Source organism: Triticum urartu, chromosome 2, assembly GCF_003073215.2.
Source record: "Triticum urartu cultivar G1812 chromosome 2, Tu2.1, whole genome shotgun sequence".
NCBI lineage: Eukaryota > Viridiplantae > Streptophyta > Magnoliopsida > Poales > Poaceae > Triticum > Triticum urartu.
The window spans coordinates 592,060,449-592,132,537 of NC_053023.1; the positions used below are offsets into that span (position 1 = coordinate 592,060,449).

General features: G+C 48.1%; 5 non-coding genes and 1 pseudogene across 5 annotated transcripts; all 6 read left to right on the top strand.

Annotated features, from left to right (window-relative positions):
• The first annotated feature begins 26,759 nt into the window (after nt 1-26,759).
• LOC125541824 lies at nt 26,760-26,847 on the top strand. The gene has a single exon (XR_007297671.1). It is a non-coding gene; the product is annotated as a small nucleolar RNA SNORD25 (small nucleolar RNA).
• A 112-nt stretch (nt 26,848-26,959) lies between these two features.
• On the top strand, nt 26,960-27,047 carry LOC125541822. Its single transcript, XR_007297669.1, has one exon. It is a non-coding gene; the product is annotated as a small nucleolar RNA SNORD25 (small nucleolar RNA).
• Nucleotides 27,048-27,169: 122 nt separating this feature from the next.
• Nucleotides 27,170-27,264, top strand: LOC125541829 (annotated as a pseudogene).
• A 2,096-nt stretch (nt 27,265-29,360) lies between these two features.
• LOC125541883 lies at nt 29,361-29,453 on the top strand. Its single transcript, XR_007297723.1, has one exon. It is a non-coding gene; the product is annotated as a small nucleolar RNA snR60/Z15/Z230/Z193/J17 (small nucleolar RNA).
• A 213-nt stretch (nt 29,454-29,666) lies between these two features.
• LOC125541973 lies at nt 29,667-29,753 on the top strand. The gene has a single exon (XR_007297762.1). It is a non-coding gene; the product is annotated as a small nucleolar RNA U31b (small nucleolar RNA).
• A 473-nt stretch (nt 29,754-30,226) lies between these two features.
• On the top strand, nt 30,227-30,309 carry LOC125541970. The gene has a single exon (XR_007297758.1). It is a non-coding gene; the product is annotated as a small nucleolar RNA U31b (small nucleolar RNA).
• Nucleotides 30,310-72,089: the final 41,780 nt, after the last annotated feature.

Genomic DNA, 72,089 nt, shown 5'->3' on the forward strand with positions numbered 1-72,089 from the left:
GTCATACTTAGTGTCTTCTAACTTAGTTTCAACTAGGGGCCTTTGTTTTGTCGGAGGGGTGGCGGTAAGAGAGAGGGGGCAACTATTCATGCAACTAGATGATGCCCCGCACGTTGTTGCGGGAATGTTTGGAATATTTCAATGAGATTTTGATTATATGGAACATGAATTCTTGAAACAATAGTTTTTAAAAGTATATAAGAATTAAATGTAAATAGCATAATAAAATGAAATTTTACATGCATGCATGTTGTAGTGGGTTTTTAATATGAATAGTTGCATGTTGAGGTGGGCCTTTCCTTATGCATGTTGAATGATGAGGTGGCATGCTTGCATGTTGAGAGAAATATGTTAGTGGGGGCTAGCTATTTAGATATAAAAGATTTGCAAGGGCGGTCCCCGGACTATAACTATGTCTCTTTACATACATTTTCACAACTAGATTTTTTTGCTTGGTCGGAAGGTGGCAGCTCCCCCGCGAATCCTCTACCCTCGCTATGTGTCACACGAGCACCATAACACCGCCATTTTTTGCCATGCCTGCAAACACAAACCAAGCACCCGATCTCACAACTAGTTTGTGTGTTTTTATCTTTTTTAAAAATCGTATACATTTTTGCATTTTTTTGTTTTTCCCAAGGATTTAATAAAAAAATCAAATTTGTTTTTTGCATTTGATTCTGACAGCGCAGCTCATTTTCAAAAAAGGGGAGCATATTAAAGGAGAGAAGAGTTACTTGTCCAGATCCTCGGGCACAGCAGCTGCGCCGGTGGTGCTGCCCGACGAAAAGGGGGCAGGGGAAGCGCGGCCGTCTTCTCCATCGTCCTCCGGCGCCGCCCCGGTCAGCGAGATGGGGAACTTGGTAGGACTACATCTGAATTTTCTGTGCTTTATGAGAGCATCAGTCTAATTCTGTTCACTGTCAGTAGACATTTTGTGGTTGTGAATTTACAAGTATCCAAGTTCACTGTCAGTAGACATGTCTGAATTACTTAAGCAACATGCTTGTAAGTGTTCAGTACTCCTGTAGTACTACCGTGCAAGTGATCTGCACCTGTTAGTTTTTTACCACTGTAGTTGATGGATGTAGCTACCTTATGTGTCTCTCAAGGTAGGAGATTTGCTGCTGATAGTCTTGACTAATTAAGGCATCTCTTAATCTTTTCGACATCAATTTTTCCATATTTATTCAAAAGTTGTTCTGCTTTTAGCTTCCTCTCTCCAACTCATGGAATGTTGGATTTGTAGTGCCTGTTTTGGTTTTGTTTGTCTGAACTACCAAAACAGACACTTGATGTTTTACATTTCCATAAGAAAATCTAGGAGTGTTTCCTTTTACTAGTTACAATTAGCAATATGTGAACGGATTAACCATCCTCACTTACTCTCTACCACAGTTTTATGACAAGCTATTATTATCTCAGATTTGTTTGTTTGCCCACTAGGGGATATATGGTGCGAATCTAGATTCTGGGATGGAGTTTGCAAATGGAGATGACGATTTTTGGGTATATTTTTTCTAATGCTTTTTTTGGGTGTGAATCACGAATCCGAGGGAGTGAATTAGTGTTTTGTTTGGCTTGACCTCGTACTTTTCTGAGTACGAAATGAAGAGAACAAATTCCATGGCTGACGTTGAAATAGAGGTAGGTAGCTGAGATTTTTTCAAAGGTAACTATTGAATTCTTATGTGATGTACTTGTACTTGGTTTTTACTGATGTCCCTTCAATTGCTTGCTTGCACTGAGCATTGCCAATGCTTGTTTGAATTTTCTGAGGCATTCGACATACTGAGATTATTATTATTTATTTACTGAGGCACTCGCATTCGGAATGACCCTGCATTTTTTTTACTTTTCTTGCATGTTACAATTTGATGCATGTGCAACAGAGTACCAGATTATATTCATCAAGGCAGATAACTTAAAGAGTTTATTTTTGTTGTTCATGAAAGCACATACATGTTGTGCAAATGCACTTGAAGATGGTTGGGATGCCAGATTCATCACAGTTTGTTGATGCTGCACATGTTGGACACCAAGGTATTTTTTTTCGAAAAGGGGGGTCTCCCCGGCCTCTGCATCAGAACGATGCATACGGCCATCTTATTAACCAAAAAAGGCAAAAGTGCCAACAAGGTTTCACAGTCTCCAGCTAAACAAAAAGGAAAAAGAGGAATGCAGCTCACACAGAGCTACAGACGGCTAGATATACAAACTAGCCCAAAAAAATGCCACAACCGGCTGGCTAACAATAGATAGGGAAACTAATTGCCTATCCTATTACATGACCGCCATTCAAACCGATTGAAAATATCCCGAGCGACCATCTCCCAACGGATAGATCCAATAACCAAATGCTCCCTGGCCTCCATCGGAGTAAGTAGCGACCACGAACGGATCAGTGCCGTAGCTCGGAAAATAACCTGCAAAAAATGAATCCGTGATGTTCTGTTAAAAACCAAATCATTTCTGCAATTCCAGATAGTCCATAACAAAGCGCAAACTCCAACCCGAATATGTCTTGCGAGAACAGGCTCAACCGCATTAAGCCATGTCCCAAATAAAGCATTGACAGAAGTCGGTGGAGTAAGATTAAAAGCAATATGGATCGTCCGCCAAAGAACTCTAGCCAACGGGCAATCAAAGAATAAATGCTTAATCGTCTCATCCTGATCACAGAAACTACACCTAGTAGGTCCTGTCCAATTGCGTTTAATCAAGTTGTCCTTTGTTAAAATAACTTGTTTATGGACAAACCACATAAACACTTTTATTTTTAAAGGCACCTTGACAGCCCAAGCAAACTTGGAAGTTGGAATAGCAGTCGAATTAATAGCATCAATATACATTGATTTAACTGTAAATACTCCAGAACTAGTCAACTTCCAACGCAATATATCGGGTTGGTGAGAAAGTTGAACCTCCATCAGTCTCCTAACTAGATGAAGCCATTCTTCCCAACGATTGCCCGCTAGCAACCGTCGAAACTAAATATTAAGGGGGATAGATTGGAATACCGTTGCCACAAACACCTCACGTCGTTGAGCAATCCGATATAAAGACGGATATTGAATGGCTAAAGGTGATTCACCAAGCCAAGTATCCTCCCAGAAACGGGTACTTGTACCGTTTCCAATAACAAATCTCGTCCTATTGAACATAGATTGTTTGACTTTCATTAGTCCTTTCCAGAAAGGCGAGTCAGTCGGCCTAACTGCGACCTGGGACAATGTTTTAGTTTGGAGGTATTTGTTGCGGAGGATCTGCGCCCACATGGCCTCAGTCCCGGAGGACAGCTTCCACAACCACTTACTACGAAGACATCTGTTCTTGACTTCAAGATTTTCAATACCAAGACCCCCTTGGTCTTTTGGTCTACAGATGATGTCCCATTTAGCAAGCCGGTATTTTCTTTTAAGTTCATCACCCTGCCAAAAGAAGCGCGACCGATAGAAGTCCAGTCGTTTCCTAACACCAACTGGGACTTCAAAGAAAGATAAGAGAAACATAGGCATACTTGTGAGCACCGAATTAATCAATATCAACCGGCCTCCGTATGACATGAGCTTACCCTTCCAACAACTCAGTTTTCTCTCAAATCGATCCTCGATGCACTTCCATTCTCTGTTTGTTAGCCTACGATGGTGAATCGGGATACCAAGGTAAGAGAGGGGTAAACTCCCCAACTCGCACCCAAACAACTGCCTATAAGACTCCTGGTCGTCTTTGGCTCTACCAAAGCAGAACAATTCGCTCTTATGGAAGTTAATCTTTAACCCGGTCAATTGTTCAAACAGACATAACACAAGCTTCATATTTCTCGCCTTGGCCAAATCATGCTCCATAAAGATGATTGTATCATCGGCGTACTGAAGGATGGAAACACCTCCCTCCACAAGATGAGGAACCAACCCACCCACTTGACCATTTTCCTTAGCCCGGCCTATCAAAATTGCTAACATATCCACCACAATGTTAAACAGGATAGGGGACATCGGATCTCCTTGTCTTAGGCCTTTATGTGTCTGGAAATAATGACCTATGTCGTCATTCACTTTAATTCCCACACTCCCTTTTTGCGTAAATGATTCGACCCGTCGGCGCCAGGCTTCATCAAAACCTTTCATACGCAATGCCTGTTGGAGGAATGGCCACTTAACCTTATCGTACGCTTTTTCGAAATCCACCTTAAAAATTACTCCATCTAATTTTTTGGAATGGATTTCATGGAGCGTTTCATGAAGGACAACCACCCCTTCAAGGATGTTCCTGTCCGGCATGAAGGCAGTTTGGGATTGCTGCACCACAGATTGCGCAATCTGTGTGAGCCTATTAGTTCCGACCTTGGTGAAGATTTTGAAACTAACATTGAGGAGGCAGATCGGCCTGAACTGCTCAATCCTCGCAGCATCCGTTTTCTTCGGAAGCAATGTGATAGTTCCAAAATTCAAGTGAAATAATTGAAGCTGTCCAGAGAATAGACCATGAAACATAGGTAGTAAATCCCCCTTAATAATGTGCCAGCACTTTTTATAGAACTTAGCCGGGAACCCATCCGGACCGGGAGCCTTATTGTTTTTCATTTGTGCAATAGCATCGAACACCTCCTTTTCTGAGAATGGGGCAACCAGGATATCATTATCAGCAGCAGTCAATTGAGGCACGTCCTCAACCCTGGACTCATCGAGGGACACACAATTGGCCTCCAGCGGTCCAAATAGCTGTCTATAGTATTCGGTAATATAGGTTTTGAGATTATCCTGCCCTAAAATAGTACCCTCATCCTGCTCTAGCTGAAAGATCCGCTTCTTTCTGTGTTTACCATTAGCAATGAGGTGGAAAAATTGAGTATTCGCGTCCCCTTGGACTACTTTGCGGACCTTGGCACGCAAAGCCCACTTCAATTCTTCTTCGCAAAGAAGTTCTTTCAGCCTCTTCTCCGCCTCATTTTTAACTTGGAGCTCGGTGGGCAGCAACAACGCGGATTCAGCTTTTACGTCCAATTCCTGTACAAGAGAGAGGAGCCTATCCTTCTCAATCTTATACACCCCACTTAGATGCTTAGCCCAACCCCGTAAGAAACTTCTCAAATGCCTAATTTTATTCTGCCAGCGCTCGACCGCCGTCCTTCCTCCAACACCCTTAGCCCACTCCCTGGCTATGATGTCTAAGAAACCCTCGCGTTCGAACCAGGCCATCTCAAAAGAGAAGGTGTTTTTGTTTCCTATATGGTTCGGGTCCCCTGAGTCCACGAACAAAGGTGTGTGATCGGAGATTCCCCGCGTGAGAGCTTGCACTGTAACAAGAGGGAACTTTTGTTCCCACTCCACGCTGGCGAGAACCCGATCAAGATTTTCATATGTCGGGTTTGGCATAGCATTAGCCCAGGTCGATCTGTCTACCAGTGAGCTCTATCTCCCTTAGATCTAAGCTTTCAATAATAGTATTGAACATAAACGACCACCTGCCGTCGAAGTTATCATTGTTTTTCTCCTCTCTCCTTCTAATGATATTGAAATCACCCCCGACCAAAATCAGAAGCTGTTCGGACCCACATATCCGAACAAGATCCGCCAGAAACTCTGGTTTAAGCTCGGGTTGGGCGGCACCATAGACCGCTACCAAAGCCCAGTTGAACCCATCAACTTTAGACCTAACTCAAAACTTTACCGCGAAGTCACCCATTACTACACTCCGGACTTCAAGGGAATCACATCTCACACCCAGTAAGATGCCCCCCGATCTACCTCGTGGCGGGAGGCAATGCCAATCGAAATCAAGACCACCCACAAGAGAGGAAAGAAACTGCGGCGTAAAATTATCTCGACCGGTTTCCGACAGAGCAACGAAATCTAACCGATGTTCCAGAGAAGCTTCAGCAAAAAACCTTCTTTTAGCCAAGTCTTTCAGACCTCTGCTATTCCAAAAGATTCCTTTCATAGTTCATCATGGAATTTTTTAGCAGTCCGAATCCTAGCACTCCTACGAATAGCAGAGTCGGGATAAATCTTTCGCTTCCACTTACACCTTGGCTTAGTGTGCTCCGTCACCCGGTCCTCATAACCGGACTGAACGGAACTGATATCTACATCCTCTAAGGGCACATCCTCGCCCTCCGACTCCTGATTAGAAGGTACTAGGTCCGCACATAGATTATTTAGCACTCTAACCCCTAAAGCATCAATTTCCTCATCATTCATGGGCTTGACCGCAGCAAGATGACGAATAGTCTCTAAGGCCCGCTCCGCCTCTAAATCTAACATATCATTCACCGAATTGGAGATTTCAATATCATTAGCGCCTAGTGAAACTCCTAATTGGTTTGCATTATTAACAATCTCCTCAGGAGCAAAATGCAATAAAGAATTAGATATGTTAACGGACATACCAGTAGATATCGCAGCATCGTGAAGCTTGGCCGCCCTCATAGCGCACCGCTGCTGCATATCGTCCACCTCCGGAAGGTCCAGAACGCGAGCACCAGATCCGTCTCCCCGTCGAGACCGGGTCTGGGATACCGCCGAAGGCAACAACCTCCTCTCGAGAATGAGGAAGCTGCGGGCTCCCGATGCCCTCAGACAAGTGTCCGGCGGGTATGGCAAGAGGCAGGACAGCTGGGGCCACCTGCCCACTCCCTCCTCCTGCCCCGCCCATCGGCTCAGAGCGGAGCGTCGAAGTCGCCGAGGAAGCGGTCCTCCTGACCGCAGACGATGAAGGGAAGTCTAGGGCCACCTGCCCCAGCCCCTCCTCCCCCGGCGTCCCGGGGGATGCTGGCGCCACAGCCAGGGCCTGAGGAGGGAGAGCCGAAGACACCTGCCTCAGGCTCCCGCTCCTATCGCTGGCGGCCCCCGACGTGGCCGGTGACACCGGCGTCTGTATAGGTAGGGGAGAGGACAAGGCCACCTGCCTTGACCCCCGTCCCGTAAGGCCCACCTTGGCCATAGATGACAATGCCGGAGCCACCTCAACCGGTACAGCAAGGGAAATAGGAGCGACCTCCGGCTCTACATCCCGAACTGCAGTCCCCGCAAAGTCCAAAGAAGGAAGCGTGTGCTCAAACTCATCATCAGTCTCTACCCTATCGCTCCACAGCTTTGGAGGCGCAGAAGCAGGCTCAAAGGACCCAAAACGCAGTGTCGTCGTGGGCACCGAAGGCAGAGTCGAGCCAGCTTCGGTCCCCTCCCCAGGAAACTGAGCATCTGGACGAGGTCCGGTCGACCCCTCTCGAGCAGACTCGTCTGGCGCCCCCGTGGCTCCTGCACCACCATCACTCTCGTGCATATCAACATTATCCCCAGCCACCTCGTCAGCGAACATCTCAACGTCCTCAAACTCTATGTCGAGCGGGAATACCTCTCCCCTATATGTCCAGTGAACGACATCAGGCACGAAGTCAACATTCAGAACACTCACCAATATCCGAGCCACTCCATGAGCCCGAGTGAAGGCCATATCCACTCTCTCCGTCTTTCCAACCATGATACCCATACTGGCTACAACTCGAACGTCCTGCAGAGGCTTAGATGGGGCCCCAGAAAACCGCAACCAGATCTGCGTAAGCGGCTTGCCTTTAGACTCCACCTTCGTCCACTCGTGAAACTCCAAAATACACGTAGTACTTGGAACTCTACACAAGCCAAAACTCAGCAATTTCTGTAAATCCTCCACAGAAAGGAAATCCACCTTAAAGACATTCGCTTCGAGTCTGACCAGCTCCCACTGAAAGTCCCCCGGTGCCAACTCCTGAAGCCTCTGGATGATCTGAGCCTCAGTCACCTCGCCCTGAGTTGCTTTCACAATCCTGGTAGTTAGGCACTGTGTATCCTCGGGAATCTCCCTCGCGGCCAGGGACTCGAAGAACAATAACTCCGCACAGTACAACCCATACATAGTCAGAGATGGAGCCTGGTCACGCACTAACGGGCAATCTCCCGAATCATGTGCAAGCTTGCCACACGAGTCACACAGCTCTGCGACGCACTATGCAATAAAATGGCCCTTCTCACCACACCGGTAACATAGCATCCTTTCCTTCTTGCGCACCCACTTGGCCGCCCTCTCGGAGTCAGACCTGTCTGATGTTTCACCTACAGCCCCAGGCACCGGAACATCAACCTTGGCCAGTGCCGTTACCACTTCCATAGCCTGAGTAGTAATATCCGTAGACTGAGCAGTATCTGTCTCAACCGCAGTAGCCCCATGGTCAACAGCAACCGGAGGCGGAGGTTGCCGACGAAACCTACCACGGCCCCCACCCCGACCACCCCGATGTCCACGGAATCCACCTCTCTGGCGGGGATCCGGGCCGGATGCCCCCTCGACAAAGCCACCAGGAGGCCCGAGGAAAGGTCTCTCAGCAGACCCGTCACTCTGCCACGTATAGCCTCGGCCTCCACCGGTAGACGAGGAACCGCGGTGCTGTCCGTCTCCATATGCATCAACACCATCATCACCCCACTGACCTCGGGGTGCCTCAAAAGACTCTCGAACTGTCAACTCCTTCCTAGGCTGCGAAGACCCTGACCGATACTGAGCCGGCCTCGCGGCATAGTGCGGCGGCGGAGCAGCCCGAGGCGGAGCACCACCCGGGGCCGGCAGCACAGTTCTAGGACCAGACTCGCCGCCACGACCCATGGCAGTGGCCACCGGAGGCGACGGCCCTACTGGGGCTCCTCTTCCCGCGGGTATGCCCGGCGGCCTGGCAGGCGTTGGCCCCGGAGGTCGGGGACCAGCAGGTCCTCCACTGCCAGTAGGTAACACCGGCGGCCCGGCCGTCGCAGGCACGGGCGGCCGCGTCCCGTGGTTGGCGCCAGTCCGTCCCGAGGGGGTAGGAGCGCCTCGCCCGGCACCGGGAACAACAATCCCAGCACCGGCTGCGCCACGCCCTGCACCGGGGGCCCCTCGACCAGCACTCCCAGGCGGCGGCGGCACGACTGCCCCAGCCCTGCCCGCAACCGCATGGGGCTTCGCTGCCGGCGGCCCACCCGAGCCTCGACCAGCCATCGCGCGCAGCGGGGGAATCCGGCGAGCGCGGCCAGGACCGCACGGTGGTAGGACAGGCGTCCCGCGCCGACGAACCCTAGGCACAGACGCAGAAACGCACGCGTAGGAAGAGTCGATCACGTCCGTGCATGCAGCGCTAGCAGCAATGCATGTGGCGCCCGGTATGGTCTGGGCCTCATACCCAGCCATCTCCGGCCCACTTAGCAGGGAGTCAGCGCTTGGTGAATCAGGCCCAAACCGGCCCAGTAGCTCGTTCAAGCGCTCGCTGCGAGCCTCCCGGATCCCGCTCGGCGTTCGCGACGTCACCACAGCCGCCACCGCTGGCAGTGATCCGGCTCTCGACCGGCGATATGCCCTACTCTTCTCGACCACCGTCCACGAATCCGGATGAATTAAATCGAAAAGCGTGAGGTTTGGAAGGCGTACCTTAGGTATGGGGCCCTTCCATGGCCGGATCGCCGTCGCCGCCGTTCTCCGGTGAACTACACGGCGCACCATCTCGTTCCTCTCGTCCGGATGTAACCCGATCCGTGCCGGATCCTCCACCGGCAAAACCGAGTCTACGGTTGTGGCTACATCATCCTCGGAGTAACCTGCATGAAATAGATCGTATGGCTGCTGCACATGGAGAGTGATGTTCTAAGTTCCTTTTTTTGTACACCCTTGTGAAACAACCTTTTTTCCAAAAATATCAATCTTACATGAACCGGTGTCAGCAGATTAACTGGGACTGGTCCGCAGCTGTTTGGAGTTCTTTTGCCATAGTTCCGTCCAGCACCTACAAAATGAAGAGAAAACATTGTTGCTGAGGTATATTTGACCATCCACAAGAAAGGTTCATTTTTTCTATGCCTCTGTTTCTTTTTTCTTAGTTCACACTATACATTCTTGATCTTCTGTAGTCACCGAACTAGATGTTAACCATGCTACATTTTTTTTCATATTTTTCTGTACACTAGGCAGGGTCATGTATATGCTTGTAATACAACCCCACTGTGGCAAATCTTGAAAAAAGTTCAGTCTTTCTCCTTAGTGTCTTGTGCAGGGGAGAGGGCAGCACCCTACTGATTTCTGTTTTAATTACCTAGCCATATTCTGTCCTAAAACATGAACCAATCAATCCATATACAACTTTTGTGGGGAGGAGTCCAACATCATTTTTTCATGGACATACAGTTAAAAATAAAATTATTTTCTGCTGTCAGAATTGCTACAACACACATGCCAGTCAAATACTACTTGATTCAGTTTTGCCTCTTCTCTAATTTTCCTACAAATTATAACTCTAACCTATGTCCCATCAGGAATCTTCCTTACTGCTGCAGGATTGCTGTTACAAACATGAGAAGAGAGAAAAGAAAATCAGATCTAGAACAAATCAGAGAAGAGAAGGTGGGGGGAAAGGTGGGAGGGGGTGAAAATCAGAGAAGAGATCAGACGCCCTTACACTAGTGAGTTTCTCCATGCTTGTGGGCATGGGGTTTTGCCTGAGTTCAGTCAAAAAGTACAGTTCATAAAGCAGAGCAGCAAATAAGTTTTTTTGTCTTTTTTCTATGTCGTCCGGGCCCACAAGCAAACAATGTCATGACCCAGCCCAACAAACAAACAAACAAGAAAAGAGAAACCAGCCCAGGTGTTAAGCCGGTTCAACCCAGCAGATGAAAAGCTACTTAACATGCCTAATCTACATATGATGACGTCAGCCGACTGAGTCTCAGTCTCAGTCGACTGAGACCTAGACAGTCCCTAGATTTTATTAGGAGCCAAATTAAGGGCGGGAGTATGTAGGATAGACAGTGCCACTTTGTTTCTTAGGTCGATATGTTCTTGCACAAAGTATATTTCTTATGTGGTCGCTGCCAAACATCTGCTAGATTCCTTCATTTTGATGATAATTCTTTGGACATACCTTGGGAGATACGAATCTTTTATGTATAGATAGATTTAAATATTCCTATGCGAATTATTTGAGTAAAGTGACCTTAACGGCTACCATTATTTATTCATATCAAAGTGATTATTCATATTCGGTAAGCCGCGGCATAGATCTAGGACACTAGGCAGCATTTGTTCTGCTAAGGCTTTCCAACTTACCTTTTAGTTTGTGCTCTGAATATGATCATGTGACCTGCTTTCTTCAGTTCATTAATTTTTAGTCATACTTTTCTGCTAAATCTTCAGTTATCTTTTATTATGATTATGTGACCCGCTTTCTTTTCTTCTCCATACAAGCTACATGTTACTGTTACGTACATGTGGGAGCAGATTAAATCTGTCCATTGAATTTTAGTCGTACTTTTCTTAAATGGATTTATTTTAAGGCATGTCTTCTGCCTTTCAAGTGATGTTGGTAGCACACATTCACTGCGGGAGGAGAGGGTCATTTATAGTATTATACTACATGACTGCTAAGTATACATAGATTTAGGAAAATTACCTGCGGTAATTCCTACTCTAGCATGTGTTCTCCTAATTCTTGAATTATGAACTCAGACCAAGATTTATGAATTCAGACCAAGCAGTGTATGTACAATTGGTTGCAGGTAATATTCCCACAGTATCTTATGTACGTCATGTTCCAAGCATCTTCATTGTTCTCTATGATCGGCTGCACGTACATCACCATAGTGTTTCATAAGCATCATGTCCCAGACAGTCAAATCGATTATTCAAATGTTTCGGGCGGATTCAAACTTACTAGATTGTGAATGACTTTCTACTTTGGGTAATCAAATCGATGATATGTCTTTTCTATGATGTCTTGCTTTATATGATCAATAATGTACAGGGAATGACTAATTTCTTGTAGCCTTTCCCATGGTAGATCAGTTTGGCCCCGCTGTGCTGCCTAACTGACTTCGAATTTGCTGCCATTGCAAGACCGTCCACAGCTAGACCTTGACGGCATCGGCCATATGGACCTGCAGGTATATGATATATTGCTACACCAGTTTTACGCTTTCAAGTCCAACTAAGGTTAAGCCACACAAATTTGCATTAGTTCTTGATTTTTTGTTTGTAAACCTTTGGATTAACTATCTCCAACAATGCTCATGCTTCTTATATTCACTTGCAATTCAAAATATATATGTGCTTTTCTCTATGCTGTACTACTAAACTATTTGTGTTAAACAAAACAAGACATCTACACACCTGTTCTCAAACTGGATCATATTTCCGTGATGTTTTTTAAGTACCCTTTCAAATTTCAATCATGAATCGCCTAGAAGTTAAGCTACGCAGTACTCAAACTTTAACTGACTACAAATCAGTGTTTTGTTGTACCAATGCTTCCTGGTATGGGACCTGGATAAGAAGTATTTGGCCCGGGCATTTGAATTTATTCGGACATTTTATCTTACTATATGGTGAATTGGGATCAACTTATGTGGACACACGGAAACACATGCGCTGAGACTCATATAACATGAGTTAGGAACAAGTGCAGTTCTGTAACTATTCATAACATTTAGTTGCTCCATTTTTAAACTACACTTGAGCCACTATTCCTGATAGTTCCAAACTGATGTTTTGTTTGGCTTGCATGAACTGAACCATGCTTCCAGTTTTAAAGTACACTTGAGCCACAGTTCCTGATAGTTCCAAACTGATGTTTTGTTTGCCTTGCATGAACTTTTTTTTTTTGAAAGATCCAGCAATTGCTGGCTTTTCATTGCATTAGCAGGAAGCAGTGGGAGAAATAACATGAGGGGGTTCAGGTCCTAGGACCAGGTACAGGAAAAAAGGAGTACATCATACAACAACGGACCGGATTTTCCGGCCGTGAAAGGAGAAACAAAACTATTTCCTCACGGCGGATCCCAGAAGGGGCTCTGCAAGCCAATGGCTCCGGCCTGGCGCCATAGTTGAACGGAGTTGTCAATGGCCCTGAAGATGTCATCCGGCTGTGGTTGCTTGCCTTTGAAAGTGCAGTCATTGCGCTCCTTCCAGATTTCCCAGCAAGTTAGGAGGATGGTTGTTTTTGCCCCTTTCCTGGAATCCATTGGCGTAGCCTGGACCATTTTTTGCACGATCTCAATCGGACTGGAGGTCGTCCAGGAGTCGCACGGGAGGAGGTTTGAGCATCCTTCCCTGCGCCCCACCGATCGCCAGACAGCCAGGGCAACTGGGCAGTCCCATATGAGGTGGTGTGCCGACTCAAGGCTGCGAGCACAGAGTTGGCAGAAGTAGTTGTTTGGCCAACCACGTCGCTGGAGGCGGTCGTTAGTCCACGGACGGTCCATCAGCAGCAGCCAGGCGAAGAATTTGATGTTTCCCGTTGCCCACGTCTTCCAGACTGGATCATCCATGTTTGATTGTAGCCTACCTTGAAATTGCATCGCGTAGGCCAATCTTGCTGTGTATTGCCCCTTTGCATCCTGGTTCCATCGGATGGTATCCGGTGTGCCATTCCTGAACACCGTTGCAGCTGTGGTGATCTGACGATTTAGTCGAATGAACTCCGGCAGCAGAGGCAGTGTGTCCCCGTGCCTAAGGTCCCTTATCCAGTTATCATCCCTGATCGCGTCGCGCACGGTCCGCTTCTTCCTCTTGGAGTGGCTGTAAAGGCCCGGATATGCCGCAGCAAAGGTGCAGGCTCCAAGCCACAGGGAGTGCCAGAACAGAGCCGTCGAACCATCACCGATTGTCACTGTTGTTGCAGCCGCAAACAGAGCCATGTCCTCATTGTTGCACGGCGGCAAGGTGCCACGCCAAGGGCGGCTAGGGTCTGTCCAGGCAATCCAGAGCCATCTCAGTCTCAAGGCGCGACTGAAACACTCAAGATTGTCAAACGCTCAAGGTGTACAGACCGTTGGCCAGTTCACCTTGCAGCTGGCTCCAGTGATCTCCTCCTCCTGCTTCCACAAGAATTTCCTCCTACACTTATCGATGTCTTTCAGTAGCTTCTTGGGGATCCGCAGAACTGTGAGTGCAAAAGTTGGCATGGCACTAAGCACGCATCTAACAAGAATCCTCCGGCTAGCTATAGGTAGCAGCCTGCCTTTCCATCCCGCTAGTCTAGCCTTAAGCCTATCTACGATGAATTGTAGGTGTACTAGCCTTAATCTAGAAGTGGTGTTAGGGAGGCCTAAGTAGGTGGCTGGGAAGGTGCCTATTGCACCTCCAAAATTTTGAAGCACTTCCTCGAGGTCGACGTTGTCGCATCTAATTGGCAGGGCTGATGACTTTGCGGGGTTTATATGGAGGCCCGTGGATTCACCGAAGCTACGTAGAATATCTAGAAGTGCATCAATCTCCTGCTGTATTGGGTTTGCGAAAATGACAGCATCGTCAGCGTATAAACTGACTCTAAGCTTGAGCTCTCTGCCGGGGAGGGGGCAAGGAGCTGTCGATGCATGGCCTCTTCTAAGAGATGATGGAGCGGGTCGATCGCCAAGATGAATAGGAAGGGCGATAGGGGGTCTCCCTGCTGGAGTCCTCGGCGGTGGATGATCTTGCGGCCCGGCGAGCCGTTGAGGAGGAAGGATGAGGATGAGGTGACGAGAAGTAGAGCGATCCAGTCTCTCCACCGGGCACTAAACCCCAACTTTTGCATCAGCTCAAGGATATACTCCCATGACACATTGTCAAAAGCTTTGGCAATGTCTAACTTAAGTAGTAGTGCAGGGGTCTTTTTTCTATGGAGAGCTTTGACGCAATTCTGGACGTACAGGAAGCTATCGTGGATGCATTTGGTGCGAAGGAAGGCCGACTGAGCTGGGGAGACGAGGGTGTGTATGACCGTGGCCAGCCTCATCGATAGCACTTTGGAGATAAGCTTGGCGATGGAGTGGATCAGACTAATGGGCCTATAATCACTAATGGTGGATGCCCCGTCTTTTTTTGGTAGGAGAGCTACAAGGGCCGTGTTGAGTATGGCGAAGTTTCTGCCAGCAAGATTGTAGAACTGAGAGAAGGCCGCCATGATGTCGCTTTTGATCAGCGCCCAACAGGATCTGAAGAAGCTGCCAGAGAAGCCATCCGGCCCTGGAGATCGCTCAGCCGGGGAGGACTTGATCGCGAGCCACACTTCTTCTTCAGTGAAAGGATTGTCGAGACCACCATCGTGGATTTGTGGCAGTTGTAGTGCGGTCCAATTGATGGTGGCACTCCGCGGCGCCGTCGAGCCTAGCAAGGAGTGGAAATGATCATGGATCATTTTCTCCTTGTCCTCCTGTGCAGTGACTACCCCAGCTGGCCCGTGCAGCGCATGGATGAAGTTTTTCCGGGCTCTGGAGCTGATCTTCGCCTGAAAGAAGGCAGTCGGTGCATCGCCAGCCCGAAGCCAAGTTATTCGGGACGCCTGCCTTTTTCGGGCCCTCTCTACTGCAGCCAGGCCTAGAATTCGCAGCTTGAGGGCTTTTTGTAGATGGAATTCATCATTAGAGAGGGGCCTAGTTTCCTGTGCTATGTCTAATCTCAGGACTATTTTCGAAGCAAGGTGTAGCTGGAGGCGTGCGTCACTGAACATTGACTTGCTCCAAATCTTCAGATCCTTGGCCACTCGAGTCATCTTAGTGTTAAGTCTTGCAAAGGCGCAGCGCTCCGTCGTGGGTCGATTCCAAGCCCTGTCTACTGTTTCATGGAAGTGTGGGTGCCGAGGCCAGAAGGACTCAAATCTGAATCTTGCCCACTGTCGAGGAGCTGCCGCCGCGGCAAGCAGTAGTGGGCAGTGGTCGGAACAAGAGGTGGACGCTGCATGCAGCAAGTGTGCTGGAAAAAGGCTTTCCCAAGCAATCGTGCAGAAGAACTTGTCAATACTCACTAGGGTTGGGTTTCTCCGCTCGTTGCTCCAAGTGAAGCGGCGATTTTTGCATTTGATTTCTCGTAGGCCCCCTGCATCAATGGCCGCTCTAAACTTGCCAATGATCCTACGATTGATGTTGCTATTGTTTTTGTCTCTAGCCTCATATATAATGTTGAAATCACCATTAATCAACCAGGCCTCTCCTGGCTGGGGAGCCACCCTAGCGATTTCGGCCAGGAAAACATCCTTGTGTGTTTCATCTGCTGGCCCGTAAACCGTTGTCAGTCAGAAAAAGTCCTGGGCTTCGATGATACTAACTTTAGCCGTGATGGAGAACTGGCCTATCGCGTGGGTTTGAACAGAGACAGTGTTGGAGTTCCAGAAGATGGCGACTCCTCCTCGTGTTCCCATGGCAGGTAGCACGGCGCAATCATCTAATCTACTCCCTCCAATTTCCTTTGCTATCGCTGGCGACCAGTTCTCGATTTTTGTCTCCTGGAGACATAGAATAGCTAGCCTATGCGTGTTCACAGCTTCGCAAACTACAGAGCGACGGGCCGGCGTGTTTAAACCTCTAACATTCCAGCTCATTATAGGGCAGGGTGTGCTATCCATTTGCAGAAGGAGGAGCGCTCATGGGATGAACTACAGATGTAGCGTGCACATAAAACCATCGACGACTGGGAATCACTGAAGGGAAAGACGAGTACACCATCCAACTATCCTGGGGTTGCCGGCGGCCACCAATAGGCCCAAAACCCCGCCGGCAGACACTAAACCTCCTACTGCAGCTACTGTTACAGGGTTGCAGACACATAACTAAAGTTAACACCATCAGGCACGGGCCTGGCCGTCGTCGACGGGGGATACTAGTGGAGTCTACTGGCATGGTGCAGCGGATGGCCCTGGGGCCTCATCGTCTTGGGCCCCTGCAATGACCTTGAGAGCGCGAGCGTCGAGGCGGGTGAGCTTGGCAATGGCAGTGATGTCGGTGTCTGAGAGCGGCTCGTCAAAACAGCGGATAAGAGCTTCGGCCGCCTGGGCTGTCATCTTCTCCTTGGGGCCAAGGATCCCCAGCCCGTGCACAATGCGTAGCGTGGCCCTTTGCGAGACCGGCACCGTTGAGGGGTTGCTGGCCTGCCTAGCACTCTGCCTGGTCGGCTTCGGGGTGTTTCGAGCCCTAGCTGGCGTCTTGTTTCGGGCCGGCGGCTTGCCGATCACCGCACTGCGTAGGGGGGTGAAGAGGGGCTGTGTCTCCGGCACTTCTTCTTCACCAAGCAGCTGCAGCTCCATGACCTTCTGGGTGACCTCACCCAGCTGCAACTCGTGCGTGCGTGCCACCTGGGGGGTGTGGCAAGCAAGGGAGAGAGCAGGCCCCAGGTCCAGGGATTCATCAGTGCCCTCGCCGTCTTCCTGGGTGAAGGTTAGCGGTCTGTCGAGCTTGGCAGCAATGATCTTGTCGATCTTTGAGGCTTGGTTGTCGGTTCGGGGCGGGGGCGTGAGGGTCTTCTTTGCGCCTTCAAAGAAATCAGCCACCGGGTCCGCTTCGGGGGCCGGCGCTGGAGGCGGGGCAAGCTTGCGTGGCGGAGCGGACAGGGAGACGCCATTTGAGGCCCCCTCCCCCGCTCTGGACGGCTTGAGCCCTACTGGCTCCTTGCTCCTGGTCTTGGATGGGCGGGCCGGCGCGCCGGGCTGCACCACCTCGCTGCGCCTAGCAGGGGCGTGTGGCATCTCTTTGTCAAGGCACAAGTGCCTGCCACGAGGCGCGCCCTGGCGGTGGCGGGAGATGGGAGTGCGGCTGCGCTGGCGGTCCCGGGGCGCCGGGGCGGCCGCTGGAGCAGGATCCCTAGCGCGTCCCATGCCCAGTAGCGTGTCCTTCCATGATCGCCGCCGGTACCCAGGGTCATCTCCGTCATGATTGCGGCGGGCGCCACCCGAAGACATGTCCCGGCAGCCCCCCGTCGCCGCACGGGGCTGCGAGCGCATGGACAACGCAGGCTCCGGGGCGCGTCGGCCGTCCTCCACCCGCGGCGTCCATACGCCAGGCTCGACACGGGGGTACGGGCGCTCGTCAGGCTCATCATCGTCGGAGGGAATGCCGCTCTGGGGGGAGCGGGACGACCGCGGCGAGAGCGGTGTCCAGTCCTCGACACGATCAAGGTGGAGCAGGAGATCGTACTGCAGCAGTTCGGGGGGTGGCGCCACCGCGCAGCTCGGGGGGAGTAGCCCAGCATCTCGTCGACGCGGCCCGCCCCCCTGGCGTGCTTCCAGATGGTGCGCCTGGTGGGGATGTGGGCAGTGTCCCAGCACCAGACCCAGCAGGCGAAGAGCTTGGTGTCGGCGCGCTCGTGCGTGCGGCTGTCTAGGCGATCCACGATCACCTTGTCCCCGATGGCCTCCACCGCACCCTCCAGCGACCAGAGGGTCATGGGCAGCTTCTCAATCACCACGCGCACGCGCAACATCCACTTGAGGCGAACGGCATGGGCGTCCTCCCGCCATGGCTCGAGCAGGAACGGCACCCCGTCCACCGACAGTGAGCCACGCTGCATGACGAGGTCCTTGTGGGCAGGCATGGTGAGGAAGACGAAGAAGTCCTCGGGGTCATGGTTGGTGACGCGTAGCAGGTGGGGTGGGATCTTGAACTCCTTCTCGAGCGCGCGGCCAATGGAGTGGGGGCTGGCCGCGTGCGCGGTAGCGCCTACCGCCGTGACCACCACGGCGTGCTGGTGGAGGAGGAACGCCTGGTGCTCCAGCGCCGGGGAGGAGGCGATGACCTTGTGGCTGTTACGCGGCCGGCGAGAGTGGTCGATGAGGGCCGCAGGCTCCATGGGCGCGTCGCCGGCGACCGGAAGGGCCGGCCACTGGTGCGCGGGCGGGGGGAAGGTGAGGCGCTCGTGCACTGATCGATGGGAAGCAGAGCCGCCCCTACCCTAGTTTCGTGGATTTTGTGGGCATTCACGGCCGTAGTGGCCTTGCAGCTTGCAGATAATGCAGCGGAGAGGGTCTCTGCAGTCTACTCTACGATGGCGGGGGCTGAGGCAACGAAGACAGAGGCCTTTGAATCTGTTTAAGAAGGCATCTCTACCCGGCGACGGGCGGTGGCCGGGGCGGGGGTGAGGCCGTTTGCCCTGCAGGCGCGCCCCAGAAGCCACCGGATCGAAGCCAGCCTTCCTATTCTTACGGGATTTGTAGATCGACCAACCCTCATCAATGGCATCAGAGGCTGGATTTGGCAAAGGGGAGTCACATACCACAATGGATTTGAGTCGAGGCCGCTCGCAGGGAGGAGGAACGGCACAGTCCGCCGGTCCAAAGGTCTCCGCATCCAGATCCATGCCAGATCCGCGCGGGAAGCGAGGCGGGCTCCTGAGAATCCGCGGCGACGGGGTCGATGGGGTCTCCGGCACCCCCGACGGACCGCAGGGGACGGCCAAGGGCGTCGCCGGCACCTCGGACGGACCACTGGGCGAGGCCAGGACCTCCCCCCCAGCCGGAGAGCTCCATTGAAGGCTCGCAGCTGGCGAGGCCGGGGCAGGCTTAGGGGGGCAGCACGGCATGGCCTGCCGCGAGCGCCCGGAGGGGCGGTGGACGGAGTTAAAGCGGCGTTGAGGGGTGGCCGCCGCGGCCGGAGTGGCCAACGGCGCGGGAGAGAGGGGAAAACGTGGGAGCCGCTCGCACTTCTAGCCTTGCTGTTGGAAGATCCTTGCATGAACTGAACCATGCTACTATGAAATCAGAGAGCAGACAATGTAGATTTAATTTTTAGTTAAAGTATAGTAGCTACTAGCTACTGTATTATGCAATGCGAGCAGATTGTAAAATATGCAAACCCCTAATGTATACTAGGAAGTGTTTGTTCATTAGTATGGCAACATGTGTCATAGTGTCTAGGACCCGCCGGTGATCAGCTGATCCACTCTTTAGTTTTCCACCTTTTACTTTTAGCGTTTAATTTTGTTGGCCTTTTCTACGGATTTTCAATACTTCCGTTCTTTATATGTTCAAATGGTAAAGGAGGTAAAATGCACATGTATTTCCTTGATGCAGATCTCTGTGATTTATATATGTGCTCACGAGGACATTCCCGTTGCATCTGAATTGACAAGTTGAAAGAATCTGGTCTTTTTGTGCTTGCCTACAAAACTGTCAGATCTTATATTTGTTCGCCAAACAAAAAAAACGACTGATGGTTGATTGTCTCAACCATGAACGAACATTTCTGGATTGTAGAACAAAGAGGTGCTTTATTTTCCTTTTCTATTATCTACATGTTTGTCTGTACATTTGCACTTTTCCTCGAGCGTATTGGTTTCTAATACCATTTTTAAGCCCCGTGGAACCTTCGACCAGTAAAAAAATGTTCGAAGAAACTTGCTCTGAGCTCTGTGTGATCAGGTTTATGTGTTTCTATTGTACAGTGTCCCGGGCAAAAGGATCAAGTGTTGGCAGGTGGGCATCGGGAGTCCAGGTGGTTGGCTTCAGCCTTTGAGGTGCTGCCGGCTAGCGGCGCCGCTTCTGAGCGTCTCCTCATCTCACTCCCGTGGCACCTTCGACTGGTAAGATTTCCCCTTCTCTCTCTCTGACCGTCCGATCGATTTTTGTTTATTAATCTTTCTTATCCATAATGATTATCCCTCTTTGTTGTCTGCAGGTGGTCATGCTGGTTTTCTCTTCCGGTTGATTGTTAGCCCCCTACAAGAGTTGTCACAATATGAAAAGGCTCCAAAAGGTGTCACAGTCAGGAATCTTTTTTCCAGACAGCCGGTGATGATCAGGTAACCAAACCATATCACGGGCTGTGTGTTTGTGTGGTCCGGCAAAGTAATGCTCTTCTTTTGTGGTATGTGGAAAGTAATGTTCTACTTGTTATTCTTTTTTCCAGACAGCCGGTGAAGTCATGTTTGCCAATGTCACCCAAAAATACACTAATTATTTTCCATCCAGAGCTCATTTCCATGCCTACTCTGGAGTATTTTCATACGGATAAGAGGGCCACAATACTCCAATTGGTCGGACTTTGTCAAGGCGGCAGGAATAGAAGAATAACTACTCAGATAAGGATCTTTGCCTTCAAGATTATAAGGGGAAATTATTGCTCACTGTCCATATGCTTTAGAAGGAAATCACAAGTGTATTCTTTATACAAAACCATTATGTGGTCATCTATATTACGAACTATTCTCACCAGATTCATATGGAATGGCACTCATGGAGGCAGTTGAACCAAAGCTATCTATCAGTATGCCTAACTATGGCTTAGTAGTTTTAGTGCATCCACAGCCACTTTTGGCTTTTTCTCTCTTATGTTCCTGCTTGTACTACTGAACATAATGTCAACTAATAAGCTTTTGTATTGCATTGAACTCAATGTTGCCTTACTTGTGGGCCTGGTTAGTTTTTATAATCTCATAACTTTGTTAAACTCGATGATGTTACACTTTTGAAATGTTTATTCTTTTCCATGAACCAGCAAATCGTTTCCTGTTACATGTGCTAAACTTGCTTTCCTACTAATGCATCATGCGATTTGATCTTCTACTATTTGGCCATATCGGTTGGACCGGCACCCTCGCGCCAATGCGCGTTGCCGATCTAGTCAGAAATTAACGTGTGTGGAAGAAGCGCCCGCTTGCACTATCCACGTAGGATCAACTACCAAACAAAAAAGGTACGCATAAGTGTTAAGGATTAATTAAATCCTAATAATCAATGCTTAGGTCGGTTGTTTAGTTTAGCAACCGCCAGTTACCGACTATGTAATTACCGCCTCTGTACATGGGTATAAATACCCTATTCTTCAGTCAATGCAGTTACTGTTCAATCCATTCGTTCCTCTCTCTCTTTTTCTTCTTTACACGTTATCAGCACGATAGTGTCTAGTGATGATAATATCACAATCATTATAGGGCTGGTATCCCAGGAGCCCGAATGGAAAACCTTACCGATCCATATAACATTGAAGTTCTTCCTGGTCAAGTGCAAGAGACCCGTATTCGGGGACATATGACTACTATCTCTAAAGTTCTTCGTGCTGGACCATAAGAGGATTGCAGCCAAGGATATAAAGTGCTCATCTACGGCTGTATGTGTCATAATCTCTACTGATGACAGTATCATGATAATTATAGGGTTTGTATCCCAGGAACCCAATGAAAAAACCTATTGATCCATATTACATTAAAGCTCTTCATGGTCAAGTGCAAGAGATCCATATTCGGGGTACATATGGTGATGTACCAGACACATTGGTTCAAAGTGCTATAAAGATCCAATTGAAACGCAGAAAGCATTTAAAGTCCTTCGTGATCAAGCGCTTAAGCACCGGTCATGTTGAATCAAAGTCCTTCGTGACCGGGCATTTAAGCTGCGTACCATTGACCTACAAAGGCCCAATTGAAACACCAAAAACAAATATATCAAAGTGATATGGCAAAAATCTTGCTAAAATCCTTCAGTTTCGAGGTAAAAAGACTATTGGACTTTCTCAGTTGCTTTGTAATGTATTTGTGATAGTATTTTTTCTGTTTGTAGCCAGCAAGTTTGCTGCTACTAGGTTGTGGTTAGTAGTGCATTGCTTCTGATAGTGTGCTTGGTGTAAATACTTGAAGTACTAATGTGCCCACTATTGTTGTTTCATGATGCTCAACTGAATAATGTCGGCTGTTTGACAGCAATGTGTCTATTTTTGCTGCCGTATATTATGTGATTCAGTTTGCACAAACAGTTTCTATGGCAAATGAATTGTTTTTGGTAAAATAAAATAAATTGGTAGCAACAGCATAATATGAACAACAGCAACCATAAGTAGATTTTGCCGAAATGAACATCAAAGGTTCAATTTGAGTTGCACTTGTACTGAAATAAGTACCGTGGCTAACTTTACACATCCTCATAACATTTCTGAAATTACATATTCACTACTTGGCCACAAAAATGAACCTAATTTCTGACAACAAAAGAACACCTACAACACCAATTTCATCTTTCGAAACAGCACAACAAAAGAAAGCCTACAACATCTTTCGTAACGCCAATTTCATCTTCCAACAACAAAATGAACATTCTTATCGAGCACGAAATTCTCTCATGGCCTGAAAGGCCACACTTAGTACACTTTGGGACTTTCCTTTGTGTCTTTGTTAGACCTCCCTTTGAGGGGTATCATGATGCGATTTGGCCCCTACCCTCTGCAAATAGAACAAAACTTTGATCTTCCCTTGCTGACATTCTCATAACCTAGCTTTGCTCTTGCGTTCATTGGCCTACTTCGACCCCTCTTGCGTGGTACTACATTCATTGAGCTTGATAGAATAGTTGCTCCTGGTATGACAGGCATATCTTGGTCATGCGGTTCAGTTGCGACCTCATCTTGTAACCCAAGCCACCCTACAACCATCAGCCACCAATAGGTTTCCTATAACAATTTCTACACATATGATTTCACGAGTCAAAGACCCTGCATATTTCGGAGTTGTTAACAATAATGCAAAGAAAAATAATCCTGGAAAATATTGTCAGAATGTGCACATCACTCTGATGTGGGTTTAGAAGTACTTGCTTTGCACACAACAAAGAAAGTTTGCTCCAAAGAATATCGATTTTCTCCAAAGAGTAAACCTTTTAGCATAAATAAATGATGTCTCTGGAAAATGTATTACTTTACATGTCAATTATGAAAATTAGTAACCGACAATGCTAAAAAAATTGGAATATAAGTTTGACTGAAAACAAGCAGTTGCTAGCGATTATATATTTGACTGAACACAAACGCCTCGTTGAATGATTACTGGGCACAATTAGAAATTTGAATCATGTACTGTTTGCCATCCTCGACAACCCCATACTATGTACAATTAATATTTATGATCACCGATAAGCGACATATTTTGTAACATCATGGGCTCATGCTATAAAAATTCGTATGTTGCTGCCGATGGTTTTGAAATCTATCGAACTACTCCGCAATAACAACAATCAGCTCCAAAGAATCAAACTTTTGACAGCAATAACTGATCACTATATCAAATTTCCTTGCTATAGATGTCAATGCCCATGGTCAATTTCAATTGACAGTGCTGAATTAATCTTCAGACCACTATTTTACTGAAAACACTTGCCTAGTCGAATCATTCCTCCACTCAATTGTTGTTTACTGTACAAGTCAATGCCCACTATAATTTCCAACTGAGAAAGCTTATAAAATTCAGGCCCAGACTACTATTTTACTGCAAGCACACGCCCAGTTCAATCGTTTTAGGAGTGCGACAGAGAGATAATACCTTCCCAACCACGGAGTTGGAAGGCCAGAAGTCTGGCGTGGCCTCCGGAACTTCAGATTCTGCGTCGCTAGCAGATTTCTCTCCATCTTGGCTTGAGGACAAAGAAGCGACGTGTAGGAACACTTGCCGCCGTCTTCCTCCTCTGGCGATCTCCGACCTGGGACGTACTCCAAGGGTTATGAACAAAAGCTGTCCACGGACACCGCACGAGAGATTGTAGGCTTTGCCCGATCTGCGTAATTTCTCATGGCCTTCTCCAAAGCACTTTTCCTTCCCAATAATGAGGCGCGGTGGTCGGGTATCTTGCCGAGTCAGACTCTACATATATTTGAGATGTTAACCGCAATTGGAATGAAAACAAATCTTTCTAATATAATTAAAATGTGCTCATCACTCTGACTTTGATTCATAAGTAGCTGCAGTGTTTTGAATACCGTATGCGTAGATATATGTAACAACTAATGCTCCAAAATAATTAACCGTGTAGCATTAATAGGTATGCTGCTCATAAAAATGTCTTAATGCACATGCCGATGCCAATATCGACGGTATAAATGCCTGCAAAAAAGGCGGCAAAGTCTGACCATAAAATGTACTATAACCAAGAGCGGAGTTTATGATTCCTTGACACAAATCGAAAATTGTATCATATACTGCACCCCAAATAGACATGTTTATGATCGCTGATCATAACGGGAGGTCTTGTAACATCAACCGACAACTCCTCAATAACAAAAATTCTGCTCCAAAATAAACAAACTTTTGACTGCAATCAACTGAACATGATAAAAAAAATCTCATGTTCATGTCAATGTCCATGATAAAGATTGAACTGGTGATGCTTCCCTAATGTTGGCCCAGAAAATTATTTTACGTGTACAACACGGGTCTAGATGTCCACGTTCATTAATCCCAAAACTAGAAACAGAACACGTTACTGGCCGTTCTAATTTCGGCCTGCCCAGAATCCTCAAATCTTCATCAAGCCAAAAACTTTATTGAAAAAACAGGACTAGTTCCCTGAAAGTTGTATTCACAGAGGGAGGATCGATTGAGCTAGTACCTTTGAGGCCACAGAGTTGGAGTGCGTTGCGATTCAGATGGGGGTTCTCTGTAACTGTCGGTGTTGTCAATATCTGGGACATGAACTTGAGATGCAGAACTTGAGGAAGGAGAATCGGTAACGCCATATGTCCCTCTGCCCCCACACTCGTCGTCCTCCTCCCCTTCCTCTAGCAATGCCAGATCTGGGACGCCCTCATGGACATGGCAAGATTCAGATTTGAGGAATTTGCCGGAGAAGACAAAGAAAGAAACAGAGGATCTTGTGAAACCTGAATAGGAGATCCGTGAATGACTCCCCACCGAGATTCATTGGTGAATCATGAAGAAATCTTGAGATCCAGGCGCGGCGATGGGGAGGACGTGGTTCTGCCGGTCGATGCAGCTGCAGCTACGTCGAATTTTGAATTGCATCCGGCTTGGGTGGATGGGGCAGCCTGGTCACGGGGTAGTGGACGGGGAGGTAGGCGAGTACGCTAGGCGCGAGCGTAGGTAGGATGCCAGATACGATAGGACGTGTATTCACTTCGTATGGCGCTCAGAAAACTGAAATAGCCGAATCCGGATAGGGCCATGTGGGCCAGGCTAGCGCCAATCCACAAGGTGCAGCGACGGCTCCGATACTGGTTGCACGCGCAACCAGTTAGGAAATGCCTTATTCGCTTTCCGCCGGGGAAGCTCCCTCGCTTGTGGGCGGTGGCGAGGGAGGAGGAGGAGGACGGGGAGAGGAGGCCGTTGAGGTGTGCCGGGAGGGAGCCGCTGCTGCCCCGCCGCCGCCGCCGTTCCGGTCCAGCACGGACAGCCACGCCTTCCTCCAGCCGGCCATTGTGCCTGGTCAGCGATCGCCGATCACTCGCTCACTCACTCCAGTGCTCTACTGGTCAGTGTGACGGTTAGCAACTGCCGGCAGGAGTGGATCTCGATGGGCAGGCTCAGAGTTTATGGAGAAAAGTCCGCTATGGACCAGTTGGGCCCAAATCCACGCGGACCGTTGCCGTCAGCCGGGTCTAGCCCACAAATATCCCGACCCACCTGGTCCCTCGCTTCCTAGGGTTCGTTCGCCGCCCGCAATGGCCCACCCAGCCCGCGTGTATATAGATGATCGTACCGATGAATGTCGCATCGCATCGCCATTCCAACTGACCAGGCGCCTGCCTCCGCCACCTTTGCGAGGTGTCCACCATGGCCTGCGGCGGCGGCGGCGGCATTTTCAGCCTGGCGCTGGGCTACGTCGTCAACGAGTTCTTCGTCCAGGGCCTCGCCAACAAGTAATGCTCGACCCCCCCCCCCTCCAAAAGAATGAGACCAACCGAAAGGCTAACCCTCGTTGGCATTTTTATAAGAGAAACTCCACGAGCACCGCGCATCTGAGCCAGGACTCGAACTCGGGTGAGCTGGCACAGGGTGCAGCAAGCTCTTACATACATGCTACCAGGGGCGGAGCCAGCCCAGCGAGACGCCCCGGGCCCCAGGCTTGCTACACTGCCGCTACAGTGTCAAACAGTGCCTGAGAAGCTACAATCAAAAAGGAATTCCTCCCCACGCCCGGGGCCCAGGCCCCCCCGGCCTGGGTCCTGGATCCGCCACTGCATGCTACTGTTATTGATTTGTTCGAGCATGTACTAGGAATAAGGTCAAATTTTTATTTTGGAGTGCACGTAGTTGACGGTGATGAGCCTTTACAGACCTGTAATGATTCTTGGGAGCATGATCGCTTGATTCAAAGACCATCTAAGGGACTGAGTCGTTATAGTAAACCAATGGGGCAGAGTTGAGGTGTCATGTGAATTCTGTTTCCTGAGCTATTGGCTTTGATAGTCTAGTTATGTTTGATTTGTCTCGTTGAAACTGACGTAGGAATGGCAACAGTGATGAGTTCTTACAGACCTGTAATGATTCTTGCGGAAATGATCGCACAGTTCAAAGAACATTTAAGGGACTGAGTTGTTATGCAACGTTTGCATTACATTTGTGTGCTGTGTTTCATTTCCTATTTGCCCAACAGTTACTTTATGTGTTTGTGTCCTTTCTCTTGTCTGACTATGAGCTGGTATTCAGTTTGATTTTTCATGGCAACAATGACTCAATGAGAGTATTAGCAGACTTGTAATTATTCTTACGGGAATAATCAGAAGATTCAAATCACATCCAAGGGATTGAGTTGTAATGGAGAATTTGCACTAGTTTTCTGGTATAGTACGTGTTGTTCTTTGTCTGACTATATTTAAGGTTGTGTTGCCCCCTTCAACAAAATCAGTATTTCGCTCACATCTGATAGCCTTGATCGCACCCTTTATCTGGACAATGAACACATTATTGTGTTCCCCATTGTTGAAGGAAACTGTCTGAATTGTTACGGAGGACGGTTTAGATTTATATTTGGTCTCGTTCGTCGTAACTGGCATTTGTTTGCCTTGCCGACTACCCAAATTTGAGTCCATCTATCACATTATCTTATTGGTTTGGTGTTTTAGTTTGTTTGTTGGGCCGATGATTAAACTAAACTAATAGACAAGCATATGTCTCAACTCTCTTCATGTGGAAAGCATAATTATTATTTTTTTGGCGGTGCTACGGCGGGCTTACGCCAGCCTGAACCATTTTCATTATATATAAGAGAAAGATACAAGACATCAGTTACAACAGAAAGCACAAGAAAGAACAGAAGAACCAGAAAAGAACTACGACAAGAAGCCAACACCAAGAACTTAGCACCCAACACCAGTAGTTGGACCGAGATGAGCGGAAGCAAGCTTTATTGAATCAATTGAAAGGAGATCCGTCACCGAGAAGACATAGAGAAGAAGTTGCCGGCTGCCCTGCGATCACACTGCACCTTGAAGAGCTAGGAAGTCGCAACCACCGTCGAAGGGCATCCCACTGCCTAGCCACGTCGTGACAAAGAGCCACAGACCGTGCCGAAGGGCAGTGTTCCACCGAGACAGGCCCTGCACCTCCTCTAGGCCACACCACGGCCACCATCAAAAACAGAGAGAACCAAAGCACTATGCCAGGCAACAAAGCCTCGGACACCGTCGAAGGGCACCGAACACCGAGACCTCATCGTCGCCACGAGCCCCCAAGAGATAGGCCAACCATCAGCACCGAGGTGACCAAGGGATTGGTCGCCGCCACAGATCACTTCCATCGCCACCACCCTGCACACCAACAACCCAACAAACACTCCAATCCAGACATCAAGCTGCCAACCGCGGATCCGTGGCCCCCAAAAACAACGCCCCCAAGGGGGAGAAACGACATCGAGATGCCGTCGTCGTCCGATCCAGAGATGGATCTGAGGCTTTCGCCCGGGGCACACGATTAAGAGGGTACAGTAGCTTCTCGATGACGCCTTCAAGAAGGGAAACGGCGCCCGAAGGCGTCGCCGTCATCGTTGCCGACAAGATCGACATAGGCTTTCGCCTAAAGCATCCCGTTCCCGTCATCTTCGTTGAGGCTGGCCGATGTGCCCAGCAGCCCGAGACCTCCCCGCCCTCTTACCAGTCCACGGCAAGCGTCCCCACTAGGAGTAGCATGAGGCTCCGTTGACACAGAAGCTCACCTCGAGCACCTGCACAACCAGAGTCAGGTCGTTGTCGGCTGCCACCTGCATTCAAGCCCTTGCCGTCATCCACACCCCACCACCACCGTAGTCAAACTCTGTCGACGGCATCCAACGCCGACCCCCTGGTCGTGGCCACGAACGTCAGTTGGCCGGGGGAGTTCAGGAAAAGCAGATCTGGGCGCGAAGAGCATCCCAGACCGGCTAGACTACATCCCCGCACAACCACGTAGCATGTGCGCGCACACCACGCCGCCCAACACCTCTGCCCTTCGCCACCTGCAGGCCGGCGCCGCGCCTGACCGGCTCGCTGGATCCAGATCCAGGTCACCAGGTCCATCGGCCGCCACGCTGCCGCTGCACAGCCGCCCGCCACCGCCTCGCATCCAGCACCCTGAGGCAGCCCGCGCCGGATGAGACCGCCGCCGGCAGAGGGCCTCGCATCGCCGAGCCCTGCTTCCTGGATGAGAGAGACGCCCCGCTGCCGCCGTCCCTGGGTCCAGCGCGAGCTTTGCCAGCGGAAGCCTTTGGCGGCAGCGAGACGGGAAGGGGCGAGGGGGAGGGGTGGTGGCGGCGCTAGGTTTTTGCCCCCGAGTCGCCAGAGCTAGGCGACGCGGGGGGGGGGGGGATTCCCGTCGGAAAACATAACTATCAATGAGGTCAAACTCTGTTTTTCTTTGTACTTCCTTTTATCGGTCTGCAAGTTCGGGTGATGATCACAAGTTCATAGTTCAAATGGCCAAACTGTGATTATTTGAACAAAACAGTCTTCCGCTCCTAGCTGATGAGCTTTGTCTGCCTGTTCAATTTTGATTGAATTTGTATTTGAGAAATCATAACCTAGCAAGTTAAATTATTTTAACTCGACCAAGGATACTGAAGAGGACATGCTATGTGAACAATTCCATGCGAGCTGTGCCACATAGCCAAGGATTTCATTTGGATGAGTTGCCTTGCTACTTCTGATGCATATAAAGACGAGTTGGTGTAAGCAATGAATTTTCAAGAGGATGATGATTTCATATTTGTCGCCCTAGTCTTAGGGTCCGCTTCGATGTATCTGTGCTGATTGACATACTTCTGAATCTGACTCTGTAAATGAATATTTTGATATTTATTTTTAAAATTGTGATTGCCTTATTAGCTCCTCATTAACTGGTGTGGGTTTGTGTTCTGTACTTTGGATGAGGCGGAGCTTGTTTGAGTTTTTCTTTCTTGTGATCTTATTAAATTTTACTCTAATGTTCAGGAACCAAACTCTTGCATGCCTTATGAAGTATTTTTATCTGCTTTGTTTAGATACCATAGTTTCTTTGTTCTTGATTTCTGTTTATTTTTTTAACTGCCTGGTTGTGCTGTTGTTTCTGAGTAAGGTGTTTTTTTTTATCTTTTTTATTTACATACCACTCCTCTCTTGAACAAATCCACACCTGCTATCTAGCAGTGAGTGGGAATAAGACGAGCTGTGGCACTTTGTCAATAATTTATTTGGCTGAACTGCTTTAAACTTCTGCTGCTTTTAACGATTGTACTAAAGATGCTTTAGTGTCAGCATTGAATATCCAAGAGGATGATGATTTCATATTTGTCGCCCCAGTCTTAGGGTCCGCTTTGGTGTACCTGTGCTGATTGACTTTTGAATCTGACTCTGTAAATGAAATTTTTCATATTCCTTCAATATCGTGATTACTTTATGTCCTCATAAGCTGGTATGTGTTTGTGTCTGCTTTGGTCTTCTCCCACTTGAAGATGGCAATGATTAGCTTGAGAAGCTCAGTTATGATGAGCCCCAGGAGGAATGTTTCACTGGTTATCAGATGAAAGGATATAACAATGATGCCATGCCAGTAGAACACAAATGTATATCTCGTGGCATACAATTCAAAAGTTGGCTTTTACAGGGCCATGGAGCTTGTTGAGATTTTCTTGTGTCATCTTGTTATATTTTACTCTGATGTCAAGGAAGCACTCTTAGCTTTGTTTAGCCACCTTAATTTCCCTTGATATCCGTTAGTTTTATTTTACTTGCCTTGCTGTTTGTTCTGAGTAGGATGATTTTTTTACTGTGTAGCCGTGCCTTCCAGAGGTTTGCTGTGAGGACCAACAAGACTTTCGAGAATCTCTCTAGAGGTAATGTTGCTCATTTAATGTTTCACCAATTTCGGTTGAATATCAGTCTGAGAATTTCTTGGCAGAACATTCGCATCACTGTTTTCTATAGTGAATTTGTATATGAAGTCATTTTCTTTGTGATAGGATATTTGTATACTAAATTAATTTCATTTTTCTGTTATATAAAGAGGCAATACGACATACTCCCTCTGTAAAGAAATATAAGCGCGTTTAGATCACTACTTTCGACACGTTTGGTTCAGGACTGGTAACGTTTTCAGATGTGTAATCAGGATGCAGTGTATTAGGCTGGAGATTGGAGTTGGAGAGAATAATTGTTGCCTTGATTACCTCAGATACAAAGTACAACACTTATACAAGGAAGGAGAGCACTCATGCCCTACAAAATAGGCACGCAAGCCCTGGCATGGTGCGATCCACAATTACAGGAGAGTTACAACAATAATCCCGTTACACATGATGTACAAATGTCTAACACCCCCCCTCAGCCGGAACTCCGTTGGCAAGGACGTTGAGGCTGCTCCCGAAGTCATGAAAGACCGGTGACGGCAGTCCCTTGGTGAAGAGATCAGCAAACTGAGAAGAAGAGGGTCCAAATTTTCCTTTTAGCAATCCTTACATTAGAAGTGGCGCGTCTCGTGATTAAATCACGAATTACAAATAGTTGAAAAAGCTTTATTGCTATCTCTAGAGGTAATCCACATTGATGTAATGAAAGCGAAGGACCCACAACAATGACAGAACGCCCCGAGTAATCGACCCGTTTCCCAAGCAGAGTCTCGCGAAACCTTCCCTCTTTACCTTCAATTACATCTGAAAGTGATTTGTATACTTTATTGTGACCATCCCTCGTCGGTTGCCCGCGGGACCCACTATCAAGAAGCATGGAGGACCCGGACTTCGCCAAGTGCCACGCGATCTCGGACGAAGTGTAGGTCTATCTCAACATGTTTAGTGCGTTGATGCTGAACGGGATTACATGCAAGGTAAGAGGCACTGATGTTATCACAATAAACCACTGTGGCACGCCGAGGAGGATGTTTGAGCTCATGAAGAAGTTGACGGAGCCAACAAGCCTTGGCCACACAATTAGCCACGCCACGGTACTCGGCTTCGGCGCTGGAGCGAGAAACAGTGGGCTGTCTCTTGGAGGACCACGAAATGAGGTTGGACCCAAGAAACACACAAAACCCTGAGGTCGAGCGGCGCGTGTCCGGGCACCCGGCCCAGTCGGCGTCAGTGTAGGAAACAAGATCATGCGAAGAGGAGCGATAGAACTGAAGGCCATAGTGGGAGGTGCCTTGCAAGTATCGTAGTATCCTCTTGATGAGCTGCATGTGGGTGTCCCGCGGCTCATGCATGAACAAACACATCTGTTGGACAGCATAAGCAATGTCCGGACGTGTGAGGGTAAGATATTGAAGCGCGCCGGCAAGACTACGATAGTGAGTAGGGTTGGAAAGAACAGAGTCGGCGGTGGAAGATACTTTGGAGCTAGTATCAATGGGGGTGGACACCGGTTTGCAATTTAACATCTTTGCTCTCTCTAGAATCTCCAAGGCATATTGTTGTTGACAAAGGAAAAGACCAGAAGCATTGGGGGTCACATTGATGCCAAGAAAGTGGTGTAGAGCACCTAAATCAGACATAGAGAATTCGGATTTGAGAGACCGAATGAGGAGCTCTAGGGTGGTGGTGGAGTTGGCAGTGAGAATAATATCGTCGACATAAACCAACAAGTATGCAATGGTGGAACCACGGTGGAGAATAAAAAGTGAGGTGTCACTTTTGGAAGCACAAAAACCAAGAGAGAGCAAAAAGGACCGAAAGCGAAGAAACCATGTACGTGGTGCTTGTTTAAGACCATAGAGGGACTTCCGAAGAAGACACACATGGTTCGGAAAGGATTTGTCGACAAAGCCCGCCGGTTGAGAGCAATACACCGTTTCATGGAGATCACCATGCAAGAAGGCATTCTTGACATCAAGTTAATGGATGGGCCATGCTTGCGAGGTGGCAATACTGAGCACAACACGGATAGTAGCGGGTTTGACCACCGGGCTGAAGGTTTCATCATAGTCCACACCCTCACGTTGGGAGAAGCCACGCACCACCCAACGTGCTTTATAGCGTGCCAAAGAACCGTCCATGTTGAACTTGTGGCGAAAGATCCATTTCCCCGTGACCACATTGACACCTGCAGGCTTAGGCACCAAAGACCAAGTAGAGTTGTTCATTAAAGCGTTAAATTCATCTACCATAGCTTGTTGCCAATGAGGATCCTTGAGAGCAGTCTTGTAGGTAGGAGGAATTGGGGAGATAGCCGGTGAGGTAGAATCTACAAGGAAGAGGCGCTTGGGCATGCAAAAACCTGACTTGGCACGGGTGGACATGGAATGGTTATTTTTGGTAGGAGCTATGGGAATGGCACGCGGTGGAAGGCGTGGAAGCGGCATGGTTGGCGGTGCGGAAGACGAGGAGGATCTGGTGGGGCTCGCAGGAGAGGGGACCGGGCCGACAGGCGCGGAAGGCGAGGAAGATTCGCTGCGGGTGGATGGTTCGCTGCTGCGTGTGGGCGCAGGCTCGGAGGTGGATGGCGTCAGGGGGGAACCGGGCATAGTGCACGGGCCAGGGGAGGTGGAAGCGGGCGCGCGGTTGGCTGGGGAACGCGTGGCGGCAGCGGATGGGGTGGGAGAGTCGCGACGCGGCGTGTGGGGCGGGGGGTGCATGATCCGAGTGGATCAGATGGGGCCCGGGCGCGGCTGGCGGGGGGAGATCTGTTTCGGGATCCGCGGTGACAGGGCTGGTAGGTGAGATCCGCATGCTGGGATTGTCTGTGGACGTGGGTGTTTGTGACATGCATGTGGGTGGCATATATGGAAATACCGTTTCGTCGAAAATAACGTGCCGGGAAACTATAACACGGCGAGAGGTGAGATCGTAACAACGATATCCCTTGTGTTCGAGGGGGTAGCCCAAGAAAATACACCGAGACGAGCATGGGGATAGTTTGTGGTCGGTGGTGGCATATAGGTTTGAAAAACACAAACAATCAAACACACGGAGATGATCATACGAGGGATGGGAGCCGTGGAGAAGGTAGTATGGCGTATAGTCATTGATGGCACAGGAGGGCCTTCGGTTGAGAAGGTATGTGGCTGTGTGTAATGCTTCTACCCAGAATGGTGGTGTGAGGTGGGCTTGGAAAAGAAGGGAGCGGACGATATCATTGGTAGTGCGGATGAGTCGTTCGGATTTTCCATTTTGAGGCGAAGTGTGTGGGCAGGAGAAACGGTAGGCAATGCCGTTGGAGGAGAAGAAGGCACGAAGGGAAGAGTTGATGAACTCACCGCCATTGTCACATTGCATGCTTTTAATCACTACGCCGAATTGTGTATGAACAAATGTAAAGAAACGTTGGAGAACGGTGGACGTGTCAAGTTTGTTACGTAAGGGAAACGACCAGGAGAAGTGAGTGTAATCGTCAAGAACAATTAAGTAGTATTGAAACCCAGAAAAGCTTACAACAGGCGAGGTCCACAAGTCGCAATGAATTAAATCAAAGGGAGCATAAGATTTATTTAGAGAGGAAGGGAAAGGAAGCCTAGGTTGTCTACCCAGCTGACAAGCAGTACATGGAGTGTGCGGTGGATTATTGCAAGTGCTAAGAAAATCTTTGGCTAATGAAGTAAAGGAGTGCGCGTCGGGATGCCCAAGCCGGCGATGCATAATGTCCGACATGGAAGTGGTGGCGGTGAAGGCAGTAGGCCATGGCGAGTTGCTGCAGAAGAGTGGGTATAGGCCATCGAAACTAGTGGAGATCAGGAGCACCTTCCGTGTTCATAGGTCCTTCACAAGGAAACCAAATGGGTAAAACTCAATAGAACAAAAATTGTCACGAGTGAATTGCCTAACAGATATAAGATTGGTAACGATGGAGGGAGAGACAAGTACATCATTCATGTTTAAAAGAAGAGGGAGCGAGAGTAGTAGAACCAGATGCAGTAATAGGAAGAGAATGACCATTGCCAACAAGCATAGAAGATGGAGTAGAATGATTTAAAGAAGAACTAGACGAGGTCAAGATACCTTGGTTGCCGGTGATGTGGGAGGAGGCGCCGCTGTCGAGGAACCATTCATTGGATGGGGTGGTGGCGTGGTGACCACCGTGACTGTAGGCGGCGTTCAGCATGGCGAAGTGGTCCCATGAGGGCGGCGGGGGAGGGTAGTACATCGCCGGCGAGTAGTGGGCGGCGGGAGGCGGGGCAGCCGTGTGCTGGACAGGGTAGGCATGCGCATGCGAGCCCGGGCGCGGCCCGAGGACGCCCGCCGCGTTGGGGGGCACCCAGCCGGAGCGCGTAGAGGGGAGAGCCATCCCATAGGGCGCGAAGTAGCCGGTGAAGGGCGCCATGGGACTGGGAGGAGCCGCAGACTGCCCACGCCCGTTGTAGTCGCCGCGGCCGCGGCCGCCGCGCCCACAACCACGCCCACGCCCGCGGTCTCTACCATCGCCTTGGCGGTCGCCGCGGCCACGGGCAGGGGGATGCGGCGAGGGGCCCGTGGGGCGCTCATGGCCACGATCACCGGAGCGGTCCCCGCGTGAACCACCGGTGCTCGAGCTGCTGCCCGTAGAAGAGCCCCCGTTGTGGAGGGCAAACACCGAGGCGCTTTCCTCAGCAGAGCATTGCGCCATGGACTCCTCGGCCAGGGTGACGCGGGAGAGCACGACGTCGAACGGCAGGCCCTGATCGCCGAGAACCACACGGATGGTGTCGAGGCATTTGTCAAGGCCGTGAAGGAACTGGGTGGTGAGATCAACCTCGATGACGGCGTGCTCAATGTCGGCAAGCCCATCGGTAAGGAGTTTCATGCGACGTGCGTACTCTTAGACAGAGAGATCGCCCTTCTTGAGGTTGTGATATTGCCTGTTGAGGATCATGAACCGGGCAGCACGGTTGGAGAGGAAGTAATCACGGATCTTTGTCCAGATGGCAAACGTGGTGGTGGCGCTGACGACATGATCCACCATGGCGTCAGAGAGAGTGGCGTAGATCCAAAGGGCAACATGAGCATCAAGCTCTAGGTAGGCGGCATTGGCGTTGGGCGGCGGGGGATGCTCGATGAGATGAGTGATGCCGTAGCGAACGAGGACCATGAGGAAGAAAGACTTCCACTTATGATAGTTGTGGTCAGCAGGGTTGAGGAGGAATTTTATGTGGTTGGTGATGTGGTCACGGTAGATGGGGAGGAGAGATGCCGGGGTGGATGCCGGAGGGGGCGCTGGAGCGGTGGAGGAGAAGAGAGGGGCGAAGCGCGATCCAGAAGATGCGGAGGCGCCAGGTGAGTTCATACCGAAGACGAAGGAGGGAGAGGAGGCCGCGGTGGTGTCAGCGGTGGGCGCCGTGGAGGAGAGGGAGCCCGGCGAGGTGGCGGCGCTGGTGTTCGCGGAGGAGGGCGGCGAGGCCATGGGGAGGTCCTGGTGTTTGATACCAAGTTGGAGAGAATAATTGTTGCCTTGATTACCTCAAATACAAAGTACAACACTTATACAAGGAAGGAGAGCACTCATGCCCTACAAAATAGGCACGCAGGCCCTGGCATGGTGCGATCCACAATTACAGGAGAGTTACAACAATAATCCCGTTACACATGATGTACAAATATCTAACAATTGGGTGATTACTTGATGTGTTTGGTTCAACAAAGGGTTGATTCCCCAAACCAGAGCGTCCAGAAAAGAAGCAGGAGAAGGGAGAGGCCCGACCTGCATGCTTGCTTGCAACAGAGAAGGGGGAAGTCCGGCCAGCATGGCTGCTCGCGATGGGATTGGGAGACGTCGGTGGCAAGCGTGGCTGCTAGCGACAGAGAATGGGAAGGTCCGACCAGAGTTGCTGCTAATGAACTCGTGAGTCGTGACAGAACAGAGGGAGGTCCTGCCGGTGCTGCCGCTCGTGGTAGGGATGGGGGGAGGTGGCGTCACTGCTCGTGGGGGGAAGAGGGGAGGTGGCGTCACTGCTCGTGGCAGGGAAGGGGGGAGAGGGTCCAGACGGCATCGCTGCTCGCGGCAGAGAAGGGGAAAACCAGGCTGCCGAAGAGAGAGAGAGAGAGAGAGAGAGAGAGAGAGAGAGAGAGAGAGAGAGAGAGAGAGAGAGAGAGAGAGAGAGAGAGTCCTGGTGGAGGCGAGACTGACGAGCGGAGGAGGGCTTCGATCGAGCGTTTTCGGTTTCCGCGGGGTACATCCCGTTTTGGGCTTTATGAAGCGATGTATCGGATTACGCAGCGATTGAAACCAACCCAGTCCGTACCAAACGCTGGTAACGTATTCGCTAAGCGGTGTAATCGGAAGACGGTCGAAAATTGCCGAACCAAACGCGTCGTTTGTGTTTCATTTAAACGCTCTTATATTTCTTTGTTGTGGCATCACCAGTTACACATTATTTGAATATGTGGTTCTGATTTTAATGCCTTATTTGCGCTAACATTAAACTGGTAATTTTTGCTTCTCACTCGACAATTAAACAAATGAGGGAGGTGTCAGAGCAAATTAAGGATCCTCGTGGGCATGATAATGTGAGTTAAACCAAACCTTGACGTGGTTCACTGTTGTGGTTGTTTGAAATGCTGCAGGTTACTGAATAGATCTTTGTTTGCAGGGCTTCAAGCAGTGATGCCGACTCCTAGGCGTACAATCCTGCTATCAGCGTTCCCGGTCATCTTATCTTAGTTTTGGATGCCATCCTCAAGTGACCATTGTATAAAATCTGAATCCTCAAGTAGCATTATTCTACTCCTTGGCTGAGCCTCAGTTCTACAAATTTCTATGCTGAAACAAATTACTATGTGGCCTGCCGGAACAAATTCTAGTGAGGTATTCTCCTTGGCTAGCCTCAGTTCTTCAAATTTATGTCCTTGGCTGCCAAATCTATAACAGTGACTATGTTGATATCCAAGAAAAAATATCATCGTGTTCATTTTGGAGTTTGTTCATCTGACCAGTTTAAATGTAGACGATTAGACATTTTTGGTTAGCATGCAAACAACCGTAGTACTTAATTACCTAAATTCCATACATTTAAGTGGGATTCTTCTATGGTTTTCAACCCCTCCTTTCACAAATCCATTCTCTCCACCCCACCTTTCTCCTACAGAGGTCGTTCTCCTGTTTTATTACTACTTTGTCGGACAATGTTAAGGATGCTATGGGTACACGAATAACATATCCAAAAAACATGATCTTGAAGACACTTAGCATAGGAGTAGATTAGGGCATCTAGTGCTCTGTTCAACATACTACTGACCATACTTAGCATAGAAAATTCTAAAACTTCCAAACTTAACTCATCAGAATCACAGACAGATTACCACAGGTCAGGTCTAAAGGACAGGCTAAACAACAAGATATGCAAGACCAGCTCCTTGCAAGACAGATTACCACAGGTCAGGTCTGAAGGACAGGCTAAAACTTCCAAACTTAACTCATCAGAATCACAGATAGATTACCACAGGTCAGGTCTGAAGGACAGGCTAAACAACATGATATGCAAAGCTCCTTGGCTTCCAGACTTGACAGTCATCAGAATCACAGACAGATTACCACAGGTCAGGTCTGAAGGACACGCTAAAACATGGACGAGCTACTTGGCCTGAAGACTGATGCTGGAGACCTCCTTACCTGAAGAACGAGCATACTTGAGCTTTATCTTCAAATGATAAACAATACAGCAAAATGGGATTAGCCTAAAGCAATACCTGAACCCTATGGCTGGAGAGCAGAAATGCGCATTCTAATGTGCAAATGGCCTTTAATGACAAAAATACAGTTGGGGTTCATCAATTCATCCCATTCGGTCAGATACAGATCATTTACTCCAAAGGGGATGCCTGTTGTAAATGTCCTCACACGACCAAATGGGGCGTATGTTGACTGTATCTCGTTTGAACACACATTTACTCGTTTGAACACACATATATGGAGGTTAAATTCTTTTTGTATAATTCAAATACCATTTCGAAATGTTAAATTTTCCAAAAGAAAATGTTCGTGTTTCTTAAAATGTGTGCAATAATTGAAAAAATCTGTACACTACAGTAAATATGATGCTGCTGGTGACTTGTCATTAGCACACAGTTGGTGTGGTGGCTAACATGTTCCTCGCAGCTTCGCGGGCCTGAGATTCGAAACAGGGAGGCGTATTCTTCTAAAAGGAAAAGGGAGGCGTAGGTAGATATTCCCTCCGTCCGCGAATAAGTGTATTTCTAGCTTTTATCTTAAGTCAAAGTTTTAAAAGTTTGACCAACTATATACAAAAGAGTAATAAAATATATGACATGAAATTGGTATATTATGAAAGTACATTTCAAAATAGATCTAGTGATATTAATTTAGTGTCATAAATGCTAATACTTTTTCCTATAAAATTGGTCAAAGTTTTCAAATTTTGACCTAAAACAAAAGCTAAAAATACACTTATTCATGAACGGAAGGAGTAAACCTTACCAAGAATGCACGGGCACAGGTCAACTTGGGCAGCAGCGGCATCGAAAACTTGCTATTAGAAGGCCGATGACCGTATCCTTAAAAAAAAGAAGAAAAAAAAGGCCGATGACCGAGCTGGTTGGTTGGCGTACGTATGTAATCCTCCTGCCGTCCAAAGGTTGGAGTTGAGGGACGCTGTGCGCAGATGGGCAGGAGATGCAGGCCATGGGAAATGTTTTTTCTTAACACAGTACAGACGCAAGCGTTCATATAAACACGCATACACTCACCCCTATAAACGTACATACGCACACTTTATCCCTATGAGCACTTTCGAGAGACTGAGCCGGCATATTATTTTGAGATTTTACGAAGTCACTGTAGACGTCTCGTAGTCGATGGGAACGTCTCCTCCCACTGAAAACGTATCGTCGGAATTCCTGAAATAAATCCAGGTTAAATGCGAACACCAGAATATGAACCTTGGTGGGTTGGGGATATCATTGTCCACCTAATCATCTCAACCAGAGGTTGGTTCGCAGCCATGAGAAATAGTTTCATGGGCAGTATGTATGTGCATGCGTGAGGAGATTATTGGCTTTCGTGAATGAGTTGGATTGGAACAAACAAATCAATCCAGGATCAGGCCGAATTACACCGGCCGCCAGCTTTGCAGTTGTGATAAAAGCGAATGGTGGCGGCACCGTCAGTGACAGTACGGAGACTAGAAATACTAGCTCACAGGGTGAAGGAAGTGAGTCCTGGTGTGTTTGTCATCTTTGTTGGGAATGCATTAATTTTAAAAAAAAATCTACACACACAAGATCTTGATGATGCATAGCAATGAGAGAGGAGAGTGTAGTCCACGTATCCTCGTAGACCGTAAGCGGAAGCGTAATGACAATGCGGTTGATGTAGTCGTATGTCTTCACGATCCGACCAATCCTAGTACCGAAAGTACGGCACCTCCGCGGTCTGCACACGTTCGGCTCGGTGAAGTCCCACGAACTCTCGATCCAGCTGAGTGTCGATGGAGAGCTTCGTCAGCACGACGGCGTGATGATGGTGATGATGAAATTATCAGAGCATGGCTTCGCTTAAGCACTGCAACGATATGACCAAGGTGGATTATGGTGGAGGGGGGCACCACACACGGCTAAAAGATCAATGATCAACTTGTGTCTCTATGAGGTGCCCCCCTCCCCCCGTATATAAAGGAGTGGAGGAGGGGGAGGGTCGGCCCTCTCTATGGCGCGCCCTAGGGGAGTCCTACTCCCACCCGGAGTAGGATTCCCCCCTTCCAAGTAGGAGTAGGAGAGGAAGGAACACTACTAGAAAAACGGCTATAGCTAATATGGACATTAATGATGCACCATGTACGTGGTACGCCACTTCTATATACGAGTGGCGCACCAGATATAGGTGCGCCATTATTGGCCATATTACTAATAACGCACCTGGTTTGTGGTGCGCCATTACTAGTTTTGTCCTGGCCCCACACCCTTCCCAGACTTAGCAGTGACGCACCAGGGGATAGTGCGCCATTACTAGTTAAAACTAGTAATGGCGCACCGCACCCACGGTGCGCCACTACTAACAATTTTTTTTCAAAACTAGTAATGGCGCACCACACACCAGGTGCGCCATTAGTAACCCTAGTTACCAATGGCGCATTCTTAGGAGGTGCGCCATTGGTAACCGGAGGGCAGCTAGATATTTTTGATAGCCACCTACCACACTCACTTTTCCCACTTCATTCTCTCCACCTCTACCAAACTTGGTCCCGACTGCCTCCTCCTCCTCACCTCTTTTGCACCATAGATTCACTCAAATTAAGTGGTTAAATTTCTTTTTTTAATAGGTAAGTAAGGGGAAAGCTTTCTTTATGTTATAGATCTACTTTTCCCCCTCCAACAACGTACACACTTTTTATGGCCTAGATCTACGTATGTTTGTGGTGTTGCATATGTTTGTGTTTGCGGGTACCGATATTTGAAATGCGATAGTTGCCAATATTTTGCCGAAATGTTGATTCATTTCCGTTTCGGCGAGAATTTGGCACTATGCATTGTTTTTGGTCCTATTTTTAGGCAAAGTCATGCCAATTTTCTTTTGGTTCTAAAATATCGTTTTGCTCTACCCCGCAGGCAACCATGGTCCGCACGATGACCGAAGGCATCGTGAATAGGTTTTTGAGCTTCGTGAAGGCCGAGATGCTTCAAAAGAACGAGATGAAGATAAGATGCTCGTGTCGAAGATGCAAGCTGAAGAGCCTTATGGACCCGGATTCCAGACAGGTGCGGGACCACCTACTCGTGTGTGGTTTCATGGATGGCTATCGGTGGCAAGGTGATGAAGATGATTATGAAGTCGTCCATGGGGGCCGGGCAAGAAATAAGGAAGGGCAGCAAGACAATAGCGGCGAGGGCGGGCGAGAAGACGAAGAATCTCCAAGACATGATCACGAAGTAGATGTAGGACACAGTCATCATGTAGAAGGTGCCGGACATGATGATGAGGAAGATCAAGACGAAGGGCATGATCATGAAGATGAAGATGCCGGAGCAGACGACGATGGACCATCGATGGGCTGGGTGCAGGACCCTCATATTCAAGAGCTGCTTCTCAAGCAGACGGGTAACGCAAGAGCTGTCGCCCGAGAGAAAGCCAAGCTGGATCAACTCGAGATAGACGCGGTTACTCCATTGTATGAAGGATGCAGGCCCGATGATACCCGCCTGAAAGTAACGCTCATGGCTCTGGAGATGAAGGTAAAACACAAAATGACCGACGCATGCTTCGAGGAGAACATGTCATTTTGGCACGAACGTCTTCCCAAGGGGAACAAGTGCCCGACCAGTTTCGAGGAGGCGAAGAAAATTGTGTGTCCTCTGGATTTACCGCACGTGAAATACCATGTGTGCATGAACGATTGCATCATTTATCGGGACGAGCACACGGAGTCTACCATATGTCCGGTGTGCGGCGTCACTCAATACAAGAAGAGGAAGAAAGCTCCTCGAAAAGTGGTGTGGTACTTTCCGATCACTCCTTGTCTGCAGCGGTATTTCGCGGACCCTAAGCTAGCAAAGCTCCTGCGTTGGCACGCGGATAGGGAGGAGAAGAAGCGAGAAGATGACGGAAATGATCCGGAGATAAATAAAAAAGACAAGATGCTGAGTCACCCTAAGGATGCGAGCCAGTGGCAAGCGTTGAACTTCGAACAACCAGAATTTGGGGACGATCCAAGGAACATCGTGCTGGGCGCGAGCACCGATGGAGTTAATCCGTTTGGCAGCCAAAGAAGCACACATAGCACCTGGCCTGTGTTTGTGTGGATGTACAACCTTCCCCCCTGGATGTGCATGAAGAGGAAGTACATTCACATGAGTATACTAATTGAAGGGCCGAAACAACCAGCGAACGACATCAATCTGTATCTGGGGCTACTGAAAGAGGAGCTAGAAACGTTGTGGAAAATGCCAGCCAATACGTGGGACGCCGCAGCGAAAGAATATTTCCCTATGAGAGCCGCACTGCTCACGACGGTGCACGACTATCTCGGTTATGGATATGTCGCGGGGCAGGTGGTCCATGGATTTTGTGCATGCGTCAGGTGCATGGATGACACAACGTATCGCTAGCTAGATAGAAATCTCGGGTCTTCGAAAACCGTGTTCATGGGACATCGAAGGTGGCTTCGCGACGATGACTCATGGAGAAAACGCAAGGATCTGTTCGATGGTGAAACCGAACCCCGAAGACCCCTGCGTACGAGGAGCGGCGAGGAAATAGACGAGTTGTTGAAAAATTGGAAAGAGTGCCCACCGCCGGGAAAGAAGTGAAAGGCGCCAGAGCCGCCGCTGAAGGTATGGAAAACGAGGTCTATTTTCTAGGACTTGCCGTACGGGAAGATCCTCTGTGTGCCTCACAGCTTTGATGTCATGCATATCACGAAAAACGTGTGCGAGAGTCTGCTTGGTACCCTGCTCAACATGCCAGAGAGGACCAAAGATGGGCCGAAAGCAAGGGAAAACTTGCAATCAATGGGCATCAGGGAGGAGCTTCACGCAAAACGCCCTAATGATGATGATGATGATGAGGCGAAGGACATGGAAAGTCATCGCAAAGGCAAAAAGGCCAAGAAGATCGAATATGACTGCCCTCCCGCGTGCTTCACTCTAAGTCGGAAGGAGATCGAGCAGTTTTTCACCTGCCTCGTAGGAGTAGAACTTCCTTACGGTTACGCGGGGAAAATAAGCAGATACCTAGACTCAGCGAAGCAGAAGTTCAGCGGGATGAAGTCTCACGACTGTCACGTGCTGATGACGCAGATACTTCCAGTTGCAATCCATGGGATCATGGACGTGCACGTCCGTGAAATGCTATTTGGCCTATGCAACTTTTTCGACGTCATCTCTCGGAAGTCGGTTGGTGTGAGGCAACTCAGAAGGCTACTGGAAGAGATCGTGGTGATACTATGCGAGCTTGAAATGTACTTCCCGCCAACATTCTTCGACGTTATGGTGCATCTGCTGGTCCATATCGTGGAGGATATCATCCAACTCGGGCCGACGTTCCTGCACAGCATGATGCCGTTCGAAAGGATGAATGGTGTCATCAAAGGATACGTTTGCAACAGGGCACGTCCAGATGGAAGCATAGCCAAGGGCTTTCTGACCGAAGAGTGCATCTCCTACTACACGAATTATCTAGGCATCGAGAACCCCGTTGGTCTGCCCGTCAACAGGCACCTCGGCAGGCTCGCTGGATAGGGTCACCGCAAGGGTCGCCGCGAAATGCATGCCGACTTCAAGGGTCGACTCGCCGACTTTGAAAGAGCAAACCTAGTGGCACTACAACACATAGACGTGGTCTATCCTTGGGTGGTAGAGCACAAAACCTTCATTGAGAAGACATACAATGACCGAGGCCAACAGAGGACGGACGGAGATATAATCAAAGAGCACAACTCATGTTTCACGCGTTGGTTTAAGGACAAGCTTCTGTCGTACCCTTTACATGATGATTCTTTCACGGAAGAAAAAATCATATTCGCCTTGTCACAGGGCGCCGAGCACAACCTGATGATCTATGAGGCGTACGATATCAACGGCTACACATTCTACACCGAGGAAAAGGATATGAAGAGCGATTATCAGAACTCCGGGGTAACGATGGAATCCTACACCGGTAACGACAAGGACAGATACTACGGAAGGATCGAGGAGATCTGGGAGCCGAGCTACGCTGGAGAGAAGGTCCCAATGTTCCGTGTCAGATGGGCCAAGAGCGTCCTAAAAGAAGACCGGTATTTCACCACCATGGTTATACCCGAAGCCAAATCCAAGACCGCGGGTGCAAACGTCACCGCGAAAAATGAGCCATTGGTACTAGCTTCCCAAGTGGACTAATGCTTCTTCATTATCGACCCGTCAAATCCCAGTCGTGTTGTCGTGAGGAGAGGCAAAAGGAACATCATCAGAATGGATGGAGTCGCCAATGAGCAAGACTTCGACAAGTACGGCGACCAGAAGATGGAAGATGACGACGACGATGAAGTACCATACACCACAAGAAGAAGCAGGACCACCCTACCTAAAGGACGTCCGTTCAAGAGAAGATCAATTCAAGGGGTTCCGGGGGCTAAATTATTCAACCGCGAGAAAGAAGGGCAAGAAGATTGTGAAAAGATAGCTAAGATCGAATCACGACGTGTCGTCCGCGTGTGTGTGTCAGTGGCAAGCTCAATTATTACATGCAACTAAATTATTACATGTATCACTTGATTTCAACCATGTCATCTAATTCTAAATCTTTGCACAATGGTTTTATCACTCCATTTTCCTTTTCCTTTTCTTTTATCTCAAATCTTAAATTATTGCATGCAACTAAAAATAAAAAAGGTTAGTAATGGCGCACCAGGAGAAGGTGCGCCATTGCTATCACGGTGTTTATGGCGCACCCCTAAAAGGTGCGCCATTGCTAACCCTCCCCACTAAAATCCCCAATCCCCAATCCTCAATCTCATACCTCTCTCAGCCCTCGACCTACTGCCCCCGACCTGTGCCACCGCCCCGACCCACTGCGCCGCCGCCCCTACCTACACCGCCGCCCCGACCCACTGTGCCGCCGCCCCTACCTACGCCGCCGCCCCTACCTGCGCTGCCGCCCAGACCCACTGCGCCGCCCCGACCCACTGCGCTGCCGCATCTCCGACGCCTTCTTCTCCACCAACCCCCCCTTCTTCTCCACTCGGAGTGTTTCTCCCACTCGCATGAGCACAGCGGAGGAACCCATGCTCCTCTCGCGCGTCAGATCCCGTGTGCCGCCTCATCTTCATCGTCGGCAAGCAGCACCTGCAGTCTCCGCCGCCTCGAGGTACACCGCCGCCGCGCGCTCCAGCCGGCTCTCCTTTCCTTCATCTCATTTCCCATGTTATCTGCCGTAGGTCGCCACCTCACTTCTCTCTTTCCCATAGGTCACCGCCGTTGTGCAACCAAGCCGCAGGAGCTCTCGCTCGACCTCATCGATGATGCTGCTCTCCGGATCTGACCACCGCGAGCTGTTGCGAGCCGTCCTTGCGAGCTGCCATGGGAGCATTGTGGGAAGGGTTTCTGTTGCGCTGCGGCCACATCTCCAGCACGCGGCAGCGAGGCATTTTCCAGTGCCGGTCACATCTCTGACTGGGATTTTCCCATTTTCTCATCCGCTCGGTGAGCCGCTGACTTGCAACCATAATTGTTCCATCCAAATCTGCTTTTATAGTGTTTGTAGTGCTGCTATAGTGTTACAGTGTTATAGGCATAAAAAAAATCCCGAACTGCTACTATAGTGTTGCTACAGAATGATTAAGCACACCCAGACCGATTTTAGGAGCTTAATGTCCATGTTTTAAGTTTTTTCTATTTGATATGCATGTTCATAGTGAATGCCAATTTTTGCAGCAACATTGATATTCTGAATCTCTACAGCAACATCGATATTCCGAATCTGTACATTTGGTCACATAGTGGAAGATGTAGTAGAACTACCAGTACCATTTGCATAAGAAGTAGTGCCATGAGATCATCCCTTTTTGGCAATTGCGACACAAGAATGGCCCATCATGTGGTGTCCTTGTCACTGGTTCCATTTGTTTGTTAGGGTGAAAGCTATTTACTTACAAAAATATCAATTTTGTTTAGAGAATTCAATCTATTACCCGCATCTTTGCTGCAACAATACATAATTGATCTTGTTACCACTATTTTCTTTCATGAGATATGAAGTACTAAAAAATGTTGTTGTTATTTCCTGCTGAATATTCTCCTGTCTTCCCTTTGGGGGATTGTATGGCATAGGTTGTAGCTACGTGCCAGCTACAACTGAACTGAGGCTCCTTCAGTTCATTATTTTGTGCAGGGACAAATAGTTACCCCTTTCTCCTGAAATGTTGATTAATTTCTGTTTCGGTTGAGAATGGGGCACTCCTAGGTCAAGAAAATTAGCAAAGGTCATGCCCAATTTTCTTGACCTAGAAGGTGCCCGATGTTGGGGAACGTTGCAGAAAACAAAAATTTTCCTACGGTTTCACCAAGATCCATCTATGAGTTCATCTAGCAACGAGTGATTGGATGCATCTACGTACCTTGTAGATCGCGAGCGGAAGCGTTCAAAGAACGGGGATGAGGGAGTCGTACTCGACGTGATTCGAATCACCGAAGATCCTAGCACCGAACGGACGGCACCTCCACGTTCAACACACGTACGGTCAGCGTAACATCTCCTTCTTCTTGATCCAGCAAGAGGGAAGGAGAGGTTGAGGAAGATGGCTCCAGTAGCAGCACGACGGCGTGGTGGTGATGGAGCTGCAGTACTCCGTCAGGGCTTCGCCAAGCGCTATGGAGGAGGAGGAGGTGTTGGAGAGGGAGAAGGAGGCAACCAAAGGCGTGGGTGAAAAAGCCATCCTTCCCCCACTATATATAGGAGGGCCTAGGGGGGGCGCCGGCCCTAGGAGATCCAATCTCCTAGGGGGGGGGGGCGGCCAAGGGAGGTTTCCCTTCCCCCCAAGGCACCTAGGGGTGCCTTCCCCCATTGGGACTCTTCCCTCTTGAAACCCTAGGCGCATGGGCCTCTTGGGGCTGGGGCCCTTGGCCCATGTAGGCCAAGGAGCACCCCCTACAGCCCATGTGGCCCCCCGGGACAGGTGGCCCCACCCGGTGGACCCCCGGGACCCTTCCGGGTGGTCCCGGTACAATACCGATGACCCCGAAACTTGTCCCGATGCCGAAACAGGACTTCCCATATATAAATCTTTACCTCCGGACCATTCCGGAACTCCTCGTGACGTCCGGGATCTCATCCGGGACTCCGAACAACATTCGGGTTACTGCATATACATATCCCTACAACCCTAGCGTCACCGAACCTTAAGTGTGTAGACCCTACGGGTTCGGGAGACATGTAGACATGACCGAGATCGCTCTCCGGTCAATAACCAACAGCGGGATCTGGATACCCATGTTGGCTCCCACATGCTCCTCGATGATCTCATCGGATGAACCACGATGTCGAGGATTCAAGCAACCCCGTATACAATTCCCTTTGTCAATCGGTATCGTTACTTGCCCGAGATTCGATCGTCGGTATCCCAATACCTCGTTCAATCTCGTTACCGGCAAGTCACTTTACTCGTACCGTAATGCATGATCCCGTGACCAGACACTTGATCACTTTGAGCTCATTATGATGATGCATTACCGAGTGGGCCCAGTGATACCTCTCCGTCATACGGAGTGACAAATCCCAGTCTTGATCCATGTCAACCCAACAGACACTTTCGGAGATACCCGTAGTATACCTTTATAGTCACCAAGTTACTTGTGACATTTGGTATACCCAAAGCACTCCTACGGTATCCGGGTGTTACACGATCTCATGGTCTAAGGAAAAGATACTTGACATTGGAAAACTCTAGCAAACGAACTATACGATCTTGTGCTATGTTTAGGATTGGGTCTTGTCCATCACATCATTCTCCTAATGATGTGATCTCGTTATCAATGACATCCAATGTCCATAGTCAGGAAACCATGACTATCTGTTGATCAACGAGCTAGTCAACTAGAGGCTTACTAGGGACATGTTGGTGTCTATTATTCACACATGTATTACGATTTCCGGATAACACAATTATAGCATGAATAAAGACAATTATCATGAATAAGGAAATATAATAATAATGCTTTTATTATTGCCTCTAGAGCATATTTCCAACAGTCTCCCACTTGCACTAGAGTCAATAATCTAGTTACATTGTGATGAATCGAACACCCATGGAATTCTGGTGTTGATCATGTTTTGCTCTAGGGAGAGGTTTAGTCAACGGATCTGCTACATTTAGGTCCGTGTGCACTTTACAAATATCTATGTCTCCATCTTGAACATTTTCACGAATGGAGTTGAAACGACGCTTGATGTGCCTTGTCTTCTTGTGAAACCTGGGCTCCTTGGCAAGAGCAATAGCTCCAGTGTTGTCACAGAAGAGCTTGATCGGCCCCGACGCATTGGGTATGACTCCTAGGTCGGTGATGAACTCCTTCACCCAAATTGCTTCATGCGCTGCCTCCGAGGCTGCCATGTACTCCGCTTCACATGTAGATCCCGCCACGACGCTCTGCTTGCAATTGCACCAGCTTACTGCCCCACCATTCAAAATATACACGTATCCGGTTTGTGACTTAGAGTCATCCAGATCTGTGTCGAAGCTAGCGTCGACGTAACCCTTTACGATGAGCTCTTCGTCACCTCCATAAACGAGAAACATTTCCTTAGTCCTTTTCAGGTACTTCAGGATATTCTTGACCGCTGTCCAGTGTTCCTTGCCGGGATTACTTTGGTACCTACCTACCAAACTTACGGCAAGGTTTACATCAGGTCTGGTACACAGCATGGCATACATAATAGAACCTATGGCTGAGGCATAGGGGATGACACTCATCTCTTCTATATCTTCTGCCGTGGTCGGACATTGAGCTGAGCTCAATTTCACACCTTGCAACACATGCAAGAACCCCTTCTTAGACTGATCCATATTGAACTTCTTCAATATCTTATCAAGGTATGTGCTTTGTGAAAGACCTATGAGGCGTCTTGATCTATCTCTGTAGATCTTGATGCCTAATATATAAGCAGCTTCTCCAAGGTCCTTCATTGAAAAACTTTTATTCATGTAGGCCTTAATGCTGCCCAAGAGTTCTATATCATTTCCCATCAAAAGTATGTCATCTACATATAATATGAGAAATGCTACAGAGCTCCCACTCACTTTCTTGTAAACGCAGGCTTCTCCATAAGTCTGCGTAAACCCAAACGCTTTGATCATCTCATCAAAACGAATGTTCCAACTCCGAGATGCTTGCACCAGCCCATAAATCGAGCGTTGGAGCTTGCATACCTTGTCAGCATTCTTAGGATCGACAAAACCTTCCGGCTGCATCATATACAATTCTTCCTTAAGGAAACCATTAAGGAATGCCGTTTTGATGTCCATTTGCCATATCTCATAATCGTAGAATGTGGCAATTGCTAACATGATTCGGATGGACTTTAGCTTCGCTACCGGTGAGAAAGTCTCATCGTAGTCAACCCCTTGAACTTGTCGATAACCCTTAGCGACAAGCCGAGCTTTATAGATGGTCACATTACCATCCGCGTCTGTCTTCTTCTTAAAGATCCATTTATTTTCTATGGCTTGCCGTTCAACGGGCAAGTCAGTCAAAGTCCATACTTCGTTTTCATACATGGATCCTATCTCGGATTTCATGGCTTCTAGCCATTTGTCGGAATCCGGGCCCGCCATCGCTTCTTCATAGTTCGAAGGTTCACCGTTGTCTAACAACATGATTTCCAAGACAAGGTTGCCGTACCACTCTGGTGCGGAACGTGTCCTTGTGGACCTTCGAATTTCAGTAGGAGCTTGATCAGAAGTATCTTGATCATTATCATTAACTTCCTCTCTTGTCGGTGCAGGCACCTCAGGAACATTTTCTTGAATTGTGCCATTTTCCGGTTCAAGAGGTAACACTTCATCAAGTTCTACTTTCCTCCCACTTACTTCTTTCGAGAGAAACTCTTTCTCTAGAAAGAATCCATTCTTGGCAACAAAGATCTTGCCTTCGGATCTGAGGTAGAAGGTATACCCAACAGTTTCTTTAGGGTATCCTATGAAGATGCATTTTTCCGACTTGGGTTCGAGCTTTTCAGGTTGAAGTTTCTTGACATAAGCATCGCATCCCCAAACTTTTAGAAACGACAACTTAGGTTTCTTACCAAACCATAATTCAAACGGTGTCGTCTCAACGGATTTCGATGGAGCCCTATTTAAAGTGAATGCGGCAGTCTCTAAAGCATAGCCCCAAAAAGATAGCGGTAAATCGGTAAGAGACATCATAGATCGCACCATATCTAATAGAGTGCGATTACGACGTCCGGACACACCATTACGCTGAGGTGTTCCAGGCGGCGTGAGTTGTGAAACTATTCCACATTTTCTTAAGTGTGTGCCAAATTCGTGACTCAAGTATTCTCCTCCATGATCTGATCGTAGAAACTTGATTTTCCTGTCACGTTGATTCTCAACCTCACTCTGAAATTCCTTGAACTTTTCAAAGGTTTCAGACTTGTGCTTCATTAAGTAGACATACCCATATCTACTCAAGTCATCAGTGAGGGTGAGAACATAACGATAGCCACCGTGAGCCTCAACACTCATTGGACCGCACACATCAGTATGTATGATTTCCAATAAGTTGGTTGCTTGCTCCATTGTTCCTGAGAACGGAGTCTTGATCATTTTACCCATGAGGCATGGTTCGCACGTGTCAAATGATTCATAATCAAGAGACTCTAAAAGTCCATCTGCATGGAGCTTCTTCATGCGTTTGACACCTATGTGACCAAGGCGGCAGTGCCACAAGTATGTGGGACTATCATTATCAACCTTACATCTTTTGGTACTCACACTATGAATATGTGTAGCAATACGCTCGAGATTCATTAAGAATAAACCATTCACCATAGGAGCATGACCATAAAACATATCTCTCATATAAATGGAACAACCATTATCCTCGGATTTAAATGAGTAGCCATCTCGAATTAAACGAGATCCCGATACAATGTTCATGCTCAAAACTGGCACTAAATAACAATTATTGAGGTTTAAAACTAATACCGTAGGTAAATGTAGAGGCAGCGTGCCGACGGCGATCACATCGAACTTGGAACCATTCCCGACGCGCATCGTCACCTCGTCCTTCGCCAGTCTCCGCTTATTCTGCAGCTCCTGCTTTGAGTTACAAATGTGAGCAACTGCACCGGTATCAAATACCCAAGAGCTACTACGAGTACTGGTAAGGTACACATCAATTACATGTATATCACATATACCTTTTGTTTTGCCGGCCTTCTTGTCCGCTAAGTATTTGGGGCAGTTCCGCTTCCAGTGACCACTTCCCTTGCAATAAAAGCACTCAGTCTCGGGCTTGGGTCCATTCTTTGGCTTCTTCCCGGCAGCTTTCTTGCTAGGCGCGGCAACTTCCTTGCCATCCTTCTTGGAGTTCTTTTTACCCTTGCCCTTCTTGAACTTAGTGGTTTTATTTACCATCAACACTTGATGTTCCTTCTTGACTTCTACCTATGCTGATTTCAGCATTGCAAATACCTCAGGAATGGTCTTTTGCATCCCCTGCATATTGAAGTTCATCACAAAGCTCTTGTAGCTTGGTGGAAGCGACTGGAGGATTCTGTCAATGACCGCGTCATCCGGGAGATTAACTCCCAGCTGAGTCAAGCGGTTATGTAACCCAGACATAGTGAGTATGTGCTCACTGACAGAACTATTTTCCTCCATCTTACAGCTAAAGAACTTGTCGGAGACCTCATATATCTCGATTCGGGCATGAGCTTGAAAAACCATTTTCAGCTCTTCGAACATCTCATATGCTCCATGTCTCTCAAAATGCTTTTGGAGCCCCGGCTCTAAGCTGTAAAGCATGCCGCACTGAACGAGGGAGTAGTCATCAGCACGTGTCTGCCAAGTGTTCATAACGTCTTGGTTCTGTGGGACGGGTGGATCACCTAGCGGTGCTTGTAGGACATAATCTTTCTTGGCAGCTATGAGGATGATCCTCAGGTTCCGGACCCAGTCCGTATAGTTGCTGCCATCGTCTTTCAGCTTGGTTTTCTCTAGGAACGCGTTGAAGTTGAGGACTATGTTGGCCATTTGATCTACAAGACATATTGTAAAGATTTTAGACTAAGTTCATGATAATTAAGTTCATCTAATCAAATTATTCAATGAACTCCCACTTAGATAGACATCCCTCTTCTAGTCATCTAAGTATAACATGATCCGAGTTAGCTAGGCCGTGTCCGATCATCACGTGAGACGGACTAGTCAACGTCGGTGAACATCTTCATGTTGATCGTATCTTCTATACGACTCATGCTCAACCTTTCGGTCTTCTGTGTTCCGAGGCCATGTCTATACACATGCTAGGCTCGTCAAGTCAACCTAAGTGTTTTGCATGTGTAAAGCTGTCTTACACCCGTTGTATGTGAATGTTAGAATCTATCACACCCGATCATCACGTGGTGCTTCGAAACAACGGACTGTCGCAACGGTGCACAGTTAGGGGGAACACTTTCTTGAAATTATTATGAGAGATCATCTTATTTACTACCGTCGTTCTAAGCAAACAAGATGAAAAACATGATAAACATCACATGCAATCTAATAATAATAGTGACATGATATGGCTAATATCACATAGCTCCTTTGATCTCCATCTTGGGGCTCCATGATCATCTTGTCACCGGCATGACACCATGATCTCCATCATTGTGTCTCCATGAAGTTGCTCGCCAACTATTACTTCTACTACTATGGCTAACGCGTTTAGCAATAAAGTAAAGTAATTTACATGGCGTTTCTCAATGACACGCAGGTCATACAAAAATAAAGACAACTCCTATGGCTCCTGCCGGTTGTCATACTCATCGACATGCAAGTCGTGATTCCTATTACAATAGCATGAACAACTCATACATCACATATATATCATTCATCATTCATCACAACTTTGGCCATATCATATCACAAAGCACTTGCTGCAAAAACAAGTTAGACGTCCTCTAATTGTTGTTTGCAAGTTTTACGTGGCTGAAACAGGGTTCTAGCAAGAACGTTTTCTTACCTACGTGAAAGCCACAACGTGATTTGTCAACTTCTATTTACCCTTCATAAGGACCCTTTTCATCGAATCCGCTCCAACTAAAGTAGGAGAGACAGACACCCGCCAGCCACCTTATGCAACTAGTGCATGTTAGTCGGTGGAACCGGTCTCACGTAAGCGTACGTGTAAGGTTGGTCCGGGCCGCTTCATCCCACAATACCGCTGAAGCAAGATAAGACTAGTAGCGGCAAGAAAGTTGACAACATCTACGCCCACAACAAATTGTGTTCTACTCGCGCAAGAAAAACTACGCATAGACCTAGCTCATGATGCCACTGTTGTGAACGTTGCAGAAAACAAAAATTTTCCTACGGTTTCACCAAGATCCATCTATGAGTTCATCTAGCAACGAGTGATTGGATGCATCTACGTACCTTGTAGATCGCGAGCGGAAGCGTTCAAAGAACGGGGATGAGGGAGTCGTACTCGACGTGATTCGAATCACCGAAGATCCTAGCACCGAACGGACGGCACCTCCGCGTTCAACACACATACGGTCAGCGTAACGTCTCCTTCTTCTTGATCCAGCAAGAGGGAAGGAGAGTTTGAGGAAGATGGCTCCAGCAGCAGCACGACGGCGTGGTGGTGATGGAGCTGCAGTACTCCGCCAGGGCTTCGCCAAGCGCTATGGAGGAGGAGGTGTTGGAGAGGGAGAAGGAGGCAACCAAAGGCGTGGGTGAAAAAGCCATCCTTCCCCCACTATATATAGGAGGGCCTAGGGGGGGCGCCGGCCCTAGGAGATCCAATCTCCTAGGGGGGGCGGCGGCCAAGGGAGGTTTCCCTTCCCCCCAAGGCACCTAGGGGTGCCTTCCCCCATTGGGACTCTTCCCTCTTGAAACCCTAGGCGCATGGGCCTCTTGGGGCTGGTGCCCTTGGCCCATGTAGGCCAAGGCGCACCCCCTACAGCCCATGTGGCCCCCCGGGACAGGTGGCCCCACCCGGTGGACCCCCGGGACCCTTCCGGTGGTCCCGGTACAATACCGATGACCCCGAAACTTGTCCCGATGCCCGAAACAGGACTTCCCATATATAAATCTTTACCTCCGGACCATTCCGGAACTCCTCGTGACGCCCGGGATCTCATCCGGGACTCCGAACAACATTCGGGTTACTGCATAAACATATCCCTACAACCCTAGCGTCACCGAACTTTAAGTGTGTAGACCCTACGGGTTCGGGAGACATGTAGACATGACCGAGATCGCTCTCCGGTCAATAACCAACAGCGGGATCTGGATACCCATGTTGGCTCCCACATGCTCCTCGATGATCTCATCGGATGAACCAAATGTCGAGGACTTAATCAATCCCGTATACAATTCCCTTTGTCTAGCGGTACGATGTATCTGAGTTTCCTATCAATACAATTATAGCATGGATAGTAAACGATTATCATGAACAAGGAAATATAATAATCATTTTATTATTGCCTCTAGGGCATATTTCCAACAGAATAGTCACACTCGATTCAACTAAAGTTGGAGAAACAGACACCCACTAGCCACATGTGTGCGAAGCACGGCGGTAGAACCAGTCTCATGAACGCGGTCATGTAATTTTGGTCTGGGCCGCTTCATCCAACAATACCGCCGAATCAAAGTATGACATGCTGGTAAGCAGTATGACTATTATCGCCCACAATTCTTTGCGTTCTACTCGTCCATATAACATCTACGCATAGACCTGGCTCGGATACCACTATTGGGGAACGTAGTATTTCAAAAAAAATCCTACGATCACGCAAGATCTATCTAGGAGAAGCATAGCAACGAGCAGGGAGAGTGTGTCCACGTACCCTCATAGACCGAAAGTGGAAGCGTTTAGTAACACGGTTGATGTAGTCGAACGTCTTTGCGATCCAACCGATCCAAGTACCGAACGTATGACACCTCCGCGATCTGCACACGTTCAGCTCGATGACGTCCCTCGAACTCTTGATCCAGTTGAGGCCAAGGGAGAGTTCCGTCAGCACGACGGCGTGGTGATGGTGCTGATGAAGTTACCGGCGTAGGGCTTCGCCTAAGCACTACGACGATATGACCGAGGTGTGTAACTATGGAGGGGGGCACCGCACACAACAAAGAGATTGTCTGTTGTGTCTTGGGGTGCCCCGTTGGCCACGTATATAAATGAGGGAGGAGGAGGAGGCCGGCCTGGGAGGGGCGCACCAATGGGGGGAGACCAACTAGGATTCCCAATCCTAGTTGGAGTCCCCTTCCTTTTCCAAGAGAGGAGAGATGGAAGGAGTAGGAGAGGGAGAAGGAAAGAGAGGGGGGCGCCGCCCCCTCCCTAGTCCAATTCAGACTTGCCATAGGGGGGCGCATGGCCACCCCTTGAGGCCCTTTTCTCCTTTCCTGTATGGCCCATTAAGGCCCACTACTTCCCTCGGCGAATTCCCGTAACTCCCATGTACTCCGAAAAATACCCGAATCACTTGGAACCTTTTCGATGTCCAAATATAGCCTTCCAATATATCGATTTTTACGTCTCGGCCATTTTGAGACTCCTCGTCATGTCCGTGATCTCATCCGGGACTCCGAACAACCTTTGGTACATCAAATCACATAACTCATAATACAAATCGTCATCGAACGTTAAGCGTGCGGACCCTACGGGTTCGGGAACTATGTAGACATGACCGAGATACATCTCTAGTCAATAACCAATAGCGGAACATGGATGCTCATATTGGCTCCTATATATTCTACGAAGATCTTTATCGGTCAAACCGCATAACAACATATGTTGTTCCCTTTGTCATCGGTATGTTACTTACCCGAGATTCGATCATCGGTATCATCATACCTAGTTTAATCTCGTTACCGGCAAGTCTCTTTACTCATTCCGTAATGCATCATCCCGCAACTAACTCATTAGTCACATTGCTTGCAAGGCTTATAGTGATGTGCATGACCGAAAGGGCCCAAAGATACCTCTCCGATACACGGAGTGACAAATCCTAATCTCGATCTATGCCAACCCAACAAACACCTTCGGAGACACCTGTAGAGCATCTTTATAATCACCCAGTTACATTGTGATGTTTGATAGCACACAAGGTATTCCTTCGGTATTCGGGAGTTGCATAATCTCATAGTTAGAGGAACATGTATAAGTCATGAAGAAAGCAATAGCAATAAAACTTAACGATCATAATGCTAAGCTAACGGATGGGTCTTGTCCATCACATCATTCTCCTAATGATGTGATCTCGTTATCAATGACATCCAATGTCCATAGTCAGGAAACCATGACTATCTGTTGATCAACGAGCTAGTCAACTAGAGGCTTACTAGGGACATGTTGGTGTCTATTATTCACACATGTATTACGATTTCCGGATAACACAATTATAGCATGAATAAGACAATTATCATGAACAAGGAAAGATAATAATAATGCTTTTATTATTGCCTCTAGGGCATATTTCCAACACCCGATTCTCAACCGAAACGGAAATATTCCTCTAAATCTGAGAAGAATAGATACTACCCTGATCTCATCCAATAACTCTAGTAGCCTTTTTCCTATTTAGAGCGAACATGGCCGACAACGATGAGGCCGGCGGTTCGGGCAAGTCATTCTGGGAGCTGTCCTAGGAGATGGAGGAAGAACCTCACCGCTATGAGGACGCCGCGAAAGACACCAATCCCGACTACACAACCCCTAGTGGCGTCGGGGATGACACCACTGATGGTGTCGCCGGGGGTGCCACCACTGATGATGGCAGCAAACATGGCAGCCAACCGAAGAGGCAACGAAGGGACCGGCGCCGGAACGTGCTCGGCACCATCAAGGAGGAATTTACTGAAGTGTCCTCCAGTGGGCATCCAACGACGCCCAAAGAATTAGTCAGTGGGTACGCGGGACAACTCGGGTGCATTATCTGGGGCACCGTCTCGATCAACACCGAGAACCTAAGGCATCGTGACCGAGCGAACGCAACCTCCTCTTTACGAAGCTGCACGAACGATACAAGTTCCCCGGTGACTTCACAAACACACGCCTCTTAGGGAATAAAGTGAACAGTGCTGCCCTCACGAAGATGAGCACGGCCTGGCTACTTGGAGAGCCGCGGTGAAGAGAAGGATTCTAAGTGGTGATAGTTATGAGAAGATCAAGGAGACAAATCCTTCAATCAGCGAAGCTGACTACCTGGAGTTCAAGATCAAGTGCGAGAGCAATGCATTCGCGGAATCAAGTCAGTGGGGGAGAGATATGCGGGACTTGAACTTAGGGGTCCACAAACTCGGTCCCGGCGGTTACAGAGTGGTGGAACATATATGGGACAAGGAGGATGCGGAGCGTGCCGAGCAAGGCCTATCGCCCCTCTTCGATAAATACCATGAAAAGTAGACCATGAACTATGTCAGGGCCCAGTACAAGGTGGACCCGGTAACAAAGGAGCTTACCACGGATCTGAAGGTGAAGGCGCTTGAGCTTGTTCTGGTAAGGAATACACCCCCGCGTAATTAGCTCCATATGGTTGCATTCTAATTAATGAAGCCAAATTTCTAAATGGTTCATGTTCCTTCCGCAGGAAACTGTAAGCAGTAGCGCGGGGTCTCAGAGCTACCCGTCTGCCCCTTGGGACAGCACTTTAAATAGGGTGTTGAACGTAATGAAACACAAGGATAAGTTCAGTAAGCCGTCGTCAGCTGGCCGTGTCGCCGGCAAAGGCTTGTCCACGAAATGGTTGGAATACTATAAGGCTGGGCGAAAGGAGAAAAAGACCAGCTCGGAAAGCTAGGATCGCGAGGTTAAAGAACTCAAGGCACAAGTGGCGCGGATTCCTGAGATAGTCCAAGAGCAAGTGCGAGACCAAGTGGGAGCGACGATCACCGCCATTATGCCTACCTTGCTTGAGGGGCTGCGGGGGTGGATTGCGGGCGGCCAACAGGGCCCGCCCCCGATTCCCAGCTTCACGGGCAGCAACTCGCACAACGCGCCGACATTGGTGTCTCCAGCGAAGGCGGCATTGGTGTCTCCGGCGTCGGCGCCGGCATTGGAGCTTAATGCACCCGGGTGTGGGAAGAATACGCCGGCTGGCACCTCGGCAGCAAGTGGCCCCTCCGTCACTTGCACGCCCGCCATTGGCGGTGCCTTGACATTAGCCGAGCTCGACGCCATCACGGTAACTAAGCCTCGGTCGATGACTTCATCTCCTTGCCTTTGATTGGGCATCCCTGACGCCCTACATGTTTTCGCAGGGTGCCGCCAACGTTCCATGCACTCTCCTGCACTTCGTGGACGGCGAGTTGATTGCTGTCGCCAAGGCCAAAATCGTTGAACCGGGCAACCGCGTGTTCCATGGTAATCCGATGCCACCCACCGCGTATAGGGTTCAACTGGTTCGGGTGCTGCGGGGCTGCGACGACTTGTTACCTCCGTATCGACCCCCTGGGGCCGACGAAGATGATGTGATGACCCTTAGCGCCTGCTTAAACTGGTCCATGCTTTGGCCGAAGAGCCAGATTCGTTTGGGGGCGGGGGACACCACCCCACAGACAACACCGCCAGTCATGCCGGCGCCAAGCCATGGCAAGACCGCCGCAACGCTACCGCCGTCAGCTGATCCGGACATGCATATGGCACAGGATCCGGACGACGACGATGGTACATTTTCCAACGTCGATAAGTACATGAACGAACATGGGTACAGTGACGAATTCTTGGGGCCTCCTTCTCAAGAACCCAACAACCCTGGAAAAGACGATCGCGATCTTGCTGGTACCGCGAAGAAACCCAATTGCAATAGGCGTCGTCTGGCGTTCAGTTCTTAGGAGACGCCTCCAGCTACCGCCTTCACCGAGACTCAAATAGCCGAGGTGCGGAATATTATCAGCCCCAACACACTCAAGAAGGTGGTCTCTGAGTAGAACTCGATCCCATTACAGCAGAAGAAGCAGAAGGGACAGAAAAGAAAAAATAACAAGGGTGCGAGCCAGCCGACACTGAGTACGATCCGTGCTCAGGACGGGCCACCAATACCTAAGGATATCTCGAGGAGGGTGCATGTGGCGGGTACGCCGATGCTACCGACTAATCTACTCAGTGCTGCAACCGGTGCTATGCAGAGTCTGCATGACAGTGTTCTTTCTATGGAGAAGTGGCGTCTCTCCGAGAATGATGTGGCATACCCGGTTTTCGTGGCCAAGGTGCCAGAGGGCAAGGGCTTTGTCGATAGCACCATCGGGCGTATGATCGTCCTACAGTTTGATGACATCTTCGCTATGTTTAACCTTCATCCGCTGCACTACACCTTCATTCGGCTATTTTCGCTCAGTATGGAGATGCGGATCATTAGAGACAAGACCCCGGACATCGTGATAGTCGACCCCTTCTACATGCGTGCCAAGATCTTGGGCAGCGCTGGGGACCGGCAAGTCGCGAGTTCATACCTCGAAGGCGTCATTCTGGCGAACCCAGATAAGGATAACTTCCTCGTGCCTTACTTTTCTGAGTAAGTCATCCCCTCACCACCCCGTAACATATGATTTCTTAGATTTCGATCATTCTTTTTTTCTAACATTCCGTATTTTGTGCAGTGACACACATTGGACACTCATCCTCTTAAGCCCGAAATATTCCATGGCCATGTATTTCGACTCGGACCGCCAGTCGAAGAAAGACTACACAAATATCAAGAAAGTTCTTGATGATGCTCTCCCCGGATATGCCAAATCTGGAGGCACCTTCAGCAGGCCAATTTGTAGGTATAGCAAGCACGTGTTCACCAACGTAACGGCGTTCCCTTGCATCAAGCAGCCACCTGGCAGTCAGAAGGATGCCTACTACACCCTCCATCACATGCGGGCGATCGTACGTGACCATAATCACCTTATGCTACCAACTAATCTCAAAGATTGGGTTGCATGCTTGTCGGCAATCCAGGATGAGGACATCAGACAAGAATTCTTTCGCATCCAGTCGGAGTTTGTGGAAATCATCTATCAAGATGCCCTTTGTACCTCGGGGCAGTTCTACCTCAAATATCAACCGTCCAACAGTGAAATAGAAACAACGCTACAAATGCAGGCTGACAACGACCGCACATTCATGACCATCACGAAAGACGGCGGCTTCATCCACACTCTGGTCCCTGAGTCGAGTCGACTTTAATGAACTTGTATGTCTCTTTAGTTTGGACAGTCGTTCAACTTATATGTAATCGATGCTATTTATTAGTAGGACCATGAATCATGCTATTAATGTGTTGCTTTTCTCTTTTGATCCTTTTGTTGCATACTTATATATTGCTTATACATTATCTGTGAATTGCTACTAACGTTTTGTTTGTCTAGTGCATAGAGATGTCGTCGTATGTCGTGTACAAGGGTGAGGTTCTCGGAGTCTATGACGACTAGGAGGAGTGTCGGAGAAAGGTTCACCGTTTCAGCGGTAACAGTTACAAAGGGTACACCACTAGGGCGGAGGCGGAAGCTAGATACGCGCGCTATCTAGCGGGAGAGAGGAGGGAGCGGAGGAGGAACCAGATGAAGATCAGTTTCATCGCGATGATGCTCATTGTGACCGCAACCCTCTTCTATGCGATGGTAGTTTAGATATCGACTTGTAATGTGAAGACAAACTCGCTACTCGCGGTCTCGAGACTTGTAATGTTCTAACTTTATTCGATATTTTGAATTCGGAGACTAATATGATGAATTGTATTCGGAGACTAATCTTCTATTGTATTCGATAAATCTGCTGTTTATATGTTGTGCTGTTTATATTCTGTGCTGTAATGTATTTTGTAACCTGTGCAAATATAAGAAAAGCAAAAAAATCCTAATATTCATAGTAGTGGCGCACCATATTGCACTTTAGTGGCGCACAGAAATAAACACACCACTGGCGCATTATCTAAAAGTGTGCCATTAGTAACCCAGAGCACACGGTACACATGGCCCCTTGGAGTAACAGCAGTGGCGCACTTCTGGGCCTAGTAATGGCGCACTTTAGCTGCGCCATTAGTGTCTGGGATAGTAATGGCGCACCAGGTGGTGCGCCATTACTATTTATTAGTAGTGGCGTGATAATAGTGGTGCACCTATAGTGCGTCATTAATAGCCAAAATAGGTGCGCCACTAACAACCTTTTTTCTAGTAGTGGAAGGAGGAGAGAGGGAGGAAGGAAAGGGGGGCCGGCCCCCCTCCCAATTCGGATTGGGCTTAGGGGGGGCGCCCTCTCCTAGGTCACCTCCTTCTCTCTCCCACTAAGGCCCAATAAGGCCCATACACTCCCCAGGGGTTTCCGGTAACCTCCCGGTTCTCCGGTAAATGCCGAAACTCACCCGGAACCATTCTGATGTCCAAACATAGCCATCCAATATATCGTTCTTTATGTCTCGACTATTTTGAGACTCCTCAACATGTCCGTGATCACATCTGGGACTCCGAACAACCTTCGGTACATCAAAACACATAAACTCATAATACCGATCGTCACAGAACGTTAAGCGTGCGGACCCTATGGGTTCGAGAACTATGTAGACATGACCAAGACTCATCTCCGGTCAATAACCAATAGCGGAACCTGGATGCTCATATTGGTTCCTACATATTCTATGAAGATCTTTATCGGTCAAACCGCATAACAACATACGTTGTTCCCTTTGTCATCGGCATGTTACTTGCCCGAGATTCGATCGTCGGTATCTCAATACCTAGTTCAATCTCGTTACCGACAAGTCTCTTTACTCGTTCCATAATGCATCATCCCGCAACTAACTCATTAGTCACATTGCATGCAAGGCTTATAGTGATGTGCATTACCGAGAGGGCCCAAAGAGACCTCTCCGACAATTGGAGTGACAAATCCTAATCTTGATCTATGCCAACTCAACAAGTACCATCGGAGACACCTGTAGAGCACCTTTATAATCACCCAGTTACGTTGTGACGTTTGGTAGCACACTAATTGTTCCTCCGGTATTCGGAGTTGCATAATCTCATAGTCATAGGAACATGTATAAGTCATGAAGAAAGCAATAGCAATAAAACTTAACGATCATAATGCTAAGCTAACGGATGGGTCTTGTCCATCACATCATTCTCTAATGATGTGATCCCGTTCATTAAATGACAACACATGTCTATGGTCAGGAAACATAACCATCTTTGGTTAACGAGCTAGTCAAGTAGAGGCATACTAGGGACACTCTGTTTTGTCTATGTATTCACACATGTACTAAGTTTTCGGTTAATACAATTCTAGCATGAACAATAAACATTTATCATGATATAAGGAAATATAAATAACAACTTTATTATTGCCTCTAGGGCATATTTCCTTCAATCTTTGCATCTCAATTTGCAGAGATCACGTCCCGTTCCGCGTAGAGAAAACTAGGGTAAAGGATTGATGGGCGGACGGAGTAGTCGGAGGGTGCCGCCTAGCGTAGGGGCGGAGCTGGAGCAAATGTTACCCGACGCACCACTTTAACAAGGAGTAAAATTTTCAAGCAACAATGTATTGAATAAGGGTGTGTTTCAAATATTATCGGATGCAATAGAAGGCGGTGACTAAAAACAGAATGTAACCATCAAAATGTTTACTATAATGATAAAAAAGAGGGAAGAAAATTACTTGAAATGGATGACTTGCATTTTCAAATTCCAGAATACATCATCCCACAGAAGGTACAATATATTGTTTAAATATATTATCCATTTCATCTACTGCAACACCACCTTGGGTCGAAACACTCCTACCTACCTGTGACTCCGAGGTACCCACACCACCATCTGATGCTTGATATCCTAGCAACAAATCACCCATTACCTTTCTAATTTTCTCCACTTCTGTAGTTGCATGTTCAAACCCATAGAGAGAGCCAAACAAAGCTTGCAACATATGAAGCTTATATCTTGGATCAAGGACTGTTGCCAGAGACATAATACCACACACTTCTTTCCAATACTTCTCAAACTTCGTCTTCATTTCCCCGGACATCTTTTGCAAAGGAACATGCTCACTAGTAGACCATTTTCGTATTGCTAGACGAATAGAAGATATTTTGGGGAAGAACAGATTTGTGGTAACATATTTAGTCCCTGAGAATAGTTCAGTGATCTAAAAAAAAACTTTTAGCCTATCACAAAGTTCTTTTGCAAATTTCCAATCTTCTACGGTTGAGCGACAGTTGAATAGGAGCTCACGTGTTCTTAGTTTCTCGAACACATCAGTGTATAGTAATGCAATGGATATCATTTTATATGTTGAATTCCACCTAGTCTTGCAATCCAAAAGCAACCTTCTAGAATAGTCAATGTTTAGAGTGTGTGCCATCTTTTCAAATTTCTCGTGCCTTTTAGGTGTGGCCTGCCAAAATGCAACACTATCGCGGACTCTAGCAATACCTTTCTCCATGACACTCATTCCATCTTTCACAATCAGATTAAGGATATGTGCCCAACAACACATATGCAGATACTTACCCTCCAACACAAGGGATTTAGTATCCAACTCATCTATCAAGATATCAATAGCCTTGTCATTAGTTGTGCAATTGTCAAGGGTAACTGTGGATAACTTCCTCTCTAGATTCCAATCAAGAAGACATTCGTGCAAAGCTTGACAAATAACTTCACCATTATGTGGGGCTGGTACATATGCAAACCTAATATACAATAAACATCCAGGTTCAGCTTCACAATCATTAACAAAATAGTTCAGATTCATAATGACACAAAAAAGCTTCGCTTTAACAAAACATACCTCAAATCAATAAAATGGGTTGTAACAACCATGTAGCATTTCTTTTGCTGGCCTGCAGTCCACAAGTCTGAGGTGACAGCTACTCGTTGTTTGAAATTTGCAAAATATTTCACCATCTTTTCCTTTTGGGCTGAATGCATAAGCAAGATATCCTTTCTAATGGTATTTCTGAAGGAAATATGCCCTAGAGGCAATAATAAAGTTGTTATTTATATTTCCTTATATCATGAATAAATGTTTATTGTTCATGCTAGAATTGTATTAACCGAAAACTTAGTACATGTGTGAATACATAGACAAAACAGAGTGTCCCTAGTATGCCTCTACTTGACTAGCTCGTTAACCAAAGATGGTTATGTTTCCTGACCATAGACATGTGTTGTCATTTAATGAACGGGATCACATCATTAGAGAATGATGTGATGGACAAGACCCATCCGTTAGCTTAGCATTATGATCGTTAAGTTTTATTGCTATTGCTTTCTTCATGACTTATACATGTTCCTCTAACTATGAGATTATGCAACTCCCGAATACCGAAGGAATACCTTGTGTGCTATCAAACATCACAATGTAACTGGGTGATTATAAAGATGCTCTACAGGTGTCTCCGAAGGTGTTTGTTGGGTTGGCATAGATCGAGATTAGGATTTGTCACTCCGTGTATCGGAGAGGTATCTTTGGGCCCTTTCGGTCATGCACATCACTATAAGCCTTGCAAGCAATGTGACTAATGAGTTAGTTGCGGGATGATGCATTACGGAATGAGTAAAGAGACTTGCCGGTAACGAGATTAAACTAGGTATGATGATACCGATGATCGAATCTCGGGTAAGTAACATACCGATGACAAAGGGAACAACATATGTTGTTATGCGGTTTGACCGATAAAGATCTTCGTAGAATATATAGGAGCCAATATGAGCATCCATGTTCCGCTATTGGTTATTGACTAGAGATGTATCTCGGTCATGTCTACATAGTTCCCGAACCCGTAGGGTCCGCACGCTTAACGTTCGATGACGATTTGTATTATGAGTTATGTGATTTGATGTACCAAAGGTTGTTCGGAGTCCCGGATGAGATCACGGACATGACGAGGAGTCTCAAAATGGCCGAGACGTAAAAATCGATATATTGGAAGGCTATATTTGGACATCGAAAAGGTTCCAAGTGATTCGGGTATTTTTCGGAGTACATGGGAGTTACGGGAATTCGCCGAGGGAAGTAGTGGGCCTTAATGGGCCATACAGGAAAGGAGAAAAGGGCCTCAAGGGGTGGCCATGCGCCCCCCTATGGCAAGTCTGAATTGGACTAGGGAGGGGGCGGCGCCCCCCTCTCTTTCCTTCTCCCTCTCCTACTCCTTCCATCTCTCCTCTCTTGGAAAAGGAAGGGGACTCCAACTAGGATTGGGAATCCTAGTTGGTCTCCCCCCATTGGTGCGCCCCTCCCAGGCCGGCCTCCTCCTCCTCCCTCATTTATATACGTGGCCAACGGGGCACCCCAAGACACAACAGACAATCTCTTTGTTGTGTGCGGTGCCCCCCTCCATAGTTACACACCTCGGTCATATCGTCGTAGTGCTTAGGCGAAGCCCTACGCCGGTAACTTCATCAGCACCATCACCACGCCGTCGTGCTGACGGAACTCTCCCTTGGCCTCAACTGGATCAAGAGTTCGAGGGACGTCATCGAGCTGAACGTGTGCAGATCGCGGAGGTGTCATACGTTCGGTACTTGGATCGGTTGGATCGCAAAGACGTTCGACTACATCAACCGTGTTACTAAACGCTTCCACTTTCGGTCTATGAGGGTACGTGGACACACTCTCCCTGCTCGTTGCTATGCTTCTCCTAGATAGATCTTGCGTGATCGTAGGATTTTTTTTGAAATACTACGTTCCCCAATAGTGGTATCCGAGCCAGGTCTATGCGTAGATGTTATATGGACGAGTAGAACGCAAAGAATTGTGGGCGATAATAGTCATACTGCTTACCAGCATGTCATACTTTGATTCGGCGGTATTGTTGGATGAAGCGGCCCAGACCAAAATTACATGACCGCGTTCATGAGACTGGTTCTACCGCCGTGCTTCGCACACATGTGGCTAGTGGGTGTCTGTTTCTCCAACTTTAGTTGAATCGAGTGTGACTACGCCTGGTCCTTGTTGAAGGTTAAACCAATAAACTTGACGAAAAATCGTTGTTGTTTTAATGCGTAGGTAAGAACGGTTCTTGCTAAGCCCGTAGCAGCTACGTAAAACTTACAACAACAAAGTAGAGGACGTCTAGCTTGTTTTTGCAGGGCTTGCTGTGATGTGATATGGTCAAGACGTGATGATATATAATTTGTTGTATGAGTTGATCATGTTTTGTAACAGTTATCGGCAACTAGCAGGAGCCATATGGTTGTCTCTTTATTGTACAAAATGCAATCACCATGTAATTGCTTTACTTTATCACTAAGCGGTAGCGATAGTCGTAGAAGCAATAGTTAGCGAGACGACAACGATACTTCGATGGAGATCAAGGTGTCAAGCCGGTGACGATGGTGATCATGATGGTGCTTTGGAGATGGAGATCAAAGGCACAAGATGATGATGGCCATATCATATCACTTATTTTTATTGCATGTGATGTTTATCCTTAATGCATCTTATTTTTCTTAGTACGGCGGTAGCATTATAAGATGATCCCTCACTAAATTTCAAGATATAAGTGTTCTCCCTGAGTATGCACCGTTGCTACAGTTCTTCGTGCCGAGACACCACGTGATGATCGAGTGTGATAAGCTCTACGTTCACATACAACGGGTGCAAGCCAGTTTTGCACACGCAGAATACTCGGGTTAAACTTGACGAGCCTAGCATATGCAGATATGGCCTCGGAACACTGAGACCGAAAGGTCGAGCGTGAATCATATAGTATATATGATCAACATAGTGATGTTCACCATTGAAAACCACTCCATCTCACGTGATGATCGGACATGGTTTAGTTGATTTGGATCACGTGATCACTTAGATGATTAGAGGGATGTCTATCTAAGTGGGAGTTCTTAAGTAATATGATTAATGAACTTTAATTTATCATGAACTTAGTCCTGATAGTATTTGCATAACTATGTTGTAGATCAATAGCTCATGATGTAGCTTCACGTTTACTTTTGATATGTTCCTAGAGAAAAACTATGTTGAAAGATGATAGTAGCAATGATGCGGACTAGGTCCGTGATCTGAGGATTATTCTCATTGCTGCACAGAAGAATTATGTCCTTAATGCACCGCTAGGTGACGGACCTATTGCAGGAGCTGATGCAGATGTTATGAACGTTTGACAAAGCTCGATATGATGACTACTTGATAGTTTAGTGCACCATGCATTATGGCTTAGAACCGGGACTTCAAAAACGTTTTGAACACCACAGAACATATAAGATGTTCCAAGAGCTAAAATTTGTATTTCAGACTCATGCCTGAGTCGAGAGGTATGAGACCCCTGACAAGTATTTTGCCTACAAGATGGAGGAGAATAGCTCAACCAATGAGCATGTGCTCAGAATATCCGAGTACTACAATCGCTTGAATCAAGTGGGAGTTAATCTTCCAGATAAGATAGTGATTGACAGAGTTCTCTAGTCACTATCACCAAGTTACTGGAACTTCGTGATGAACTATAATATGCAAGGGATGACGAAAACAATTCACGAGCTCTTCATGATGCTGAAATCGACGAAGATAGAAATCAAGAATAGTATTAAATGTTGATGATTGACAAGACCACTAGTTTCAAGTAAAAGGGCAAGGGAAAGAAAGGGAACTTCAAGAAGAATCACAAGCAAGTTGCCACTCCCATGAAGAAGCCCAAAGCTAGACCCAAGCCTGAAACTGAGTGCTTCTACTACAAAGGAAATGGTCACTGATACGTCCATTTTGCATCATGCTTTTATGTTGATATTTATTGCATAATGGGCTGTTATTACACATTATGTCACAATACTTATGCCTATTCTCTCTTATTTTACAAGGTTACCCGAAGAGGGAGAATGCCGGCAGTTGGAATTCTGGGCTGGAAAAGGAGAAAATATTAGAGACCTATTCTGCACAACTCCAAAAGTCATGAAACTCCACAAAAGTCATTTTGGAATATATTAAAAATATTGGGCGAAGAAAGCACCAGAGGAGGGCCACACCCTGTCCACGAGGGTGGGGGGCGCACCCTACCCCCCTGGGCACGCCCCTGCCTCGTGGGCCCCCTGGCAGGCCTCCGGTGCCCATCTTTGGCTATATGAAGTCTTTCGCCATGGAAAAAATGGAGAGGAAGCTTTTGGGACGAAGCGCCGCCGTCACGAGGTGGAACCTAGTGAAACCAATCTAGGGCTCCGGCGGAGCTATTCTGCCGGGGAAACATCCCTCCAGGAGGGGGAAATCATCACCATCGATCCTCTCATCAGGAGGGGGTCACTCTCCTTCAACATCTTCACCAGCACCATCTCCTCTCAAACACTAGGTTTTGGGTCATCAAGAATATTCTCAAGACTAGACAAGTTATCAGCCACGGGGTTCTCAGCTCACTTTATATCAGTGATATGTAAGTCAAATTCTTGTAGCAAAAGAACCCACCTAATGAGTCTAGGTTTAGCATCTTTATTTTCCATAAGATATTTTATAGCAGCATGGTCGGTGTGAACAGTAACTTTAGAATCAACAATGTAAGATCTGAATTTATCACAAGCAAACACCACTACTAAGAATTCTTTTTCAGTAGTACCATAATTTATTTGAGCACTGCCTAGAGTTTTACTAGCATAAGGAAACCATTTAATTTCTTATCAACTCTTTGTCCTTGAACAACACTGAGGGAGTCCTGGATTAGGGGGTATCCGGACAGCCGGACTATAACCTTTGGCCGGACTGTTGGACTATGAAGATACAAGATTGAAGACTTCGTACCGTGTCCGGATGGGACTCTCCTTGGCGTGGAAGGCAAGCTTGGCGATATGGATATGTAGATCTCCTTCCTTGTAACCGACTCTGTGTAACCCTAGCCCCCTCCGGTGTCTATATAAACCGGAGGGTTTAGTCCGTAGGACAGAAGAACAATAACAACAATCACACCATAGGCTAGCTTCTAGGGTTTAGCCTCTCTGATCTCGTGGTAGATCAACTGTTGTACTACCCATATCATCAATATCAATTAAGCAGGAGTAGGGTTTTACCTCCATCGAGAGGGCCCGAACCTGGGTAAAAACATCGTGTCCCTTGTCTCCTGTTACCATCCGCCTAGACGCACAGTTCGGGACCCCCTACCCGAGATCCGCCGGTTTTGACACCGACATTGGTGCTTTCATTGAGAGTTCCTCTGTGTCGTCATCGTCAGGCTTGATGGCTCCTTCAATCATCAATAGCGATGCGGTCCAGGGTGAGACTTTTCTCCCCGGACAGATCTTTGTATTCGGCAGCTTCATACTGCGGGCCAACTCGCTTGGCCATCTGGAGCAGATCGAGAGTTACGCCCCTGGCCATCAGGTCAGATTTGGAAGCTTAAACTACACGGCCGACATCCGCGGAGACTTGAACTTCGACGGATTCGAGCCCCTGCCGAGTGCGTCACACTGTCACGATGGGCATGATTTAGCTCTGCCGCCGAACAGTGTTCCGGAGACCGCACCTGCAACTGCTCCGACCCTCACTTCGGAGCCAATTGCGCCATCCGTGGACGGGTGGCTAGACCCCGCGTCGGAGGCCGCAGTCTCAGCGGCGATCGAGCCGAATACCAACCTTACCCTTCACGAAAGCCGTGACTCCAAGTTGTCGGATTCTTCTCCGGCCACGGACTCCGAACTGCCTGCGCCCTTACCAATCGAATCCGACTGGGGCACCGATCATGGAGTTCACCTCTGCAGATATCTTTCAACATTCGCCCTTCGGCGACATACTGAACTCTCTAAGTTCTCTCTCCTTGTCAGGAGAGTCCTAGCCGAACTATGTTCAGCAGGATTGGGATGCGGACAATGAAGAAATTCGCCGCCCACCCACCACCCACTTAGTAGCCACCGTCGATGATTTAACCGACATGCTCGACTTCAACTCCGAAGACATCGACGGCATGGACGACGATGCAGGAGAGGAACAGGAACCACTGCCCACAGGGCACTGGACAGCCACCTCATCATATGACATATACATGGTGGATACACCCAAAGAAGGCAATGGCGACGGAACAACAGGGGATGACCCTTCCAAGAAGCAACCTAAGCGCCGACGTCAGCGGCGCCGCTCTAAATACCGCCAAAGCAAAAGCAGTGATACTGGCATAGGAGATAATAACACTCCGGATAGTGCCGAAGACAACGACAACCCCCTCCAGCAAGATTCAGCGCAGGAGGATGGAGAAGCCAGCCCTCCTGAGAGAGCGACAGATAAAGAGGAAGAGGATGATAATTACATGCCTCCCTCCGAAGACGAGGCAAGCCTCGACGACGACAAATTTGTCGTGCCTGAGGATCCCGTTGAGCAAGAGCGCTTCAAGCGCCGGCTTATGGCCACAACAAATAGCCTTAAGAAAAAGCAACAGTAGCTTAGAGCTGATCAAGACTTGCTAGCCGACAGATGGACTGAAGTCCTTGCGGCCGAGGAATATGAACTCGAACGCCCCTCCAAGAGCTACCCAAAGCGCAGGCTGCTACCCCGATTAGAGGAAGAAGCATTAAAACCTACATCTCCAGCGTATGACGCGGCTGATCGGCCACCTCGTGGCCACGACAGAGAGGCCTCTCGGCCCAAAACTCAAGCCGCACCCTGGCGTCACTCAAATACCAAGGCACGGGGAAATGCGCCAGACGTGCGAGACGTATTGGAGGACAAGGCAAAGCAAGCAAGATCGATCTACGGACCGCGAGGGCGCCCCACTACACGAGACGATAACCGTCATGCCGGATACAGTAAAAGTAAATCCGGCCGGGCCGAACACAGCAGACAAGACTCATTCGAGCTGCGTTGTGATATAGCCCAATACAGAGGCGCCGCACACCCGCTATGCTTCACAGATGAAGTAATGGATCATCAAATCTCAGAGGGTTTCAAACCCGTAAATATCGAATCATATGATGGTACGACGGATCCTGCGGTATGGATTGAGGACTATCTCCTACATATCCACATGGCCCGTGGCGACGATCTACACGCCATCAAATACCTCCCACTTAAGCTTAAAGGACCAGCTCGGCATTGGCTTAACAGCCTGCCAGCAGAGTCCATTGGCTGCTGGGAGGATCTGCAAGCCGCATTCCTCGACAACTTCCAGGGCACTTACGTGCGACCACCAGATGCCGATGACTTGAGCCACATAGTTCAGCAGCCAGAGGAATCGGCCAGGCAATTCTGGACACGGTTCCTGACCAAGAAAAATCAAATCGTCGACTGTCCGGATGCAGAGGCCCTAGCAGCTTTCAAGCATAACATCCGCGACGAGTGGCTCGCCCGGCACCTGTAACGCCCCGGTAGTTAAGCTACAGTAACCACACACAAATGGTGCCATGTCATCCCAATTAAATTTCTAAACCTCACTTTGATCCAAACCGAGTTCAAATTCAAATTTGAAATAAAGGCAAACATCAAAAGTTTTCAAATATTAAAAACAAAATATTCTTGTTGAGCCCGTTAATGCATAGTAGATTATGATGAAGAATCCACTTTTTTTATATAATGAATAAATGCACTAAAAAGATTTAAATGGTAGCAAAAACATTATTTAAGTGCCTTTGATATTTTATAAAATGATAAACTATTTATTTTTGAGGTAGAACTTTTTAGGGTAGTG